General features: G+C 35.7%; 1 non-coding gene across 1 annotated transcript; it reads right to left on the bottom strand.

Moving 5' to 3' along the window:
- Positions 1 to 39,421: 39,421 nt before the first annotated feature.
- TRNAT-GGU (transfer RNA threonine (anticodon GGU)) lies at positions 39,422 to 39,497 on the bottom strand. The gene has a single exon. It is a non-coding gene; the product is annotated as a tRNA-Thr (tRNA).
- Positions 39,498 to 72,089: the final 32,592 nt, after the last annotated feature.

The following is a 72,089-nucleotide window of genomic DNA, read 5'->3' as shown; positions in this document are numbered from 1 at the left end:
AAGCAGCGAAAGGCCACGTGGAGAAGAAGTGAAGCAGCCAAGATGGCAGAATGCTAAAAGAGGACCCTGTTTGTGCAGAGTTTGTCTAGAGAGAAGGAGATGGAAAGCAGAGGTGAATAAGGCTGGTGAGCTAGAAACTTTTGATTCTAGGAAACTCAAATAAGTCAGTGGCTTTGGGAGCCCTGAATGGAAAGGGAAGTGTTTTCCCACTGTGTGTATTGCTTGCCTGCCAGGTGCAAGCTAGGATTAAAGCTATTGGCCCACCAGTTATTGGCTCCCTTGTTTCATTACCATCTGTTCGAATCCTATGCGAACCTGTATGGGCCAGGCTGCTGTGATGGTGGCCATAGATACTGCCTTTACACCTTCCGTCTCCAATTTGCTAACAACTGAAGTATTTTCTTAATAGGTGCCATGATTAGATTTTCATTTGAAAAGTTTGCCCTTTTTTCTAGGCAGAAAATGCCTTGCTTAACTTTCCTACATCATTTCTTTTGACTCCCATTCATATTTACCATTCTTAAACTACTGGGTGTCCCTTTGATTTGATATACTCCAAGATTATTTCTATCTCAGGTTTTATTGCACTAGCTATTCCCTTGGCCTAGAGTGTTCTTCTCCTTGTGAAAATTAATAAACAGAACTCTTATTAAAAGTGGAGTTAGGAGGCTAAAAGACAGACCTTCGACCCAAGTGTCACTCAACACAAACTACTGACCCTGGAAAACAGATAATTTCACCTTTATTGCTTACTTAATTACCATAGCTACTGTACCCTATATCAGACAACCAATTAATCACTCTCTAGAATGTACTGTGTTTTGTTATCATTATAGGTCTTATCATAAACTTAATTATTTATTTTTTATACTACTCCAGCCTACTGGGAACTACCAGTGTCACATGGAAAAAACCTACTCATGACACAAACTTTTGTCAAGAGCAAGAGAGAGGTAGGCCTGCCAAGGGAGAAAAAGAAAGACCATCTGAATCTCCTTCTCCCTTAGCTTTTATTATCAGAACAGAGGTATCAGGATTACAAAGCAGAGAGATCTGGTGACAAAAGGAAGAATGATTAATGGCCATTTTCCTGACATGGAGAAAGGGCTAAATTGATCAGAACATTCATTTCTTTTGCTAATTCACAAGCACAGAGGAAGGGGCGATCTAGAACATCTAGGCTAATTTTCTAAAGCACTTTTACCTGCATTCCTTTGTGTCTGCACAAAGGTCACTCACTCACACTTTCTTGGTGTTTGCATCCAAAAGACATTCACTCAAAGCTTTTAACTATAGTTCCCCAATCCAAGGCATAGAGGGTTCAAGGTTAAATTGTGATTCCCTACAATTTTATGTGTCAATTTTCTGTCCTCTCTTCTTTTTACAAAATGTAAATTGGATCAATTTAAGGGCTTTGGCTGTCAAATTACCTGAACTTGGCACATGATAGGATAACAGTAAACAATAAGTGAACAAAAAGATGAAAAGGGAGACAGTATAAACAAAGGCTTAGGTGAACACAAGGGTTGGCTTCTTAGAGGATGATGAATTTATCAGGAAAACTAAAAAATATATAGTAGGCCTGTGGGTCAAATAAGTTTGCAAATATGATGTATATGTTTGCTTATAGTTTGCAATGGGTGTGGGGGACAGGTAGTAAGCAAGCAGGGTCCTGATAGCCTAAGGCTTAGTTTTAAGACTAAGCCTTTCCCACCCTTTGTATACTAACATCTTCTCAACACTAAGCGTTTCCCCACACCCTTGACTATTGCATGGTGTGTGGTGGTGCACTCGTATGAGGAATTCCATTTATACCTCAGATAAGTGGCTTTGTATAAGACACTTCCTTATTTGTATATTAGATTAAAGGCTTTAATTTTCTACACTATAAAATGAGACAGACCAAGGGTTTGCTCTCTTGGTTCCTGAAATTAGCATTGCATAGGAGAGGCAGCCAAGAAGGCAGAGTGCTGAGGGAGAAGCCAGTTTGTGCAGAGTTTGTGCAGAATGAAGGAGATGGAGAATAGAGGTGAATAAGGCTGATAAGGTAGAAACCTTTGATTCTAGGAATACTCGGATGAGTTCATGGCTTTGGGAGCCCTGAATGGAAAGGGAAGTGTTTTCCCACTGTGTGTATTTCTTGCCCGCTGGCTGCGAACTAGGATTAAAGGTAATGGCCCACCATTTCTTCGCTCCATTGTTTCATTACTGTCTGTCTGAATCAAATTAAAACCTGCACAGGCCAGGTAGTGGTGATGGTGGCTGCAGCTACTGATTTTACAAGGCCGAACCAAGCAATGCCACAGTGGATAGAGCATTGGACTAGTATTGGGCAGATAAGTTATTTTTTTGCTCACTCCGTTAAAAATGGCCGCTGCTCTCATGTGGTGATGCTCTCATTTGATACTGCTAATTGCCCTTCTTGCTTAGGAAGGGGCTTGGTTATGTTAATATGTGTATGGAGAGGGACTTTTACTCTGAAAAGTTTAAAAAGGAGGAGCTAGGAGGCCATTTTGACAGACAGTGACCACGTTCTTGCAGAGAGGAGAAGCTCATATTGTAGCAAGGCAGGGAGGTCATGTGGAGGAGGCAGCCAAAAAGGCAAAATGGGGAAGGAGAAGCTAGTTTGTGCAGAGAGAAGAATATGGGGAACAGAGGTGAATAAGACTGGTGAGGTGGAAACCTTTGATTCTAGGAAAACTCAAACGTGTCAGTGGCTTTGGGAGCCCTGAAAGGAAAAGGAAGTGTTTCCTGCTGTGTGTTTTACTAACTTGCCGAGTGCAAGTCAAGAATAAAGAAAAATGTATCACCAATTTTTGGCTCCACAGTTTCTTTACAGTCTGTCTGTAGGGAACGTATATGGGCCAGGAGGTTGTGGTGGTGGCCGCAGTTACTAGCTTTACATTTAGCATAGCAGAATGCTATGGCAGAATTCGGATCAAATAGGTATGGAGCCACCACCACCCTTGAGCGGTGGGATAGAGCTGTGGTCTCCAACCTTTTTTGGGCCACGGACCGGTTTAATGTCAGAAAATATTTTCACGGATCGGCCTTTAGGGTGGGATGGATAAATGTATCACGTGACCGAGACAAGCGTCAAGAGTGAGTTTTAGACAGATGTAACAGAGAGAATCTGGTCATTTTTAAAAAAATAAAACATCATTCAGACTTAAAATAAATGAAACAGAAATAATGTAAGTTATTTATTCTTTCTCTTTGGACCTGTACCAAATGGCCCACGGACCAGTAACGGTCTGAGGCCCGGGGGTTGGGGACCACTGGGATAGAGAACTGGCTGCTATTATTGTTCCCCATGACTGTCCTTGTGGGGACTGTGGGCTGGCTGACTTTTACAGCCATGCATGAGGAAACTGAGAGCTCTGTGGAAAAGTTCCCAGAACCTGCAAACTGAGCAGCGGAAGGAGCTGGAGCATGTGTGGGAGAAAGAGATGATGACATTGCAGCTGGAGCAAGTGCCTTAAGAGGAGGCCAGGGCTGAGACGGGGCTTAAGCTGCAGTCCACAGGCTTCATAAGGTGAAGCAGCCTCTGGAGAAGAAATCACAGTTGTGTGAGGTGCACATTGCCCTGGAAATTGCCAAGAAGCAGGTGGTGGCGGCCGGGAGATCAAGCCTGTTGGTAGGAGCTAGCGTTTCCAGCTCCTCTTCAGAAGATGAAGAGATTCAGGCCAAAGCTGTAATCTGTAGACTTCATAAGGTAAATGGCAGTGTCTGTGGCGGAGGATGGACGGGCAGCATGGGAGCCAGACTTGCATCACCAAGCAGCTGCTGGAATAACAAGGAGTGTCTACTAAGCCTCTGATGGGTTTGCTACAATTTTGGGACAAAGGGGTAGAAATACTGCCACTATTGCCATGTGCTCCTCCTTGGGACAGCTTAAGACGTTCCAAGACTTCAGGAATAAAGGCGGTGGCAGGCCCCATGTGTGTGGACTGATTCTTGGACTACGACTGGAGCAGGTGCTGGCTCCTTTGTTGAACGGACTTACGGATTTTGGACAATGTGAAATACCTTGATGGGGGCAGGGGCAGCTCTTCTGAAGGCCCTTTTGCACTGGGAAGCTTTTCATTTGGTTGGAGAGAAGTCCGAGGACATTTTGCTGTTTGGGCAAAGCGTGCAGAGAAAGACATGGTGGAGGGTGCCTTTGTAACTGTTAAAACTGTATGATTTGTGTTGTTGTTGTAATTTGTGTAATGTGCCTAATTTCTTTGCATAGGAAAGCAGGTAGTGTGGATTATGGATTACAGAGTGAGCAAAAAGGGGTGGGATGTTGGGCAGAGAAGCTATTTTTTTTGCACACTGTTAAAGATGGCCTCTGCTCTCATGTGGCAATGCTCTCATGTGATACAGCTAATTGCCCTTCATGCTTGAGAAGGGGCTTGGTTATGCTAATGTGTGTATGGGGAGGGATATTTTCACTGAAAAGTTTTAAAAGGAGGAGCTAAGAGGCCATGTTGACAGAGAGTGACCATGTTCTTACAGAGAGGAGGAGCCTATATTGTAACAGAGCAAGGAGGCCACGTGGAGGAGGCAGTCAAAATGGCGGAATGGGGAAGGAGAAGCCAGTTTGTGCAGGAGAGGGAGATGGGGAACTGAAGTAAATAAAACTGGTAAAGTGGAGGCTTTTGATTCTAGGAAACCTCGAATGAGTCAGTGGCTTTGGGAGCCCTGAATGTAAAGGGAAGTGTTTTTCCACTGTGTGTTTTATGCACTTGCCAAATACAAGTCTAGAATAAAGGAAAGTGGACTACCAATTTTTGGTTCTGCAGTTTTTTAAATATCTGTCCAGATTCAATGCCAACCTACACAGGCCAAGTGGCTGTGATGGTGGCCACGGCTACTGGCTTTACAACTGGGATAGTGTAGACCTAGCTTCAAAACCTCAAGCTCAAAGGCTTAAGCTGAGGCTCGTCATACTTGAGCATGGGCTCACCAGCTTCAGTTCAGGGTCTCTGGCTTGAGCGTGGGATCATAGTCATGACCCAATGGTTACTAGCTTGAGCCCAACAGTCCCTGGCTTAAAGTCCAAGTTTGCTGGCTTGAGTCCAAGTTCACTGGCTTGAGCAAGGGGTCACTTGGTCTTCTGTAGCCCCCCAGTCAAGGCACATATGAGAAAGCAATCAATGAACAACTAAGGTGCCTCAACAAAGAATTGGTGCTTTTCATCTCTCTCCCTTCCTGTCTGTCCCTATCCAGAGGTATATTAAATGGTGGGGCACCAGGCATACACTCTGGACCATGACTTCTGAAGAGTCCTGTAAAACCCAAACTTTACACATTCTTCTAATGACACCATGTTTGGTTTTATGTTTGCAATTTTAACATTAATGGTATATAATATTTTTCATTTATTTAAAAATATAGTTAACATGTGTTTTTATTTTCCCTGTCTCTCTCTTTTTTTTAAGGGCCCAATATTTTCTTCTGCACCCAGGGCCTCAACCTACTTTAATCTGCCTCTATCCCTCTCTCTGACTCTCTGCTTCTGTCAAAAAAAATATATATATTGTAGAAAAAAGAATAAACAGGGAGGTATAATAGTTTTAAGCTATTATCATTGAGGTTTTTGAACCAACAGTAGTTTATGGATTAGCATTTTCTTCAGATTTTCTGAATAAAAAAGAAAATCTCCAGTGAACACACAATGTTGAGAAACTATTTTTCTAACTTCTCTTATGTTTCTGCATCTATAACTTAGTCTTTCAAAATTGCTAGGTCTCTCTCTCTCTCTCTCTCTCTCTCTCTCTCTCTATATATATATATATATATATATATATATATATATATATATAGATAGATATAGATACAGATATAGATATAGATATAGATATAATTTATTGATTTTAAGGAGAGAATTTAGGGGGTGTGGAGCAAGAAGTATCAACTCATTATTACTTCACTCCAGTTGATCACTGCTTGTTTGTTGTCTTTGCCTTGAACTGGCAAGCCCAGAGCTTCAAATTAGCAACCTCAGTGTTTCAAGTTAATGTTGTATCTGCTGAGCCAGCACCAGTCTAGCAATATATTTTAAAAAAGAAAATGTTTACAAATATAGGTCCCAGTGGTTTATTGGAGAAATTGTGATTCAGTAGGATTAGACTGAATACTAGGAATCTGAAACTTAAGTAAGCTTTGCAAGATATTTGATGCAAATTATCTGTGGGCTTAAACTCAAGAGTACAACTATAAATGTTGTTTATTTTAAAACATGACCCAGTGCCTGACCGGGAGGTAGCACAGTGGATAGAGCATCAGATTGGGACAGAGAAGACCCAGGTTCAAAAACCCAAGGTCACCAGCTTGAGCTCAGGCTCATCTGGTTTGAGCACAGGTCACCGGCTTGGGTCAAAGGTCACTGGCTTGAGGGAGGGGTTACTCAGTATGCTGTAGCCCTCTGGTCAAGGCACATATCAGAAAAGAATCAATGAACAATTAAGGTGCCACAACAAAGAATTGATGCTTCTCATTTCTCTTCCTTCTGGTCTGTCTGCCCCTCTTTCTGTCTCTGTTATAACTAACTAACTAAATAAATAAATAAACAAATTAATAAAATAATAAAATAAAATATGTCCCAGCAATCCCTTTGCTGGTTATCTACCCATAACCTTGAAATAATCTGTACATAAAAACTCGTGCACTCCCATGTTCATCGCACGACTATTCACAGTGCTCAAAACATGGAAATAACTAAAGTCATCCTTGATAGAGGATTGGATAAAGAAGGCATGATACATATACACAGTGGAATACTACTCAGCCATAAAAATGATGACATATTGCTATTTAAGGCAACATGGATGAACCTTGAGAACATTCTGCTGAACAAAGTAAGTAAATCAGAAAAAGGTTAAGAACTATGTGATTTCACACATAGGCAGGATATAAAACTGAAACTCATGGACATGGGTAAAAGTGAAGTGATTACTAAAGGTAGGAGGCTGTGGGGAAAGGGTGGGGAGGGAATTAAAGTGTAACAAGTATGTGTTGATGATGAGTGATTTGACTTTTAGTGATAAGTACACAAAACAATTAAAAATTTAAATGCAATAGACGTGTTTACTTGAAACTTATGTACTCATTGATCAATGTTACCCTATTAAAGTTAATTTTTTAAAATAAAAGTAAAGAAGTCTGGTCTGTATTTAATGAATCTCATATAGTTCCACTGTAAACAAAGGATTGAGGCTAAAACACTTTGCCAGCTAAACTCATTTGATTTTATTTGCAGCTTTCTGAATAAGACAAAATTAATACTAAATTTAAAATGGTTGTGTATTAATCAACTTAGACTTTTATAACTAACTATTAGACTAACTGACTTAAACTACAGGAAATTATTTTGCAGGTTGGAAAATCCAAAATCAAAGTATAGGCTGATTAAGTTTCCTAGTGATTGCTCTCTTACAGTTTTGCAGAGTTCTCTCTTACTTTGTCCTCACATGACAGAGAAAGAGAGAGGCGTGTGAGTGGGAGAGAGAAAAAGAGAGAGAGAGAGAAGAGAGATAAAGAAGTTATCTTATTATAAAGGTACTGATCTCATCATCTCAGGTCCACCATCATGACCTTATCTAACTGAAATTACCTTCCAAAGCTCACATCTCCAAATACCATCATGGTCAGTCATAAGGGCGCAACATATGAATTTTGGAAAGACAGAATTAAGTTCATGGTCGGTTGCAGCTTTTAGACAAATATTTCAACCCTTAAATGTGCCCTAATTTTCTAACTTGTAAACTAGAGATAATAGTCATATCTCTTAAAATAAAGCATATGGTCTTTTGAAATAAAAATTAAATAAGTGAATAGTTAATTGAAAATACAATGTTAGCTAATTAATAGTAATTTTGAAGAATTTTTTTTTATTCTCACATCAATGAAGTGGAAGAAAATCTGAATTTGGTTACAAATTGTGATTAATTGTATTAATAATTTTAGAAACAATATTTTTTCTTCCATATTTAATTTATTTTGCCCTAAAGTAAAATATAATTTTATTTTAATAGTTATAAATAAGGCCCTGGCCAGTTGGCTCAGCGGTAAAGCGTTGGCCTGGCGTGCGGGGGACCCGGGTTCGATTCCCAGTCAGGGCACATAGGAGAAGCGCCCATTTGCTTCTCCACCCCCCTCCTTCCTCTCTGTCTCTCTCTTCCCCTCCTGCAGCCAAGGCTCCATTGGAGCAAAGATGGCCCGGGCGCTGGGGATGGCTCCTTGGCCTCTGCCCCAGGTGCTAGAGTGGCTCTGGTCGCGGCAGAGCAACCCCCCGGAGGGGCAGAGCATCGCCCCCTGGTGGGCAGAGCTTCGCCCCTGCTGGGCGTGCCAGGTGGATCCCGGTCGGGCGCATGCGGGAGTCTGTCTGACTGTCTCTCCCCGTTTCCAGCTTCAGAAAAATACAAAAAAAAATAGTTATAAATAATTTTTAAAAGAAATACTATTTATTGACACAAATTTGAGGATAAGTGGTATATGGTAAGTCACTTGTTAGTAAGTTTGCAAACTTAAGTATTTTTAGAATTAATATCCACATCACCCTTCTTTCTGAGAATGAGCATATAAATGGAACACAAGCAAATGAAACAATATTTATTCATGCAGTTGGACAAAATATCTGTTTGAATTAATCTTAGGGCAACTAGAGCAAAATTAAATATTTGTGCTACAGATTTCATACAGGAAATTGACTTATTTTCGGCTTTATTGAAATATAATTTGCATATAACATTGTGTAAGTGTAATTTATAAAATGTGATTATCTTCCACATCTAGGTATTGCAGAATGATTATTATGATAATGTTAGTTAATACAACTACAATTTTTCATAACTATGATTTGTGTGGTCATAACATTAAAGATTTACACTTTTAGCAATGTTCAATATATAATACAGTATTAACTATAATCACTATGCTCTATATTAGATACCCAGAACTTATTAATCTTACAACTTAAAGTTTGAATCCTTTAGTCAACATTCCCCCATTTCTCAGACTCCTAGCCCTTAAAAACCATAATATTACTCTGTTTCTATGAGTTTTGTGTTTTAAGATTCAACATTTAAGGCAAATCATACAGTATTTGTCTTTGTCTGATTTATTTCACATAAGAAAATACCCTCATGGTCCATTCATATAGTCAGGATTTTCTTCTTTTATATGGATAAATAATATTCTATTGTATTCTTTATCCCTTCATCCATTGATAGACACACATTCTTTTCATGTCTTGGTTATAGTAATTAACACGTAATAAATGTGGGGTTGCAGATATCTTTTTTGAGATCCTGATATCATTTTCTTCAGATTTATAGCTAGAAGTAAGATTTCTGGATCATATGATGGCTCTATTTTTAACCTTCTGAAGAAATTCTATATTATTTTTCATAATGGTTGTACTATAAAATTGACTTTGTACAAAAATAATATTCTGGAGTGTGGCAGTAAACATTCTCCTACTAAAATGTCCTATATATTCTCTTCTTATAGATTTACTTCCACTAAATAAAATTCAAATTCAAATTAAATAAGAAACTTTCTTTTTTTTTTTTTTTTTTTTTTATTTTTAATGGGGTGACATCAGTAAATCAAGAAACATATATTCAAAGACAACATGTCCAGGTTATCTTAAAGTTCAATTATGTTGCATACCCATCACCCAAAGTCAGATTGACCTGTCACCCTCTATCTAGTTCTCTCTGTGCCCCTCCCCCTCCCCCTTCCCTCTCCCTCTCCTCCCTCCCCCCCGTAACCACCACACTCTTATCAATGTCTCTTGGTTTCACTTTTATGTCCCATCTATGTATGGAAAAATGCAGTTCCTGGTTTTTTCTGATTTACTTATTTCACTCCGTATAATGTTGTCAAGGTCCCACCATTTTGCTATAAATGATCCGATGTCATCATTTCTTATGGCTGAGTAGTATTCCATGGTGTATATGTGCCACATCTTCTTTATCCAGTCATCTATTGATGGGCTTTTTGGTTGTTTCCATGTCCTGGCCACTGTGAACAATGCTGCAATGAACATGGGGCTGCATGTGTCTTTACAAGTCAATGTTTCTGAGTTTTTGGGGTATATACCCAGTAGAGGGATTGCTGGGTCATAAGGTAGTTCTATTTTCAGTTTTTTGAGGAACCACCATATTTTCTTCCATAATGGTTGTACTACTTTACATTCCCACCAACAGTGGATGAGGGTTCCTTTTTCTCCACAGCCTCTCCAACATTTGCTATTACCTGTCTTGTTAATAATAGCTAATCTAACAGGTGTGAGGTGGTATCTCATTGCAGTTTTGATTTGCATTTCTCTAATAACTAAAGAAGATGAGCATCTTTTCATATATCTGTTGGCCATCTGTATTTCTTCCTGGGAGAAGTGTCTGTTCATATCCTCTTCCCATTTTTTTATTGGATTATTTGTTTGTTTGTCGTTGAGTTTTATGAGTTCTTTGTATATTTTGGATATTAGGCCCTTATCTGAGCAGGTGTTTAAAAATATCATTTCCCAATTAGTTGGCTGTCTGTTTATCTTGTTATCAATTTCTCTTGCTGAACAAAAACTTCTTAGTCTGATGTAGTCCCATTCATTAATTTTTGCTTTCACTTCTCTTGCCTGTGGAGTCAAATTCATAAAATGCTCTTTAAAGCCCAGGTCCATGAGTTTGGTACCTATGTCTTCTTCTATGTACTTTATTGTTTCAGGTCTTATGTTTAGATCAATAAGAAACTTTCATACTTTTATTGTAAAGATATACACATTTAAAATATTTTCAAAAGATTGGTCTTATGGATGAGAACAACAACTCAACCACCTACATGTTCATAGATTGTTTAGTTACCTACTCTTAAGAAGAGGTTGATAATTTGGATCTATTAGCTACATATATCAACAGATAAATTTAGTGCTGTAATGTTCCACTGACTGACTGCAGTGAAATAAGGATCTAAGTTTTCCTCTTGCAACTTCAGAGTCAACTACGTTTCCAATTCTTAAACTTTTTTTCCCAGTATAAAAATCATTTTGATCACTATGCAGATGTCTGTTTAATGTCTGTTAATATATATATTAGTTAATACAACTACCATTTTTTTATAACTATGATTTGTGTGGTCATAACATTTAAGATTTACACTTTTAGCAATGTTCAATATATAATACAGTATTATTAACTATAATCATTATGCTCTCTCTCTTATATATATATAATATATATAATATATATATATATATATAATTTATCTCCTTGTGATAGGGAAACAAAATAAAAAATAAACATATGAGTCTACAGAAAACTGAAAATTTTTTGCACAAGAGAAACCATCAACAAATTGGAAAGGCAACCCTTTTAATGGGGGAATATATTCATCAATGATACATCTGATAAGGGGTAAACCTTATTTTTAAGGAAACTTAAGCAACTCAACATTAAAATAAACAAAAATATATCTAATTTAAAATAGACAAATAACCTGAATAAACACTTTTCCAAAGTGGCCATATAGTTGGCCACTACACCTATGAAATGGTAATCAACCTCACCAATCATCAGAGAAATGGAAATTAAAACTACAATTAGATATCAACTTGCACCTGTCAGAATGACTATCATCAATAATCAACAACAATAAGTGTTTGTGAGGATGTGGAGAAAAGGGAACCCTCATGCACTGTCAGTGGGATTGGAAATTTGTGTAGCCAGTGTTGAAAAAAGTACAGAGGTTTTTCCAAAATATTTAAATATAATTAATTTATGGCCCAGCAATACAGCAATTCCATTTCTGCATATTTATTTGAAGACATACAAATCACTTATTTAAAAAGATATATACATCATTATGTTTATTGAAGGTTTATTTACAATATCCAGAAAATGAAAGCAATCTAAATGTCCATCAGTAAATAATTGGATAAAAAATGTAGTACCTATATACAATGGAATATTATTAAATGGCCATAAAAAATAAAGTTTTACTATTTTCTACATTATGGATGGGCCTAGAGGGTTCTATGCTAAGTGAAATAATTTAGACCCAAAAAAAAAAAAAAAAGGATACCATGTGATTTCATTTATAAAAAACAATTCCATTTATAATTACTTAAAAAAAATACCTAAGAATAAATTTAACCCAAGATACAAAAGCCTGTAATTAGAAGACTATAGTACACTGAAGAAAGAAATTGGAGAAGATACAAATAAGTAGAAACATATATCATTTTCATAGATGGATAAGAAGAATTAATTAATATTACTAAAATGTCCATACAACACAAAGCAATCTATAGATTCAATGCAACTCCCATCAAGATATCAATGGCATAAATCACAGAACTAGAAAAAATGTTCTGTCTGACTGGGCAGTGGCACAGTGGATAGAGCAGTGGACTGAGATGCGGAAAACACAGGTTCAAAACCCTGAGATTGCTGGCTTGAACATAGGCTCATTAGGTTTGAGTAAGGCTTACAAGCTTGAGCCCAAGGTTGTTGGCTTGAGCAAGAGGTCACTAGGTCTGCTGTAGCCCCTGATCAAGGCACATAAGAGAAAGCAATCAATGAACAACTAGCGTGCCACAACAAAGAATTGATGCTTCACATCTCTCTCTCTTCCTGCCTGTCTTTCCCTATCTGTCCCTCTTTCTGTCTTTCTCTGTCCTTGTCATAAATAATAAATAAATATTTTAACAATTGATATGAAACCATAAAAGACCATAAAGAGCAACAGCAATATTAAGAAAGAACAAAGTTGGAGGAATTACACTACCTGATATCAAACTATGCTACAAGGCCATAGTAATCATAACTTCATGGTACTGACATTAAAACAGACATAAATCAATGGATCAGAATAGAGAACCCAGGAATAAATCCATGCCTTTATGATCAATCAATATTCAACAAAAGACACAAAAACATATAATGGGGCAAAGATAGTTTATTCAATAAATGGTGTTGAAAAAATTGAACAGATATGAATAAAAAAATAAAACTACATCACTTTTTTTATACCATACAAAAGAATAAACTCAAAATGGGTTAAAAATTAAATGTTAGAGTTGAAATAATAAAAATCCTACATGAAAACAGGCAGTAAAGTCTCAGATATTTCTGCCTTACCAAGTGGTGGCACAGTGGATAGATTATCAATCTGTGAACCTGAGGACCCAGGTTCAAAACTTCGAGGTTATTGGCTTGAGTGTGAGATCATAGACATGATCCCATTGTTACTGGCTCAAGCCAGCATGCTATCTTGAAGCCTACAAGTCACAGGATTGAGCCTAAGCTCATTGACTTGACAAAGAGGTCACTAGCTTAACTGGAACCTCCTGGTCAAGGTACCTATGAAAAAGGAATCAATGAACAACTAAAGTGACACAAATATAGTTGATACTTCTCATCTCTTTCCCTTCCTGTCTGTCTAACTCTCTCACTAAAAAATTATTAAAAATTAAAAAAAAAATCTTAGATATTTCTTGTAATGCTTTTTTCTGATATATCTTCTTGTACAAGAAAACAAATTAAAAAAAAATCAAGGTGGACTACATCACACTAAAAAATGTTTTTCATAGCAAAGGAAACAATTAGTTAAATTAAAAGACCACCCACTGAATGGTAGAAAACATCAATGATATATCTAATATAAGGTTAATACTTATAATTTATAAAGAAGTTATACAAGTCAATCTCCGAAAAACAATCTAATTAAAAAATGGGCAAAGAACCTGAATAGATACATAACGAAGGCCAATAGACATATAAAAGAAAAATCAGTGTCACTAATCATATAGAAATGCAATTTAAAACCACAATGAGGTATCACCTCAGACCTTTTATAATGTCTATCATCAATAAATCAACAAAAAAGAAGTGTTGATGAGAATGTGGCAGAAAGGGAATGCTCATGCACTGTTGGTAGGAATGCAAATTAGTGAAGCCATTGTGGATAGCAGTATGGAGTTACCCTAAAACAATTAGAAGTAGAACTGTCTTTTGACAGTGATTCATCTTTTGGGAATATACCTGAAGAAACCAAAACATTAATTTAAAAAATATATGCACCCATATGTATATTGAAGCCTTATTTACAATAATTAATATGTTCATCAATTGTACAAGCAGCCCAAGTGGTCATCAGTAGATGATTGGATAAATATCTGTGGACATTTATACAATAAAATAATATGGGTAGTAAAAAAAAAAAGTAAACCTTACCCTTCGTGACAGCATGGATGGACCTAGACCGCATTGTGTTAAGTAAAATAAACCATTTAGAGAAAGACAAGTACCATATGATTTTGTTTATATGTGGAATCTAACAAACAAAAAGGAGCTAACAAACAAAATAAAAATAGACTCAGAGATAGAGAAAACAGAGTGACAACTGTCAGACAGGAGGAAATTTGAGGGGTTGGATGCAAAAAGCGAAGTGATTAAGCAAAAACAACACTATGTTGATTATCAGAGAGAAGGGGAGTGGAAACAGTAGAAGAAGATAAAGAGGGATTAATGATGATGAAAGGAAATTTGATTTGGGGTGGTGAACACAAAATACAACACACAGATGATGTATTATAAAACTGTATACCAGAAACCTATGAAATTTTGTTAACTAGTGTCACCTCAAATTCAATAAAAAAGAACAAAATAAATGAGCAAACAAAATTGAACAAACTGATAGATAGAAAGAACAGACTAATGATTTCCAGAGGGGAGGTGGGTTGGAGGTGTGGGTGAAAAACAGGATGAGTTAAAAAGTACCAATTAGTAGCAACAAAATAGTCATGGGGATGTAAAGTATTGCATATGAAATACAATAAATAATACTGTAAGAACTATGTATGGTGCCAGGTGAGTACTAGAATTATTGGGGGGAATCACTTCATAAATTATGTAAGAGCTGATCCACTGTGCTCTATACTCCTGAAACTAATATAATTTTAATGTCAAGTGTAATTTAAAAATAAAATGATAGATGAAAGGGAGAAATAATTTTTTATATTATTAAGGCACCAACATTAACATTAAAGCAAATAAAAATTTCATCCACTATAAAATCTTAATGGGAACTTTTTTCTTAGCCCAAACTATGAATTCAATCTTGTGTACAATCATTTTTATGTGAAGACTTGTCACATTGTTCATTTGCAAATCATAATAAGTTTATTTATCTCTTTTGTCTCCATATAATTTATTTTTCCTCAAAGCTTATATTCATCTGCCATAAGAAATATTAAAAGAAATTGTGGTGATCTGCTTTTTGTTTATATATTTATGTAATGACAAAATAATGTCAGAATTATGATACTTTCTCCATTCTAACATATGAATTATAGATTATATGTAGCTAAAAAGATTTATAAATAATGGTGAATCTTATATGTCTATATTTTTAATTTTTTTTTAATCAGTGAGAGGAGGAAAGGCAGAGACAGACTCCCATATGTTCCCCCACCAGGATCCAACCGACAAGCCCACTTGGGGGTGATGCTCTGCCCATCTGGAGCATCATTCCTCTGCTCAGCAAAGGAGCCCTTCTCAACTTCTGAGGCAGGGGCGATGGAGCCATCTGCAGTGCCTGCAGTCAACTTGCTCCAATGGAGCCATGACTGCAGGAAGGAAACACAAAGAGAGAAGTGAGAGAGGGAGAGGTGTAGAAGCAGTTGGGCACCTGTCCAGTATGCCCTGACCAGGAATCGAACCTGGGGCATCCGTATGCTGGGCGGACACTCTACCACTGAGCGAACCAGCCAGGGTCTTTACATGTCTATTTTGATAGCTCAAAGGAGAGGATCTAATATCATTGTCTATTTGTATTTTTTTTTAACATTTTGGAACTACATGCATTAGTGGGTGAATTAAAATTTATTCTTCTTAGCTAAGTAGACTTTAGCATTATAAAAATAACTGTGAAACTTATGGCCTAGTAACAGACAATATTTATATCAAATAACTGAAAAAAGGGAGTTGTTTAAATCTAATTCTGCCTATGACAAAGTCTATTAAAATATTTTTAGTCATTTCAGAGTTAAAGTTTCAATAATCATGACCACATCAAAACTCTTGTCTATATACAACTTAAGCATTCAAGCAAGTCATGAGACCTTAACAATTTTTAAAAAGAAAATCTATTCAACATAATAATTTAGTAAGACAAACAACAAAAAATTGTGATTTCAACTTTCTATGACTTAGATATACTTAAATGAGTAAAGAATATCCAGAGAAACGAAAAACTACACTGTCTCATTGTGTGTGCTTTTCACATTCAGAGTTCCAAAGTGGAGACTGAAAACATATGGTAAAATTTGCAAATCATTGTTATTGGAAAATTGGTAAAAAGACACAGTCCTTACTCATGTGCCACTTATATAGGCAATATATATGTCAATTCATTGACTTTGAAGAGGGGGTAAAGTCATATAATAATATTTGGATAACATAAAGAATTCAGCATAAGGTAAAAGTTGTATTTCATTCCATATCATTCTAGATGTGATTTAGGTCTATATAAATGATCAAATAATCTTTTACAGTTATGTTAATCACCATGCATATTCTTTTTTTTTGCCTTTTTTAATTTTTAAATTTTTTAAAGATTTTATTTATTCATTATAGAGAGGGGAGAGAGAGAGAGAGAGAGAAGGGGGAGGAGCAAGAAGCATCAACTCCCATATGTGCCTTGACCAGGCAAGCCCAGGGTTTTGAACCAGCAACCTCAGCGTTTCCAGGTTGAGGCTTTATCCACTGTGCCACCACAGGTCAGGCATCCATGTATATTCTTAAAAGTGGATTTTTATCAGCCTACAAACAACCATTACTTTATTTAATTCAGCCTAACAAACAAAAATCTCACATTGATGCATTATTGCAGTATTTTCTCAGTCTTTGAATTCTGAATAAAGAGGTATAAAGTTGAATTTTTTATTTTTAGGTGAGAGACCAGAGGCAGAGACAAGATCCACCTGGCAATCCCCCGCCAGATGATTCTCTGTTAAACTGGGCCACCACTCCATTGCTCGGGAAGTGAGCTATTTTAATGCCTGAGGCTGAGGCTATGGAGCCATCCTCAGTGCCAGGGGCCATAGTTGTTTGAGCCATGGCTGCAGGAGGTGAAAAGAGAAAGAGAGAGAGAGAGAGAGAGAGAGAGAGAGAGAGAGAGAGATTGGAGGGAGAGGTGAAGAAGCAGATGGTTGCTTCTCTTGTGTGCCCTGACTAGGAATCAAACCTTGGACTCCCAAACGCCAGGCCAGCGCTTTAAGGCTGAGCCAACCTGCCAGGGCCTAAAGTTGATTTCTAAGCTACCTTCTTTTGTGAAGTTCTTTTTTTTTTTTTTTTTTTTTTTTTTTTTTTATTTTTCTGAAGCTGGAAACGGGGAGAGACAGTCAGACAGACTCCCGCATGCGCCCGACCGGGATCCACCCGGCACGCCCACCAGGGGCGACGCTCTGCCCACCAGGGGGCGATGCTCTGCCGCGACCAGAGCCACTCTAGCGCCTGGGGCAGAGGCCAAGGAGCCATCCCCAGCGCCTGGGCCATCTTTGCTCCAATGGAGCCTTGGCTGCGGGAGGGGAAGAGAGAGACAGAGAGGAAGGAGGGGGGGGTGGAGAAGCAAATGGGCGCTTCTCCTATGTGCCCTGGCCGGGAATCGAATCCGGGTCCCCCGCACGCCATTGTGAAGTTCTAACAAAGTAATCAACAGTTTCCAAAGGTAACAAATACAGTTAAATGTCATTTATCCGTATTTGCTAAAACTTTATTTCTATTCTGATGACTTAAAGCTAAAGGCTTCAATAAAAAAAAGAACAGTTCTTATTTAATTTTGGTTATAAACATGTGAATGGTAAATTATTCTATTCATTTCTTATTTCTGATAAATGATAAATTATTTTAACATTTATAACTCCACTTATTTTTTATTTGAGAAGGATTAGAAGTGAGTGACTACTAAAAAGCCTTTGGCAGGTGGCAAAAATAGAACTTATATAATTTTATTTTGTTTATTTTTATCAGCAATTGCTTAAGGCATATATTCTTATGTAAATAAACACCCAGGGATAAAATTCACAAGTACACAAATAAGGAGCACTTACTTCAATGTATATTGGCCCATTGATCCCAATATAACAATAAAACTATTCTCTCTGATAAGCAACCCATTTGAGGTCATTGTTGAAATCAATATCAACTAATAACATTGTGTGGTAAAGATGGATATCTGTACACTCAATCTAACTTTATCTCTTAGTATTAATTGTACCTACGTAGTGTTACCCAGTCAGCAAGTTGTGTGGTCAAAAGATGAGTTATTCCCAATGACATTTTAGTGTAAGTGATCTATATCAATTCATGTCAAGTCTTTCAAGAAGGTAGTGTGCTTTCTCCATCTTATTTTCCCATTCTGGGCACTTTGATGAAAATGCCTCAGGTAACACTGGAAATCATGTTTTAGCAAAGGAAGAACTAACAAACCACTAACCTCCCCAGGAGTTTAGGTGAGCAAGAAATAAACTCCATATTCCCTGAGCCATTTCATATTTTCACAGGTTCCACAGTCTAGCCAGCTCTAATTAACATCTCCTTTGAAAGATTATGTTTTTCTATAAATAAAATGGAACTATAGAACACTATTATATCATTGCACATGTCTCATAATAATAAATATTGTTTTCAGGTCTGTTGTGTTTTTCAACTGTTAATCTCAATTTGTACTCAGTAAAATGTGTCAGAAATATATATTTCTGAGTATCAAGAGAATTCAGTTTGAATTCCACTTTGTCTCTTTCTAGTTGTATTACGTAATATAATTCATAACCTATGTGTATCAATTTCTCATCTTAGAATTGTTTAATAATACATAATTCACAGTTGTGTGTGAGTTTGTATGTGTTGTGTATAACTAAAAATGATAGCATTTAAGTTACAAATACACACCTGAAATATTAATTCCAAACAAATACTCACTAATATTTTGTGATTAGAATAATAAGAATTTGCTGATAGAAATAAATAAGCATTACCCCAGAATTTAGATGAAACAATAAAATTCAGAGAATTTAACTCAGTAACAGTGGTGAGATTAAGGGGAAATTATCACTTTTACTTATGTTTTGTTAGCCCTTTTTCAGTGAAAATGAATTATTATTAGGTCTAAATAAAGATGTAATATAAACAACCCTCAGGTATTAAAATATTGAGTCACTTATCTATTAATGAAGTTTAGGGAGCTTAGAGAGCTACGTAAAGTAAAAGTAACAGAATTTGATAATGGTATATGTTGTCACTTAAATGTAAATAATCTAAAACAACGTCACTTAGAATAGATAACATAACTGTTTCACTACTTACTGTCTGTGTAACTTGTATTAAATTATTTAACTCTCTAGATCTCAATTTCATTATTTGTAAAAATAAAGTAATAACTACTTAACCATTGGGCTGTCGTAAAGATTAAGGGAAATAATCTATGAAAGCACTTAGAACCACATTTGGTACAGAGTAAGCTCTCAAATGTTATTTACTTTTACTAGTTAGAAATATATGATATGTATGAGAAATATGAATGTTAAATGTTAAAAGAACAGGAAAAGAATCTGTTGGCTCTGTTAGCATCTGATTATCTAATTTCTCAATTAGGTGGATTAAAAATATCAATCATTTTTAATATTACCACTATGAGCACAACTTAAACATTTAAGCCAAACTTCCGTCACCCATGCACAGTTACTTAACTACTGTAAAGTGCCAGATTAAAAAAAAAATCAGCATAAAATGATGCTGAACTGTTGCTGGGATATCATTACCAATGTCCAATATAATCAACTGATCAGGAGAATATAAAAACACTAGCATAATTATTTATATTTGGATAAGATTTCTGTTTCCTTTAAAGATTCTTTTCCCTTTATAATAAAACTAAATAATTGTTTCTTTGTTCTTTTTTAATAGTTATCTTGAGTTCTATTTGTACCTGCTTCTTTTTCATTTAAAAAAAAATTAAATGAGACCCTGGCCGGTTGCCTCAGTGGTAGAGCGTCGGCCCAGCGTGTGGAAGTCCCGGGTTCGATTCCCAGTAAGGTCACACAGGAAAAGTGCCCATCACTTCTCCACCCTTCCCCCTCTCTTTTTTCTCTATCTCTCTCTTCCCCTCCAGCAGCCAAGGCTCCATGGGAGCAAAGTTGGCCTGGGCACTGAGAATGGCTCTGTGGCCTCTGCCTCAGGCACTAGAATGGCTCCAATTGTGGCGGAGCAATGCCCCAGATAGGTGGAGTATTGTCCCCTGGTGGGCATGCCAGGTGAATTTGGGTCGGGTGCATGCAAGAGTCTGTCTGTCTCCCTCCTCCCGCTTTTCACTTTGGAAAAATACCAAAAAAAAAAAAATTAAATGAATTGATTGGGATGACATTGGTTAATAAAATCATATAGGTTTCAGGTTTAAAATTATATAATACAATATTTGTATATAGTATTGTGTGATCACCACCCCAAGTCAAAATTTGTTTCATCATCATTTATCCCCCCCTTTATCTTTTTCTACCTCCCATCACCCTTTTTTCTCTGATAATCACCATACTGTTGTCTGTGTCTATGAGTTTCATTTTGTTTTGTTTTTGCTTAATCCCTTCACCTTTGGCACCCAGCCTCTCCCACTAACTGCCCTCCATGCTGTCAGTCTGTTCTCTTTATTTTTTAGTTCATTTTGTTTACTAGTTTCCACATTTAAGTAAAATCATATGGTATTTCCTCTGACTGGCTTATTTCACTGAGCCTGATACTCTCCAGGTACAGCCATGTTGTTACAAAAGGTAATATTTCCTTCTTTTTATGGCCATGTAGTATTTCTCTGTGTAAATGTACCACAAATTTTTAATCCACTCATCTATTTATAGATATTCAGCTGCTTCTATAACTTGGCTATTCTAAATAATGCTTCAATGAACATAGTGCATATATTCTTTCAAAATAGTGTTTCAAGTTTCTTCAAGTACTATCACCGAAGTGGAATCACTGGGTCAAAGGAAAATCTATTTTTAACTTATTGAGGAAACTTCATTTGTTTTTCCACAATGGCTTCACCCACCTCCCAGCTCATTTTCATTGTTTTGGGTTTTTTTTCATACTGTTAAATAAATGAAATTATAGCCTGACCAAGTGGTGGTGCAATGGATAGATCTTCTACCAGGAATATTGAGGACGTAGATTCAAAACCCCAAGGTCTCCAGCTTGAGTTGCAGCTCATCAGACTTGAGCATGGGCAAAACAGCTTGAGGGGTAGGACTCATAAATGGAGCAATGTCTTCTGCTAGCACTTATGCCTAGGATAAAGCCGATCTCCCTGCACATGTCTTGATGCTGGACAATTCAGTTCCTCTCCATATGTCTCTGGTGACTTTCAAGCTGCTACCCTAGTGTTGTGTCCCAGGGTAAGTTAGTCCATGTATGGGCCTTTTAAGAACTATCTGGCATGCCATTAGCCTTCACCTTCTTCAGTCTCAATTCCCACTGGTTGCTACAGCCAGAATTCATGGGGACTTCTCTTTGTGGCACCAGAACCCTGGGCTGGGAGACCTGATGTGGGGCTGGGTTTCCTTGATCCTCAGGGACTACTTCCTGAGCTGAGATATCACTCCTGATTTTTATCTGCCACATGTGGGTGTGAGACCATCCTAATCTGCATCTCCAACCCTCCTACCAGCCTCTATGGGGATTATTTTTTTTAATTTCATAGTTGCAGGACTCTTATTGAGCTCTATTTCAGGTGATTGTGAATAAAAGATGTTCTGTAGTATTTGAAATTTTTCTGTGGTTGTGGGAAGAAGTGAGTACTGTGTTTAACTACACTGTCATTTTGACCTGAAGTCATTTGTAGTAATCTCTAAAGCTGATTCCATAGTCTATATACTTGAAACTACTGAAACTTTCAATTGATCCTTCATTTTAAATAATTTCTAAGTTTACTTTTAAATTTACATATACTTAAATGTAATATTTTTGTTATATAGTTTATACAATGTGACAAAATATAAAGTTCTTTGGCTACAACTATAATCAAGATACTGAATATTTTTTAATTTAATTTATTAGGTGACACTGGTTAACATATTTATAGAAGTTTCAGGTATCTAATTCTACAACGCATCTTTGTACACTGTATTTTTTGTTCACATCTTCAAGTCAAGTCTTAGAAAAACAAAATTTGAAGAATTACACTACTTGTTATCAAACTATACTACAAAATCATAGTAATCAAAACAGCATGATACTGGCATAAAAACAAACATATAGCTCAATGGAGCAGAACAGAGAGCCCAGCCACATCTATATAGTCAATTAATATTTTACAAAAAAGGCAAGAATGCACAATAGGGTAAAGACAGTCTAGCCAATAAATGGTGTTAAGAAAATTAGACAGATACATGCAAAAATAAAAATAAAAAACTAGACCACCTTCTTACACCATATACAGAAATAAATTCAAAATGGAATAAAGACTAAACACCTTCATTACACAAAAATATTTGCCAAAATGCTATGTAATTGTCGCCACCCTTCCTCCTACACTTAACCTCTAGCAACCATGGATGGGTTCTCATTTTCATTGTTTTTTTTTTTTTTCATACTATTAAATAAATGAAATAATAGCCTGACCAAGTGGTAGTGCAATGGCTAGATCTTCTACCAGGAATATTGAGGACGTAGATTCAAAACCCCAAGGTCTCCAGGTTGAGTTGCGGCTCATCAGACTTTAGCATGGGCAAAACAGCTTGAGGACAAGGTCGCAGGCTTGAATATGGAACCATAAATATGACCCCATTGTTACCAAATTGAGCCCAAATGTCCCTGGCTTTAGCAAGGGGTCACTGGCTCAGTTGGAGCCCCCTGGCCAAGGCACGTATAATAAATCAATCAAAGAACAACTAAAGTGCCACAACTATGAGTTGATGCTTCTCATCTCTCTCCTTTCCAGTCCATCTCTCTATCTAAAGAAAATGAAATGAAAATAATAAATAAATGAATAAAATAATATAGTATATAGTCTTTTTTGAATATTGTTGCGTTCACACAGTGTTAACTATTCCTGCATTTTTTGGAAGAGTTTTTAAAGTTGTGATATTTATTCTTCTTTAAATATTTGGTAGAATTAACCAATAAAGCTATCTGGGACTGGGGTTTTCTTTGTGGGTAGTATATTTTTCTAATTATTTTAATCTAATTATTTGTCGTACCTTTATTACATTTTCCAGGTTTTCAGTCACTTTTCACAGTTTGCATTTTTATAGGAATGTGTTCATTTTCTCTAGTTAATCTAATTTAGTTGCATACAGTTCTTCTTTTCTTTTATTTAAAAAATTTAAATTTAACAAGGTAACATTGATGAATAAAAGTAAATAGATTCCAGGTAAACATCTCTACAGCATTTAAACTGTTGATTGTGTTGTGTACCTATTACCCAATGTCAAATCACTCTCTGTCACTGTATACTTGTCCCTCTTTATATCATTCCACCATACTCCCCCACATCTTCCACCCCTGGTAGCCATTTCACTTTTACCTATGTCCATGAGTCTCAGTTCTATATCTCACTTCTGTGTGAAATTACAAAGTTCTTAGTTTTTTTTGTCTGATTTACGTATTTTAACTCAGTATAATGTTCTCAAGGTCCATTCATATTTCCATAAAGGGAAATATGTCATCATTTCTTAGGGCTAAGTAGTAGTATGCCATTGTATAGATGTACCACTTCTTCTTTATCCAGTCCTCTATCGAAGGGCAATTTGATGATTTTATGTCTTGTGAATAAAGCTGAAATGAACACGGGGGTGCATGTGTCTTTAAGTGCCAATGTTTTTGAGTTTTGAGTTTTGTTTTTGAGTGGTGGTTTCCTATACTGTTGTAATCAACATTCCAACCAGCAGTGAATGAGTGTTCCTTTTTCTCCACAGCCTCTTCAACACTTACTATTATCTGTCTTCCTAATAATAGCCAATCTAACAGGTGTGAGGTGGTATCTCATTGTACTTTTGATTTGCATTTCTCAAATAGCTAGTGAAAATGAGCATCTTTTCATATATCTTTTGGCCATTTGTATGTCCTCTTGGGAGAATTGTCTTTTCATGACCTCTCCCCAATTTTTAATTGAATTATTTGCTTATCTGTTGCTGAAATTTGTGAGTTCTTTATATATATTGAATAATAAACCCTATTCAAAGCTGTTGTTTGAAAACATCATCTTCCATTTGGTTGCCTGCCTTTTCGTTCTGTTTTCAGTTTTGTTTGCTATGCAGAAGCTTTTTAGTTTGAAATAGCCCCATTCATTTATTTATGCCTTTACATACCTTGCCTTTGGGGTCAAATTTATATATTGTTCTTTATGGCCAAGGAGCATAAATTTAGTACCTATGTTTGTCTTTTTCTAGTTCTTAAGATGTGATGTTAGGTTCTTTATTTAGAATATGCCGTTTCTTGATATAAACCTATGACATAAAATTCCTTCTTATTATTGCTTTCACTTCATCTCAGAAGTTTTGATATTTCGTGGTGAGATTCTAGTTTGCATATATTTTTTGATCTCTTGTTTTATTTTTTTAGGCCCAGTAATTTTTTATAAATATATTGTTTATTTTCCAAATGTTGGGGTTTTCTTTTACTTCTTTTTTTTTATTTAAATTTTAGTTTCAGAGACTTATGTTATGGTCAGAGAATGTGCTTGGCATAATTTCAGTCTTTTTAAATTTGTTCATGGTAGTTTTGTGGCTCTACAGATGGTTTATTCTTGAGAATGCTCAGCAAGCAATGGAAAAAATATATAATTTGATATTCTGAGAAGAAATATCCTGTAAATATTTATCATGTCCATTACATTTAGTGTGTAATTTAAGACTGTCATTTTTTTTTTTTACTGATTTTCTGTTTTGATGATCTATCTAAAGCTTTTATTGGTGTATTGAGATCTCCAAGTAAATTTGTGTTTTTGTATGTTTCTACATTTAGATAAGTTGGTAGATGTCTTATATATTTTGGTTTGACCTCATTTGGTGCATATATGTTAGGAAGTGTTATGTCTTTGTGATACAGTGTCCCTTTTATCATTATAAAATATCCATCTTTGTATCTTGTTACCTGTGTTGACTTAAAATCATCATTGGCAGATATTAGTATGACTTTATTTGCTTTTCTTTGGGTATTATTTGTTTGAACAATCATTTTGCAACCTCTCATTTTAAGTTTACTTTTTTCCTGCAGCTTAAATGTGTCTCTTAAAAGCAGCATAATATTAGGATTTGCTTTTTGATCCAATCTACTACTCTGTGCTTCTTTATTGGTGAGTTTAGTCCATTTACATTTATAGTAATTACTGATGCTTGAGAATTTCTTATAGGCATTTAATCTTTTTATTTCAGTTCTTTGTCTCCTTTTGATTCTTCTCTTTTTGTTTTTGTTTGATGGTAGTTTATAATTCTTTCTCCATTTTTTTTTTAAGTTATGTGCTTCAGTATTGTTTTTTCCTTGGCAGTTGCCATTAATTTAGTAAGAAAATCAATATCATACGTAAAAGAGTATTGTCTCCTGTCTGCTTCTGCACTCCATCCTCTTTTGCTGCATCAGATATTTATTCTCTCTCCTTTTATGTTATCATTGTCAAAGATTATCAGGGTTTTTTATTTTAATCTTTTTGGAGCTTTTACTTGTAGTTTTTTTTTTTTTTTCTTTTGTATCTTTTAGAACAGCCTTCTTGAATATTTCCTACAGTAGAGATTTTCTGGTGATAAATTCTCTCAGCTTCTGTATGTCTGGAAAAGTCAATAAATATATTATTCTTGACTGGTAATTTCTTTGATTCAAGACCTTGCATGTTTGGGTCTACTCTATTCTGGTTTGTAGAGTTTCTGCTGAGAAGTCTGATGCCAAATTACTGGTCCTATCTTTAAATGTTATGTTCTTCTTTTCTGTAGGTGCCTTGAAGATTCTTTGTCATTGATTTATGACAATTTTATTACAATGTGCCTTGGAAAAGGTCTATTTGGGTCAAGGTAACTCAGCATTCTACATGCTCCTCATATTAGAATATCTAACTTTCCATAGGCTTGAGAAGTTCTCATCAATTATTGTTTGAATAGGCTTTCCATTCCCTTCTTCTTCTTTTCTTCTGATCTATCAATTATTCCTATATTGCTCTTTCTGATGGAGTCAGAGTTCTATAATTTTTTTTTTAATTTAAGATCTTTCTCTATTTATTTCTGAAGCATTCCTATTTGCTTGTGTTCAATGTCACTGAATCTCTCCTCTATCTGGTCTGTTCTATTAGCTAAACGTGCTAGCTCATTTTTCAATTCATGTATTGAGTTGTCCTGAATGGTCAGTCAGCTCTTTATAAGTTTCCATCTCCTTGGTGGAATGCTCATTTTTATCATTAACTTGTTTTTTGTGCTCATTAAATTGCCTAACTATATTTTCTCTAATCCCATTTAGTATTTTCAGAGCATTAATTTTGAATTCGCTATCATTAAACTCCAAGGATTCCATGAAACTGAGATTGCAGTTTTGAATTTTTTAATTTTCTTTCTGAACTACATCTCTGTATTGTGTAATCATAGTAATAAATATCTTCTGCTTTGATGATATTTTTGAGTGGTGTTGTTAAGAAATCTAAGGAAAACAACAAAACATAAAAAACAATTAAAATTTAAAATGTGCCTGACCTGTGGTGGCACAGTGGATAAAGCGTCGACCTGGAGCACTGAGGTTGCCGGTTCAAAACCCTGGGATTACCTGGTCAAGGCACATATGGGAGTTGATGCTTCCTGCTCCTCCCCTCTTTTTTCTCTCTCTCTATCTATCTCTCTATCTATCTATCTATCTATCTATCTATCTAACTATCTATGTATCTATCTATCTATCTCTCTCCTCCTCCTTCTCTCCTCTCTAAAATGAATAAAGTCTTTAAAAAATACAATGAAAAACAGAAAAATAAAAGTAATAAAAGAGAAAAACACAATAAACAAGGAGCAAAAAACAAATAAAATAGTCAAAAGTAATAAAAACTCCCCAAGAGTAAGAATAAAAACATAAAACTTAAAGAAAATAAAATTTAAAGAAAAAAATAAGATTTCTTTTTCAAGTGTTTTTTCATTTTTTTCCCATTAGATGGCACTGTAGTGCCTGTTTTAGCTCTGCAAATTTTGGTCTGACCTCTGCTGAGACATTGCTGTTACAATGATGTAGGTAGGGCTATACTAACGATGATAAGTGGGGTGTGTTTTGAGGGCTTTATGCCTTTAGCTACAGTGTTCTCAGATCTCAGGACATTCCTTCCTTAATCTGACCAGACCAGAAACACATCCAGTTTTTATTTATTTATTTATTTATTTATTTATTTATTTATTTATTTATTTATTTTTATTTTTAATTTTTTTGTATTTTTCTGAAGTTGGAAACAGGGAGGCAGTCAGACAGACTCCCGGATACACTAGACCAGGATCCACCCGGCACGCCCACCAGGGGGTGATGCTCTGCCCATTTGGGGCGTTGCTCTGTTGCAACCAGAGCCATTCTAGTGCCTGAGGCAGAGGCCACAGAGCCATCCTCAGCACCCAGGCCAACTTTGCTCCCATGGAGCCTTGGCTGCTGGAGGGGAAGAGAGAGATAGAGAGGAAGAAGATGGGTGCTTCTCCTGTGTGCCCTGGCCAGGAATTGAACCTGGGACTCCTGCATGCCACACCGAAGCTCTACCACTGAGCCAACCGGCCAGGGCCTTCCACTTTTATTCATAGAAAAAATGTGTTCCATCAGCAATCCAATTAAGTTTCCAAGGCAACTCAAAGACAATCTTACACCATACCATCCAAATCTACTTTACACTAATTAGAAATGAGTTTCCAGCCTCCTCAGGAGAAATGAGAATCAGGTGTAGCTTTATGTTAACTAGGCAAATGAGGTAGAGTTTGGGCCCAGCACCTCTGTCCAGAGTGCAAAAATACCCTGTTTATTTATTTAGTTCCTAACAGTATCTGAGTGCAGAATGATGGCAGACTGTGTCAACTCAAACCATTACCCCTCATTCTGCCACAGCTTTGGTTTAGTATCTTTCTCACTGCCCCTCGATCTCTCAGCTCCTCAGAGAAGAAAAAAAAGACAGTTAGTCACTCTGAGTTTCTCCTCTTTCTGGAGCCCAACCACAGTGCATCTTATCTTCTACCTCTCTTCTCAGCCTTTCCACCTTTAGTTGATTCCCTATGAAGATCTTTTCAGGCAAGACTATAAGTCAGCTGGGGTTCTTTCTCTGAGTTGTAGCTGTACAATTTGTTTAATTTTCAAAGGGATAGATCATGGGTCTCTCTCACACTGCCATTACTCTAAAATCATCTCAGGTGCTAGATTTTATGAAAACAAAATTTTATATATTGGTATGATCATGGGATATTTATACTTCAGTTTATTTATACATTGTAATGCATTTAAAATTTTTTTAGATTTTATTTATTCATTTTAGAGAGAGGAGAGAGAGAGAGAGAGAAAAGGGGGGATGAGCAGAAAATATCAATTCCCATATGTGCCTTGACCAGGAAAGCCCGGGGTTTTGAACCAGTGACCTCAGCATTTCAGGTCGATGCTTTACCCACTGCAGCACCATAGGTCAGGCTGTAATGCACATATTGAATTGTGTATGATCTTTGCAATGTATTACTGTATCCAGTTTGCTAATCTGTTATTGAGGATTTTTGCACCTAAGTTCATCAATAATATTGGCTTATAGTTTACTGTTGTTGTAGTGTCTTTACTTGGTTTTTAAATTTGAGTAATACTGGTCTCATTAAATGAGCTTGGAACACTTCCTTCTTCTTGAATTTTATGAAATAGTTTTGTTAAGATTCACTTATGAAACTTTCCCATCCATGTGGGAAAAAACCCTGCACAAATATAAATGGCAGTTAACTTCAGAGCAGGGGTTACTTGGAGACAAGAGATCTTGGAGTATATGAGCCATAAAAGGAGACTGACCTGTGTTACTTGATGCAAGTACACAGGATTTTTGGAGGAATGCCTCCAAGAACCAGATGTCCTTTGTGCTTGATAAGCTCTGGGACTCTGACTCTTCTCCTGTCCTTGTTCATGAAAGAAACAATAGACGTGCAGGGTTGGGGATGATACAGATGGGAAATAAGGCTTTTGTAGCTTTCTAGTTTTATCTGCTGAGCTATGGCTTTAGGAACTCAATAAATATTCAGAGACGCAGTTTCTCAGGGCTGATTCCACCTAACAGTTTCAGCCCTCTGCTATTTTACTTTAATCTGATATGTCTTTTGCCATGCGAGGCTGAACTATAAAGAAATTCGTAACATTTGGCACCCAGTGCAGAGGCTCGAAAAGGATAGAGGTTGCAGTCCTGGGATCATCAGACCAAAGGTGGTGTAAGACCACTCGGCAGGTAAGCAAAACCTTCCAGAGGAAGAGCAGTGGGGAATTCTCATGCTACTTCTTCATAAATAGAGACCCAGTACATGAAACTACTGCAAGGATTAAAAGGGTTTGGTACAACTGTTAAAAATAAAAAGTTTAAGTTACTTTTTAAAAATATTAAGAAGCATTGTTACTGGTTTCAGCCACAAGGAAAGGCTGCTTTAAGTTTAAAAAACCTGGCTGACCTGTGGTGGTGCAGTGGATAAAGCATCGACCTGGAAATGCTGAGGTCACCGGTTCAAAACCCTGGGCTTGCCTGGTCAAGGTACATATGGGAGTTGATGCTTCCAGCTCCTCTCTCTCTCCTCTCTCTCTTTCTCTCTCTCTCTCTCTATCTCTCTCTCTGTCCCTATCCTCTCTAAAATGAATAAATTAAAAAAATGACTACATTTAAGTTTAAAAACCTGAAACCAAGTAATGAGAGCTTTACGGTGTGATCAACAAGGAGACGCTACCCCTCTTTCTGTTTGATCTCTTTGTAATTTAATTTCCTAGCTGTGCAGCCATTACACTCTGATTCTGAATCCTCATGGCCTCCAACTTTTCAGGTAATGTCTGATATTGATATAGGTTGAGCATCAATTGGTTCAATCTCAATTAGAATTAAGACCTATAGAAGAATCATGAAATTCTTAGAATTCTCCAGTCTTTGTAATTATGAAAAAATACTAATTACTAAGTTTCTTTGGTGTTTTGACTACGATCCTCTGAGCTATCATTTTGTTTCTTTCTTATCTTTGCCTGGAAACTGAGGCAGGGGACATGTGTTGGATCTGAATATATAAAATATCTCAGCAGCTTCCAAGAAAACTTTCTTGGGGATGTTTTGTTTACTCCCATCCATTGTCAGTCCCTCTGTTAGAAAATGCCCTGATTAAAATCAGGCAGCCATCTTTCCAGTCTGAGTGTGCTCTGAAATCCCGGGTTTCTCTCTGGTTTGTCTGGTGTGGTTTGTCTGATTCTAATTTCTATTTAGTTTTTGTTTGTTGTTGTCTAAATATTAATTTAAAGGCCTGAATTAAGTTATTGCATGCAAAAATAAAAAATGCAGGCTTTTATATTGAAAAATTAGTTTCAGTCATATGTATTTTGTCTTAAAATTAGAAATTGTAAGGAGTGCTCATTTAAATTTAAATTGAATGGAATATGGATCCTTCAGGCTTGCTCCTTTGGTTAATATGTTATAAAGTGTATTCAAAGTTTGAAATCAAATAAGAATTCAAGTATTAGAATTAATTAAAGTTATATGTTATACTTGTGTTTCTGTGCTGAAAATTGTATTGTTTGTGTGTAAAGATATGCTCATATCTGTAAAACAGGGGAATTACATAAAATTAAGTCATTTTAAGAATTAATCTAAAGGTGTTTTAAGCAGTTGGCTGCTTGTAAGGCCACATCCTGAAAAAGGAGGCACTGAGGAAAGTGGGAATTTAGCTTCTCTGATGCCCTATAATAGACTTAACAATACAGAAGACTTTTAGATATAGAAGCTAATTCATCTGTTATTACTAAGCAACATTAGTTTTCTTTTTAGCCCATTTAGACAGTAATCACTAAGCTACAAGGCTTAGGGAAAGTCCCTAACAAAGCTCTAAGATTTTTTTTTTTACAATGGGAGGATAACAAGGGTCATTTAGCATTCTGATAAAGAAAAACATTTATCCTGTAAATAATTAAAATAGCAACTTTTTAAAATATAGTATAAACCTTCTGACAAGGAGTTTTTTATATTCAATATGACCAAATCCCTGTTAAAGCTCTTAGAGAGTTAAAAATGGCTTGCTCCCAGTATAGAACTAACTGTCCTTATACACAGGAACTGCTATCCTCCTTCACGGATTCTCAATGTCTTATCTCGAAAAATTTAGAAATGTTAGCTTGGACTGTTCTTTCAAAAGTAGAATAGTTACAATTTATGACTTAGTAGGAGAATCAGACTTGTATTCAAGCTAATCAGAATACTAATGTTAACCCTTTTGTGAATATTACACAGGATGAACTTTTTAGATGGACAGTTTGCTACTTTACAACAGCAATATAGGCAAAATATAGGGGTGAGGATTTGCTCTTATCTCCACAGATATGGGAGATTAGTAGATGCCTTCCAGAAGATTGAACGCTGAGCCATCAGAAGAAGAAATAAAGAGACTAAGCCTAGATCAAAGGTTATTAGAGAAATAAAAATAAAGGCAACTATAACACAGAAAGATAACCTACCTACTTAGGGGCAATTAAATAAACTTACCCAGGAGGCCGAAAATGTTTTAATGAAGACTAAGACTTCAAAATCATCTTTGACTCTGTTTCTAGCAATGCTAGCTGTTGTGTCTATAACAAAAGGCAGAATTATCTGCTTTTTACTTCTTAATGACTTTCTTTGTCTTATTAACATTGTTACTGATTCAAAATGTTAAACATATAGTTAAACTTATAGAAACTGTTTACATTTCAAGTGATGGTTCTTTTTTTTATAAATAAATTTTTATTAATGTTAATGAGGTGACATCAATAAATCAGGGTACATATATTCAAAGAAAACATGTCCAGGTTATCTTGTCATTCAATTATGTTGCATACTCAACACCAAAAGTCAGATTGGCCTCCGTCACCCTCTATCTAGTTTTCTTTTTGCCCCTCCCCCTCCCCTTCCCCTCTTCCTCCTTCCCTACCATGCCCCCCTTCCCCCACACCCCTGAATTACACAAACTGTTTCAAGAGTTACAACTTTTATTGTGGGAACAGAATTCGCCATCTATATGACTCACATTCGTTCTCATACAGCTTTACCAGGACCTATGTCTACTAAAAATGATAAAATTGATCAACTACTCTTGGATCAATAGAGATAGCTACTAAATTTCATACAGAGACTCTTAAAAATAAAAAAAAGGTTAATGCAAAAATTTAAAATAACCAGGCAAGAAGCTCAAAATATTGTTAGAAAATGTCCTCAGTGCAGTATTATAAACACTCTTCCATTACTAGGAGGAATTAATCCTAGAGGACAACACAGTAATGACTGTGGCAAATAGATGTTACGCATATTTGTTCTTTTGGAAAATATCCTATGTACACTTTTCTATTGATACTTATTCTTCCTTTCGATGGGCCACACCTTTCCCTTGAGAAAAGGCTGACTGTATCATTCAACATTTTATTGAAGCTTTTAATATTATGGGCATTCCTAAAGCATTAAAACTGACAATGGTCCAGCCTATACATCTACTAAGCTTCAACAATTCCTAGCATTTTGGAATATTAAACATACTACTGGAATTCCATATGATCCACAAAGACAAGCGATTATTGAACACTGTAATCACACTTTAAAATATGTTAATTAAACAAAAGAGGGGAGAAGGAAGGAAATTATCTGCTCGACTTATGTTACATAAAGCTTTATTTAATTTAATTATTTTAAGTATAGGAGAAGATAATTTAACTGCTGCAGACAGACATTGGACAAAAAATAATAGTTCTAAGATTAATCAACCTGTGCATTATAAAAATGAGCTGGATCAATGGGTACCTGGTGTAATACAATATTGGGGAAGAGAGTTCGCTTGTGTCATTGCAGAATCCGGTGAAGTCCTTTGGATTCCTGCTCACAGAATTAAACTAACAACATGAATACAAACAAAAGATTCTTTCCATATCTGCCCATTGCCGAGATGGAAGAAATGAACTTTGGAAGAAGAACCTTAAAGGTGCCACTGCTTGATACTGAAAAGGCTAAAATACCAAGTTGGGGTCAACTTAAAAAGCTGACCCTTGAGGGAAAGAAATATTACAAGTACTAAAAAAGAAGATGCTACTAATCTGTTTTTAGCAATGTTTGCTTTGGTAACAATTCTGGTAAGTAGAGCTGAAAATTTTAGTTATTGGGCATATGTCCCTAATCCTCCATAAGTAGAGCTATTCATTGGAAAGATACTGCTGTTCCTATTTTTGTTAATGACTCCAATTGGCTTCCAGCACTTTTTCATGATAGAGGTCCCTTAGTACTTTCATATGAAGGCATGAAATTAGAAAAATTATACAACAGGAGTTGAAGGATTACCTTATATGTATAGGACACGAGCCACATTGTTTAAAAATAGAAGCTCAAGCTTGGCTCTCTATTGTAAAAAAAAATAGTAAAGGAGAAGAAAAAAAAAGTTTGTTTATTTTACAAGGATATGGATGTAAAGGTAATAGATCTCTATCTGATCCCGGACCTCCACCTGATTTACCGCCCTGTCAAACTGCAATTGCTAATCATCTAAGTGAACGGGTACATTGAAAAAGTTACAGATGAGAAACTGCTCAGGTTTTATTTAATATTTCCTATAGACACATCATAGATTGAAGCCCTCATGGTTCCACCTGAGTAAAAGGTCAGGGTGCTGATCTAAGGTGGCAAAAGGACAATGATTCAATTACAGCTAATGGTCAAGGTAATCATACTATCATATGGCATGGAGGAGGGATGTCACCTCAAGCTCCACATATAAAATTTGGCCCTATACAATATCATTTGTAGAAAGTCACCACAGCATTTAAACATATGTCAGCATGGAAAGGAGAAAGCTAGAGAGATTATCCTTCTAATCATACTATGTTAACCTTTAGCAAGAATGAGACACATTTTATATCTGCTTATTAGCAGATATAGTGTTAGATTGCCTTATATTTTTATTATAGGTGAAACCAAATAGATAAGTGAAAATTGTTCAATAACTTGCAATAAGTACGCTTTTTATACATGGATTAACTCTTCTATTCCTTTTAATAAAAATAGTCAAAGTCTATACATTTTAAAAGCCCAAATAGGAGGCTGGATTCCAGTACAGATGCACCAGATGTGACAGGATTCCCCTTCCATGATGCTGTTACAACATCTTATTAAGTCCTTGAAGTGAACCAGGAAACTAGTTGGACTGATCACTGCCATTATCATGGGACTAATAGCTGTAACCACCATGGCTGCTGTATCTAGAGTTACATTGCATCAAAGTATACAGACTGTAGACTTTGTGCAAAAATGGCATGAAGATTCTGAACAATTCTGGACTTCTCATTGACATATAGATAGTAATATTAATGTTAAAGGTAATGATTTAGAACAAACTATGATTGTTAGGAGATCAAATTCTAAGCCAGCAAAGACAAATTAACCTAAGATGTGATTGGAATGTAACTACTTTTTGTGTTACCCCTATTCCTTGGTAGCATACTTATTTCCCTTGGGAAAAATGTTAAAAAGCATTTGTTAAATCATGGAAACCTAACTATGCAAATTTTAGATTTGCAAAAACATATTGATGCTACCTTTAAGGATCAGTTGAAATTGATTGATGGAAAAAATTTACTAAATGCTATTTCAGATGGAGTCAGTAACTTATATCCTCTAACACAATTTAAGATTTTTGGAGGAACAGTAGGAGGCATTGTACTAATCATTTGTTTTATATTTATTTTAATATATATATAGTTTGGAGAAGAGACAAACAATGACAAAGCAAAATAGAGCAGCAGCCTGCCATGTTATCTCTTATGCTGCATAAGATGCAAGCTACGTAGAAGGTAATATAGTCTTTATCTAGCATTCAGCTCTAGAAATTAGAAAGGAAATATAAGTTTTTTAATAAGTGGAAACATCTGCTGCTAAAACTAAGCATTTTGGAAAGGACTTACACCTCCCTCACTCTAGTGGCTGTAAATAAATCTGGTTGGCCCCTAAGATGGCTGGTTAGTCAACAATGGGTAAGATTCCTGATGGCGGGAACAACCTAAAATAGGTAGAGTCAAAGGGGGGCCATCAGGAGAAGACTTAAGAACTAATAAAGGTGAGGCTCAAAACCTCACCCTGGAGAATGCAGGGAACTGCTCTCCTGAAGTAGTGGTCATCATCCACTGTCCAGAGCACCAAGAAAGGAGGATTCTGTGGAAACTCTAGAAATAATCAACAGCTGATAATACTATTAACAAGGTAGCCCTAAAACCAATAGGGTTTTTTTGGGGAAATTTTAGTAATTTTAATAGAACCACTGTCGCCAAAGATTTTTGTAACCAATTAGAAAATGATTTTGCTAGCAAGAAAGGGATGACTAGGTATAAGTAGAATTAAGTAGAATAGACAGTGTAGGCTAAATAAAAAAAGAAAAAAGTGAGATATGTAGGAGATGACTCAGCACCAGTATAAATGGCAGTTAATTTCAGAGCACAGGGTTGCTTGGAGACAGGAGATCTTGATGTGTGTTGGCTATGAGGAGACACTGGCCTGGGTTACTCAAGTGCATGTGCGCAGGATTCTTGGAGGAATGCCTATAAAGAACCAAATGTACTTTGTGATTGATAAGCTCTGAGACTCTGATTCCTCTTGTGTCCTTGTTCATTAAAAGAAACAGTAGATGTGCAGGGTTGGGGATGAAACGGATGGGAAAAATTGCTTGTGTAACTTTCTAGTTTTAACTGCTGAACTATGACTTTTGGAACTCAATAAATATGCAGAGGTACTGTTTCTCAGGGCTGTATCTCCCTAAGAGTTCCAGTCCTCTGCATGTTGTACATGTCATCTGGTGTGTCTTTTACCTTGCGAGTCCTGACAGTGAAGAAATTATAACATCTGGCTCCCAATGTGGGGCTGATTCCCATGACATGAGGGCTCAAAGAGGTCAGAGTTTGCAGTCTTGGGACCACTGGACCGGAGGAGTTAGGGTATGCTCTGTGGTAAGCAAAGCCTTTGGGAGGCAGAGTAATGGGGAATTCTCATGCCAATTCCTCATTAATAGAGACCCAGTATGAGAAACTACTGCAATCATTATTAAAAGGTTCTGATATAAATGTTAAAAATAAAAATAAAAAATTAAGCCATTAATTACAAATATAAGAAAGCATTTTTACTGGTTTTAGCCACAAGGAAAGGCTGCTTTAAGTTTAAAAACCTGGAACCAAGTAATGAGAGCTTTATGGCATTATCAACAAGGAGACACTATTCCTCTTTCTGTTTGGTCTGTTTGTAATTTCATCTCTTTTACTTTGCAGCCTTTGCAATCTGATTCTGAGTCCTCATGGCCTCCAGCTCATCAAGTAATGTCTGATATTGATATAGGTTGAGCAGTAACTGTTAAAAGAAGAGAAGGTTGAAGCATTATATTAATTGGTACAACTCAATTAGTATTAGAACATATAGAAGAATCACAAAGTCCTTAGAATTTTCCAGTCTTGTAATAAAGAAAAAAATCTAGAAAATGAAGAATGATTACTGATTTTCTTTGGTGTTTTGGCTATGATTCTCAGAATTATCATTTTGTTTCTTTCTTATTCTTTGCCTGGAAATTTAGATGAGGGATTCCTGATGGATCCAATTACAAAATCTGTTTGTGGCCACCAAGTTTTGATTTCTTCTCAGGAGTTTTTGATTAGTCTCATCCATCCTTAGTCTCTGTCAGAAAATGCCCTGACTAAAATCAGGCAGGCATCCTTCTAGTCTGATTGTGCCCTGAAATTCGAATTTTTGTCTGGTTTGTCTGATTCTAATTTCTGTTTGGTTTTTGTGCAATGTTTTCTAAAATGTAATTTTTAAAGCCCGGATTAAGTTCTTGCATACAAAAGTTGGAAATGCTGGCTCTTATATTGAAAAAATAGTTTCATCCATGTATTTTTGGTTTTAAAATTAGAAATTATAAGAACTGCTCATTTAAATTTAACTTAAATAGAATATAGATCCTTAAGACTTCCTAATTTGGTTAATGAATTGTAAAATGTATTCAAAATTTGAAATCAAATAATATTCAAGTATTAGGATCAATCAAAGTTATATGTTATATTTGTGTTTCTATGCTAAAAATTGTCTTGTTTGTGTGTAAAAATATGCTCAGGTCTGTAAAACAAAGGAATTAAGCAAAATTAAGTCATTTCAAGAACTTATCCCAAGCTGCTTCAGGCAGTTAACTGCTTGTCAGGTCATATCCTGCAAAAGAGGCTCTGAGGAAAGCAAGAATTTGGCTCCTCTGATGCCCTGAAATAGACTCAACAATACAAAAGACTTCTAGATATAGAAGATAATGCATCTGTTATTGCTTAGCAACATTTAGTTTTCTTCCTAGCCCACAAATGCCATGGTCACTAAGCTACAAGGCCTAGGGAAAAGTTTCTAACAAAGCCTCTAAGTTTTTTTTTTTTTTAATGGGAAGATAATGAGAATCATTTGGCCTCTGAAGAAGAAAAACATTTATCTTCTAAACAGTTAAAGGTGCAACTTTTTAAATTACAGTCTAAACTTTCTGACAAGGAGGTTTGGTATAGTATTAACCCATAAAAACCAAGATAATTATCCTCTGCCCCCCTGCTCATCCATTTGTAGATTCAGTACCTGTACCTAAAAACAAGCTAATGAACCTATTCTTACACCTTTAATGAAAGGAATAATAATGGCTAAACAAGAAAAGGATTTAAAATTCATAAGTCCAGCATTAGGAGCTTTTTCTGTCATATTCACTCTATTTGTACCTAATCCATAATTCCCCCATTATTTTTTTTATCCTCAATATGACCAAATCCTTGTCAAAACTGTTAAAGAGTTAAAAATGGCTTGCTCCCAGTATAGAGCTAACTCTCTTTATACGAAGGAACTGCTATCCTCCTTCACAGACTCTGAATGTTTTATCTCAAAAAATTTAGAGATGTTAGCTCAGACTGTTCTTTCAAAAGTGGAATAGCTACAATTTATTACTTAGTAAGAAGATCAGGCTCATATTCAAGCTAATCGGAATGCTAACACTAACCCTCCTGTTAATATTACACAAGATGAACATTTTAGACAGGGACAGTTTGCTAATTTACAATAGTGACATAGGCAAAATATAGGAGTGAGGATTTACTCTTATCTCCACAGATACAGGAGACCAGTAGATACCTTCCAGAAGATTGAAACTTTGGCATGAGTTGGAAATAAAAGAAAGGGAGATTTAACATCTTTGAACCCTCAGAAAAAGAAATAAAAGGACTAAGCCTAGAGTCAAGGGTCATTAGAGAAATAAAGATGAAAGCAACTAAAACACAAAAAGCTGAACTGCCTACTTAGGGGCAACTGAAAAACTTACCAAGTAGGCAAAAAATATTTTAATTAAGACTAACACTTCAAAAATATCCTTGACTCTGTTTCTGTCTATGTTAGCTGTTGTGTCTATAACAATAAGCAGAACTAACTATTCTTACTAAGTTTATATTCCTTCCACAAAGACTGTTAAATAGCCTGATATTGTGTTGAAATGATGTAAATCAATCTTTAGAAAAAATTCTTTAGAAATATTCTCAATCTTTCATAATTCATTATATAGGTGATATACTAATAGCTTGTGAAAATAATACTGAACATTCATTCATCCTTAAAGATGCTTCTGAAACCTTGAATCAGTATGGTTTAATCATAGCTGAAGACAAAATTCAAACATCTTGTCCTTTTAAGAGTTTAGGGCATATAATTAAAAATAAAAAAAGTATTCCTCAAAAAGTCAATTTACGAACTGACTTCTTAAAAACCTTAAATGACTTTCAAAAATTATTGGGTAATATTAATTGGTTGAGACCCTCTCTAGGAATCCCTACTTGTGCACTAATAAATTTATTTAATATTTTTCAAGGAGATTCTGATTTATTTATTTATTTATTTATTTATTTATTATTATTTTTTGTATTTTTCTGAAGCTAGAAACGGGGAGGCAGTCAGACAGACTCCTGCATGTGCCCGACCTGGATCCACCTGGCATGCCCAACAGGGGCAATGCTCTGCCCATCCGGGGCATCGCTCTGTCGCGACCAGAGCCACTCTAGAGCCTGGGGCAGAGGCCAAGGAGCCATCCCCAGCGCCCGGGCCATCTTTTGCTCCAATAGAGCCTTGGCTGCGGGAGGGGAAGAGAGAGACAGAGAGGAAGGAGAGGGGGGGTGTGGAGAAGCAGATGGACGCCTCTCCTCTGTGCCCTGGCCAGGAATCGAACCTGGGACTTCCGCACACCAGGCCGACGCTCTACCACTGAGCCAACTGGCCAGGGCCAGAGATTCTGATTTAAACAGTCTTAGACAGTTAACAGAAATGGCTAAAAAAGAGTTATCACTTATTGAAAAAAATATGCATACTACTTATTTAGATTAAATTGATACACATCAATCTATTCAGTTAATTATTTTTTCTCAGAATATTCTCCTTCCAGCATCATATGGCAAGAAAACAAGATATTAGAATGGCAATTTCTGCCACATAAGACTCAAAAGAAATTATGTACTTACTTAGAGAAAATCTGTACCTTAATTACTAAAAGTACACTTAGGATAAGACAACTAACTAGAAATAATCCAAATAAAATTATTATACTTTTAACATGTAATCAGATTTCAGACAACTGGAAGTTAAATATTGATTGGCAAATTGTGTTAGCAGATTATTTTGGTACTGTAAACAATCAGTATCCTACAGATAAAAGAATTCAATTTCTAAAAAGAACACAGTAGATTTTGCTGACTAAAGTATTGCTAATTCAAAAAGCTTCTATGCAAACAAATTAAGTATTGCTGGATATATTGGACCAGTGACAAAAGTAATAAAAACTCCATATACGTCAGCTCAAAAAGCAAAGTTATCTGCTATATTATTACTTTTTAATGACTTTTCTTGCCCTATTAACATTGTTACTGATTCACAATATGTAGAACATACAGTTAAATGTATAGAAACTGTTTACATTTCAAATGATAGCTCTGAATTGCACAAATTGTTTTAAGAGTTATAGTTTTTATTGTAGGAATTAAATTTGCCTATCTATATAACACATTCATTCTCATACAGCGTTACCAGGGCCTATAGCTACTGAATATAAAAAAAAAAATGATCAATTACTCATTGGATCAATAGAAATAGCTACTAAATTTCATCCAGAGACCCATACAAATAAAAATAGGTTTAATTCAAAACTTTAAGATAATCAGGCAAGAGGCTCAAAATATTGTTAGAAACTGTCCTCAGTGCAGTATTATAAATGCTCCTCCATTACCAGGAGGAATGAATCCTAGAGGACAACACAATAATGACCTGTGGCAAATAGATGTAACTCATATTTCTTCCTTTGGAAATTATCTTATGTACACTATTCTATTGATACTTATTCTTCCTTTTGATGGGCCACACCTTTGCCTGGAGAAAAGGTTAATTGTGTTATTCAACATCTTATAGAAGCTTTTAATGTTGTGGACATTCTTAAAGCAATTAAAACTGACAATAGTCCTGCCTGTACATCTGCTAAGTTTCAACAATTCTTAGCATTTTGGAATATTAAACATACTACTGGAATTCCACATAATCCACAGGGACAGGAAATTATTGGGTGCAGTAATTACACTCTGAAAAATATGTTACTTAAACAAAAGCGGGGAGAAAGAAGGAGATTATCCCCTAAAATTATGTTACACAAAGCTTCATTTACTTTAAATTTCTTAAATACAGGAGAGGATAATTTGACTGCTGTAGACAGACATTAGACAAAAAATAATAGTTCTAAGATTAATCAATCTGTGCATTTTAAAAATGAGCTGGATCAATGGGTACCTGGTTAGTGCAACATTGGGGAAGAGGATTTGCTTATGTTATTTCAGAATCCATTGAAGTTCTTTGAATCTCTGCCCACAGAATTAAAATAACAACATGAGTAAGAAAAATAGATTTTTTCCATATCTGCCCATTGCTGAGATGGAAATATTGAACTTCAGAAGAAGAACCTTAAAGGTGTTGCTGCTTGGTATTGAAAAGGCTAAAATACCAAGTTAGGGTTAACTTAAAATGCTGACCTTTGAGGATAAAAAGATGCTACAAGCTACTAAAAAATAACAAAATGCTACTCATCTGTTCTTAGCAATGATCACCTTGGTAACAATTCTGGTAAGTAGGGCTGAAAATTTTAGTTACTGGGCAACATCCCAAATTCTCCATTAAGTAGAGCTATTCATTGGGAATATAGTGCTGTTCCTATTTATGTTAATGACTCTAATTGGCTTCCAGGCCCTTTTTATGATAGAGATCCCTTAGTACCCTCAGAAGAAGGAATAAGATTAGAAAATTATACAACAGGAGTTGAAGGATTACCTATATGTATAGGACATGAACCACATTGTTTAAAAATAGAAGCTCAAGCTTGGCTCCCTATTGTCAAAAATAATAGTAAAAGAGAAGGAAAAAATGTTTCTTTTGTTACAAGGATATAGATTTAAAGGTAATACGTACATGAAACATGATTGATTGGAGCCCTCATGATTCTGCCTGAGTTAAAGGGCAGGGGACTGATTTAAGGTGACATAAGAACAATGATTCATTTGCAGCTGATGGTCAAGGTAATCATATTATTGTATGGCATAGAGGAGAAATGTCACCTCAAGCTCCTCATATAAAATTTGGTCCTATACAATATCATTTGTGGAAAGTAGCCATGGTATTTAAACATATGTTAGTGTGGAAAGGAAAAATCTGTAGAAATCATCCTTCTAATCATACTATGTTAACCTTTAAAAAGAATGAGACATTTTATATCTGCTTGTGTTAGATTGCCTTATATGTTTATTATTGGTGAAACCAGATGGAGAGCTGAAAATTATTCTATAACTTGCAATAACTGTGCTTTTTACACATGTATTAAGTCTTCCATTCTTTTTAATAAAAATAGTCAAAGTCTATACATTTTAGAGCCTGAACAGGAGTCTGGATTCCAGTACAGATGCACCGGATGTGGCAGGATTCCCTTTCTATGATGCTGTTACAACATCTTATTAAGTATTTGAAGTGAACCAAGAGACTAGTTGGACTGATCACCACCATCATTATGGGATTAATAGCTGTAACCACCGCAGCTGCTGTATCTGGAATTGCATTACATCAAAGCATACAGACTGTGGACTTTGTACAAAAAAGGCATGAAAATTCAGAGCAACTGTGGACTTCTCAGTGACATATAGATAGTAACATTAATGCTAAAATTAATGATTTAGAACAGACTTTGATTATGTTAGGAGATCAAATTGTTAGCCTGCTAAATCAAGCTAAAATGTGATTGGAACGTAACTACTTTTTGTATTACCCCTATTCCTTAGAATCATACTAATTTCCCTTAGGAAAATGTTAAAAAAAAAACACTTGTTAAATCATGGAAACTAAGTATGGAAATTTTAAATTTACAAAATCATACTGACACTACATTTAAGGATCAGTTGAAATTGATTGATGGAGAAAATTTACTAACTGATATTTCTGATAGAATCAGTAATTTGTATCATCTAAAACAGTTTGAGATTTTTGGAGGAATTGTAGGAGGCATTGTACTAATCATTTGCTTTGTATTTCTTTTATTATATATAGTCAAAAGAAGAGAAAATCGGTGTCAAAGCAAAATAGAGCAGCAATCTGTCATGTTATCTCTTATGCTACATAAAGTGCAAGCCAAACAAAAAATAAGGGGGATATGTAGGAAAAGACCCTGCACAAATACAATGGCAGTTAACTTCAAAGCAGGGGTTACTTGGAGACAAGAGATCTTGGAGTATGTTAGCCATAACAGGAGAGTGACCTGGGTAACTTGAATGCAAGTACGCAGTATTCTTGGAGGAATGCCTCCAAGAACCAGATGTCCTTTAAGATTGATAAGCTCTGGGACTCTGACTCTTCTTGTGTCCTTGTTCATGAAAGAAACAGTAGATGTGCAGGGTTAGGGAGGAAATGGATGGGAAAAAAGGCTTGTGTAACTTTCTAGTTTTATCTGCTGAGCTATGGCTTTTGGAACTCAATAAATATGCAGAGGCGCAGTTTCTCGGGGCTGATTCCACCTAACAGTTTCAGCCCTCTGTTATTTTACTTTCATCTGATGTGTCTTTTGCCTTGTGAGTCTGAACCCTAAAGAAATTTGTAACACATCCAGGAGTTCTGTTTGTTATAATATTTTTATTACTGCTTTAATTTTACTACTTGTAACATATCTATTCAGAATTTCTGATTCTTTTGATTCAGTTTTGGAAGATTAAATGTTTATAAAACTTTCTCTATTTTTTCCAGATTTTTCAATTTGTTGGTATACATTCTTACATTTATTTCTATTTATTTGTTATCACTTTTTTCTGTTCTTCTTTGATTTATGACTTTATTGTTTGGATACTTTTTCTTTTTTCCTTGATAAATCTGGTTAAAGGTTTGTCAATATTGTTAATATTTTTAAAACCAGCTCTTTGTTTAATTTATATACATATCAAAGTACATTTTTTTTCTCATCTGATCTTTAATATTTCCTTATTTCAGTTACTTTAAGTGTAAAGTTAAATTGTTTATTTGACATTTTTTTGTTTATTGTCACAGGCTTCTAATGCTGTGAATTTCTCTCTTAAGATTTTTTTTGCTGTGTCCCATAACTATTGGGCTATTTTGTTTTTTCTTCATTTGTTTCAAGGTATGTTTTTAATTTTTTATTGATCTCACCATTTATCCATTCATTGTTTAGTAATATGTTATTCAGCCTCCATATATGTGAGTTTTTCAGATTTTCCTTGTTTATTTTCTAATTTCATACCATTATGGTCAGGGAAGAGGCTTAATATGATTAAAATCTTTTTTAAAATGCTGAAATTTATTTTGTGTCTGAACATGTGGTCGACCCTAGAAAATGTTCCGTGTGGACTTCAAAATAATGTATAGTCTGCTGCTTTGGGATATAATCCTCTGCAGATATTAGTCAAATCCTACTGATCAAGTATGTTATTTAAGGCCACATTTTCCTCTCTGATATTCTGTCTGGAAGAAATAATTCATTGTGTCAATGAAGTGTTAAAATCCCTGACTATGACTGTATTAATGTTGATCTATCTTTATATGTCAATCAAGATTTGGTTTACATATTTAGGTGCTCTTATATTAGGTGTATATTGTTTACAAGAAATATATCCTCTTGTTGGATTAATCTTTTTTTATTCAGTAGTATCCTTCTTTGTGTCTTACTGTTGCCTTTGTTTTAAAGTCTAATTTATCTGATATAATTATCATTACCCTAGCTTCTTTTTTTCATTTTAATTTGCTAGAACTATTTTTTTCCATCCCTTTACTTTTATTCTGTGTGAATCTTTTACTTGAGGTGTATCTCCTGTGGACAGCACATATATGCATATTATTTTACTGTTTATTCAGCTACCAAATATTTTTTAATTGGAACTTTTCAGTCACTTACATTTAAAATGATTCTTAGACAGTTAATTTTAACAGGGTTACATTGGTCAACTATAGCACATAGATTTAGAGAAAACATCTCCAGATTATTTTGACATTCAATTATGTTGTATACCCATCACCCAAAGTCAAATTGTTCTCCGTCACCCTTCATTTGGTATTATTATGCCTCTCCCCTCCCACTACCCCCACCCTCTCCTCCCTTCTTCTTGCCATCAAAACCACCGCACTGTTTTCTATGCCCATGAGTATCAATTTTGTGTTCCAACTATGTATGAAATCACACAGTTCTTTTTTTTCTAATTTACTTATTTCACTCATTATAATGTTATCAAGGTCCATCCATGTTGTCATAAATGATCCTATGTCAGCATTTCTTATGGCTGAGTAGTATTCCATAGTGTATATGTACCAAATCTTCTTTATCCAGTCATCTACTGAAGGGCTTTTTGGTTGTTTCCATGTCTTGGCCAATGTGAACAATGCTGCAATGAACATGGGGCTACATGTGTCTTTACGTATCATTGTCTCTGAGTATTGGGGCTATATACCCAGTAGAGAGATTGCTCTTTCATATGGTAGTTCTATTTTTATTTATTTGAAGAACCACCATACTTTCTTCCATAATGGTTGTATTACTTTACATTCCCACCAACAGTGAATGGGGGTTCCTTTTTCTCCACAGCCTCTCCAACACTTGTTATTACCTGTCTTGTTGATAATAGCTAATATAACAGGTGTGAGGTAGTATCTCATTGTAGTTTTGATTTGCATTTCTCTAATAACTAATGAAGATGAGCATCTTTTCAAATATCTGTTGGACATTTGTATTTCTTCCTGGGAGAAGTGTCTGTTCATGTCTTCTTCCCATTTTTTTATTGGATTGTTTGTTTGTTGTTGAGTTTTATGAGTTCTTTGTATATTTTGGATATTAGGCCCTTATCTGAGCTGTTGTTTGAAAATATAATTTCCCATTTAGTTGGCTGTCTGTTTATTTTGTTGTCAGTTTCTCTTGCTGAGCAAAAACTTCTTAGTCTGATATAGTCTCATTCATTTATCTTTGCCTTCACTTCTCTTGCCTTTGGAGTCAAATTCATAAAATGCTCTTTAAAAGCAAGGTCCATGAATTTAGTACCTATATTTTCTTCTATGTAATTTATTGTTTTAGGTCTTATATTTAAGTCTTTGATCCATTTTGAATTAATTTTAGTACAAGGGGACAAACTTTAGTCAAGTTTGCTATATGTTGGGCCAAAAAAATAACATCAGCAATTTCAGAAAAATTGAAATTGTACCAAGCATATTTTCTCATCATAAAGCCTTGAAAATAGAATTCAACTGCAAAAAAAGAGGTAAAAAAAACCCCACAAAAATGTGAAAACTAAACTATACTTTTAAAAAATAAGTGGGTCAAAGACAAAATAAGCACAGAGATGAAAAGATATATACAGACAATGAAAATGACAATACGACATATTGGAATCTCTGGGATGCAGCAAAAGCAGTAATAAGAGAGAAGTTCATATCACTTTGGGCCTATATGAACAAACAAGAGAGAGCCCAAGTAAACCACTTAATTTCACACCTTATGGAACTAGAAAAAGAAGAACAAAGGCAACCCAAAACCAGCTGAAGAAAGGAAATAATAAAAATCAGAGCAGAAATAAATGAAATAGAGAACAGAAAAACTATAGAAAAAATTAATAAAACAAGGAGCTGGTTCTTTGAAAAGATCAATTTATTTTTAACAATGACACCAAGATCATTAGCAACACACAAAATAATAAATTTGAAAACCTAACTCACATGATTATATAAAAATAATTTTAAATGTTAAAAATATAAATTAGGAATTAAAAATATGAAACTCACAGCCTGACCTGTGGTGGCACAGTGGATAAAGCATCGACCTGGAAATGCTGAGGTCACCAGTTTGAAACCCTGGGCTTGCCTGGTTAAGGCACATATGGGAGTTGATGCTTCCAGCTCCTCCCCCCTTCTCTCTCTCTGTCTCTCCTCTCTCTCTCTCTCTCTCTGTCTCTGTCTCTCTCCTCTGTAAAATGAATAAATAAAAATTGAAAAAAATATGAAACTCACAGAAGAAAACACAGGTATAAATCTTCATGGTCTTTGTTTAGGCCAGGATTTTTAAAAAAATAACACCAAAATTAGAAACAATAAAAATAAATTGAATTTCACCCAAATTAAAAACATTTCTGTACCAAAGAACACTATCAGGAACACAAAAAGAAAATATATAAATGGCAGTATTTTTTTCTAATTACAGATCAAAAAATGGTATTTTTTCTAGAATATACAACAATAAAAACAAACAATGCAACTAAAAATATGCAAAGTACATAAGTGAGCATTTCTTCAAAAGAGATTTACAAATAGTCAACAATCACAGTAAAAGATGCTTCACATAATTAGTAGGCAGGGAAATGAAAATCAAAATCACAGTGAGATACTCCTTCATGTCTTCAAAAATGGTTAATTTTTGTTTAATCATGGAAATTTTACTTGTTGGCAAATATGTGTAGAAACAGAAACCATTATATATTATTCTTAGGAACATAAAAATGGTGTAGCTGCTGTAGTACAGAATTTAACATTTGCTTAGAAAGTTAAGTAAAGCCATAACCATAAGCCATAAAACATAACCGTAGCCATATGAGCCAGCATTTCAGGTTCTAGTTATATACTAAAGGGAATTGAAAACTGTATCTACCCACAAAAACTTGCATGTGAATATTTATATCAGCATTATTCTTAACAGCCAAAAGTATAAACAACCCAAATGTCCATCAACTCATTAGTAGATAAACAAAATGGCATATTTATACAATAGAATATTTTTCAGCCATAAAGGAATGAGTTACTGATACATATCCAATAAGAATGAACCTGGAAAACATTATGCTAAGTGAAAGAAGCTAGACACAAAATGCCACATATTTTACAATGCCATTTATATAAAATGTGAGTGAATTAGACCACAAATGACACTGTCTTTACCTGTGATTGAATGTTTTTTTCTCATATAAATATTTATTTTTTGTGTACCCTATAGATAATTTCTAGAGAGCTTAAATGTTTGTTGTATCATGATTTTTACCAAACTTGGTTTCTTGTTTGGAGAATCAGGTCTGAAAAACTTTTCATTCCACCATTTCGGAAACAGATCACCCTACATACATATTTTGTATTCAATTTAAATTTCAGATTAAAACTGAATTAAATAATTTAATCTTTGCTGTTTTCACATGTTCTAACTTTGATTCATAGAGAACTTTCTGTGATCAATTAAATAGAAATAACTTTTCATATATCATAATACCAAATATATGCTTTATTTAAAAAGGTAAAATAGTAGATGACGTCAGAGTAATGGCGGGGTAGGAAGCGATACCGATAAATCTCCCCCAAAACTCAACAAGATCTTCAACCAGAAACAGAAAAACCTATACTTGGAGCTTCCAGATGCTTCGCAATACACCCAAAGGTATGATTGAGTGAAAAATTGGCTAAATATATAACCAAACCCCGAAGGAAATAGGGAGTAAGAAATGCTCCGCCTTCCTCACTAACCTAAACAGGGCGGCTTTCTCTGGTAACTGTGAATATAGAAAATGAGGCGGGCAAAGGGGGTGAATACATCCAGGCCGCGACACAAACGGCCGAACCAGGCTGTGGCACGGAGATCCAAGCCAAGGAAAATCTGATCCTGTGGCAACCCGGGCAATTCAAGCTAACACTCGCGCCAAACCCAAACAAAGAAAGACAAGCGGCGCGGACATTTTACCCGGTCTCCTGGTTGATGCGCAGTTAGTGGGCGAGAGATTTCTTCCTAAGCCCCGGAAGTGAGTGCCCGTGTTGCCCCACGGAGAGGCAGGGTCAGAGGCCTTTCTGTGGGCCGAGGGCAGAGTCTCTGGGCAGCGCCAGAGCCCTGGGAAAGCCACGCATGGGAGGGAGTGAGAACTAATTCCAACGGTGGAGATTTTCCGTGCCGGAGGGTGTTTCACTCAGAGGGAATCGCGGCCGGCCTCATATCCTGGTTTGCGCGCGCAGATAAGGAGTGAGCGATTCCTCCGAGTGCCTCGGCAGTGCGCACCCGTGTTATCGCACAGAGGGGCAGAGTCAGGGGCCTTTGTGTGGGCCAAAGCGGAATCTCAGGCCGCCCCAGCGCCTTGCAAAAGCCGCGCACGGGGACGGAGCGAGACTCAATTCCAACGCTGCAACTTTTCCGTGCGGTTGGGGGTTTCACTCAGAGCGTGAGACTGCTGGCCGGATATCCTGGTCTGCGCGCGCAGCCAGTGAGTGAGAGTTTCCTCCAAGCGCCCCGGAAGTGGGCGCCCACCTGTGTTACCGGACAGAGTGGCAGAGCCAGAGGTCTTTGAATGGCCGGAAAGCCCGCCTGATTATGCTGGCAGCTCTGACTGACTGAGCCTTACCCAGAGCCCTGTGCTGAGTGGAAATAGAGTGGGGAGTTGCCAGCTCTTTGAGCCTCTTACTATCCAGGCAGAGGCAGCGGCAACCCCATAGCTGGATTATCAGGCTACTAATTGAGGAAGGAAAGACTAGGAGAAAGGCTCCAGGAACACGGACTCTCTCACTGTCGGAGCCTATAAATGCTAATAGCCTCGACTGCCAACGAGACTAAAGCACAATACATGACATTGCCATAGAGACTTATCAACTGCAAACCTCCACCTGAGTGTGGCAAAGGGGCAAAACCCGGGGTACAGAGTCACCGACCAGGAAGAGGGAGAGAAAAGAAAAAGCAAGAAGATAACCTCTCAAAATCAAGAATAATCTGCAGACTTTATAACCTATCCCATTTTATTATATTTGTTCGTTTGTTTCTCTTATCTTCATTCTTGATACTTTTTTTTTCCTCCTCCAATTTGGCCGATTAACTCTCTACCGGTCTTACTCTCTCCTCTCCTTGAACTACACTACCCATAAGTGTTACATCTCCCATTATCTTTTCTCTTCTCTTCCTTTCTCTCTATGAGGGTTGCACTCCAAAACCCTTAACTCTCTCTCTCTCTCTCTCCTTTCTTTTTTCTTCTTTTAGTGGTTCCCTCTTTTTTTTTCTCTCTCTCTCTTTCTTTTCTCCTTCTATATTAGTTTCTTCCTTTCTCCTTTACATCTCCTCTCATTCAAACCTCAATAACAAACAAATTATCTTATCTGGGACTCAAACTTATGTTTGTGGCATTTTGGGGGGTTTTTACTTCACCTTTTTAACTCACTAGCAGTGCTCCCATACCTGGCTCTCCATATTATCTAGTTCTTGTTCCACTAAATACAATAGTAATTTTTTAATTTGTCCCCCCATTTTTCCGTTTTCCTCTTAATCCTCTCATCATAACTCTTAGACAACCAACACCTAAAAGCAAATCATTTTATTCTTGACCCAAATTTTTTCCTTATTTGCTTTTTGTGGGTCCATACGCTCTTTTTTTTCTTTTTTCTTTCTTTCTTTTTTTTTTTTTTTTTTTTTTTGCCCCTTTATTACTTTTCCCCAATTCAGGCCCTCCATCACAGGCATTGTTTGTTATAATTCACAGTCCACCACAAGATTTTCTCAAGAAAGAGGAGAGAGGAGAGGAGAGGAAAAAAGGAGGGGGGGAATAATTTCCTTTTTTTTTTTTTTTTTAATTTTTTTTTTTTTATTTTTCTTTATTTCATTATTAATTTTTTTTAAAAAACAACTCTTTGATTTTTTTTTTATTATTTTTTTAAACTTTTTATTCTTTATTAAATCTCATTAATACTATCAACAAAACCACCCTCAGATGCCATTAAGGAAGAGAAAATCGAATATCATGGATACAAAAGAAAGAGAGGTAACACAGCTAGATGAGGAAAAATCTATGGAGAAAAAATTTAATATATTGGAAACCTTGGAGCTAAATGACAGAGAATTCAAGATAGAAATCCTAAAAATCCTCCGAGATATACAAGAAAACACAGAAAGGCAATTTAGGGAGCTCAGAAAACAACTCAATGAACACAAAGAATATATGTCCAAGGAAATTGAAACTATAAAAACAAATCAAACAGAGATGAAAAACTCAATTCACGAGCTGAAAAACGAAGTAACAAGCTTAGCTAATAGAACAGGTCAGATAGAAGAGAGGATTAGTGAAATAGAAGACAAGCAACTTGAGGCACAACAGAGAGAAGAAGAAAGAGACTCAAAAATTAAAAAAAATGAGATAGCCCTACAAGAATTATCTGACTCCATCAAAAAGAATAACATAAGAATAATAGGTATATCAGAGGGAGAAGAGAGAGAAAATGGAATGGAGAACATACTCAAACAAATAATAGATGAGAACTTCCCAAGCCTGTGGAAAGAATTAAAGCCTCAAGTTCAAGAAGCAAACAGAACTCCAAGTTTTCTTAACCCCAACAAACCTACTCCAAGGCATATCATAATGAAATTGACACAAACCAACAGCAAAGAAAAAATTCTCAAGGCAGCCAGGGAAAAGAAGAATACAACATATAAAGGAAGGCCCATTAGATTATCATCAGATTTCTCAGCAGAAACTCTACAAGCTAGAAGAGAGTGGACCCCAATATTTAAAGTCCTGAAAGAGAGGAACTTTCAGCCACGAATACTATACCCATCAAAGCTATCCTTCAAATATGAAGGAGAAATAAAAACATTCACAGATACAGAAAAGATGAGGGAATTTATCATCAGAAAACCCCCACTCCAGAAATTACTAAAGGGGGTTCTCCAATCAGATACAAAGAACAAAAAAAAACAGAGCCACAAGTAAAAGCTCCAAGAAGAACACAATAAAACCAAATTTAAACTGTGACAACAACAAAAAGAAAGAGGGGGAGAAGATGGAGATTAACAGTAGCAAAGGACGATGGAGTGCAAAAGTACTCACAAAATAGTTCGCTACAATGAACAGGGTAGGGACCCTTTTCATTATTCAAAGGTAACCACCATTGAAAAAACCACCACAGAAGCACATGAGATAAAAAAGATAGCAACAGTGGAAAGATGTATGGAATACAACCAAATAAAAACAAAAGATAGAAAAACAAAAGAGAAGGATCAAACAAGACACAAAACTAACAGAAAGCAATCTATAAAATGGCAATAGGGAACTCACAAGTATCAATAATTACACTAAATGTAAACGGATTAAACTCACCAATAAAAAGGCACAGAGTAGCAGAATGGATTAAAAAAGAAAATCCAACTGTATGCTGCCTACAGGAAACTCATCTAAGTAACAAGGATAAAAACAAATTCAAAGTGAAAGGCTGGAAAACAATACTCCAAGCAAATAACATCCAAAAAAAAGCAGGTGTAGCAATACTCATATCGGATAATGCTGACTACAAGACAGGAAAAGTACTCAGAGACAAAAATGGACATTTCATAATGGCTAAGGGGACACTGAATCAAGAAGACATAAAAATTCTTAATATATATGCACCAAACCAAGGAGCACCAAAATATATAAGACAGCTACTTATTGATCTTAAAACAAAAACTGACAAAAATACAATCATACTTGGAGACCTCAATACACCGCTGACGGCTCTAGATCGGTCATCCAAACAGAGAATCAACAAAGACATAGTGGCCTTAAACAAAACACTAGAGCACCTGGATATGATAGACATCTACAGGACATTTCATCCCAAAGTGACTGAGTATACATTTTTCTCCAGTGTACATGGATCATTCTCAAGAATTGACCATATGTTGGGCCACAAAAACAACATCAGCAAATTCAGAAAAATTGAAGTTGTACCAAGCATATTTTCTGATCATAAAGCCTTGAAACTAGAATTCAACTGCAAAAAAGAGGAAAAAAATCTCACAAAAATGTGGAAACTAAACAACATACTTTTAAAAAATGAATGGGTCAAAGAAGAAATAAGTGCAGAGATCAAAAGATATATACAGACTAATGAAAATGACAATACGACATATCAGAATCTATGGGATGCAGCAAAAGCAGTGATAAGAGGGAAGTTCATATCACTTCAGGCATATATGAACAAACAAGAGAGAGCCCAAGTGAACCACTTAACTTCCCACCTTAAGGAACTAGAAAAAGAAGAACAAAGACAACCCAAAACCAGCCGAAGAAAGGAGATAATAAAAATCAGAGCAGAAATAAATGAATTAGAGAACAGAAAAACTATAGAAAAAATTAATAGAACAAGGAGCTGGTTCTTTGAAAAGATCAACAAAATTGACAAACCCTTGGCAAGACTTACCAAGGAAAAAAGAGAAAGAACTCATATAAACAAAATCCAAAATGAAAGAGGAGAAATCACCACGGACACCGTAGATATACAAAGAATTATTGTAGAATACTATGAAAAACTTTATGCTACTAAATTCAACAACCTAGAAGAAATGGATAAATTCCTAGAAAAATACAACCTTCCTAGACTGAGTCAAGAAGAAGCAGAAAGCCTAAACAGACCTATCAGTAGAGAAGAAATAGAAAAAACCATTAAAAACCTCCCCAAAAATAAAAGTCCAGGCCCTGACGGCTATACCAGCAAATTTTATCAAACATTCTAAGAAGACTTGGTTCCTATTCTACTCAAAGTCTTCCAAAAAATTGAAGAAGAAGCAATACTTCCAAACACATTTTACGAAGCCAACATAACCCTCATACCAAAACCAGGCAAGGATGGCACAAAAAAAGAAAACTACAGACCAATATCTCTAATGAATACAGATGCTAAAATACTAAACAAAATACTAGCAAATCGAATACAACAACATATTAAAAAAATAATACATCATGATCAAGTGGGATTCATCCCAGAATCTCAAGGATGGTTCAACATACGTAAAACGGTTAATGTAATACACCATATCAACAAAACAAAGAACAAAAACCACATGATCTTATCAATAGACGCAGAAAAGGCTTTCGATAAAATACAACACAATTTTATGTTTAAGACTCTCAACAAAATGGGTATAGAAGGAAAATATCTCAACATGATAAAGGCCATATATGATAAACCATCAGCTAACATCATATTAAATGGCACTAAACTGAAGGCTTTCCCCCTTAAATCAGGAACAAGACAGGGTTGTCCACTCTCTCCACTCTTATTTAATGTGGTACTAGAGGTTCTAGCCAGAGCAATCAGACAAGACAAAGAAATAAAAGGCATCCATATCGGAAAAGAAGAAGTAAAGGTATCACTTTTTGCAGATGATATGATACTCTACATCGAAAACCCCAAAGAATCCACAAAAAGACTACTAGAAACAATAAGCCAATACAGTAAGGTCGCAGGATACAAAATTAACATACAGAAGTCAATAGCCTTTCTATATGCCAACAATGAAACAACTGAGAAGGAACTCAAAAGAATAATCCCCTTCACGGTTGCAACAAAAAAAATAAAATACTTAGGAATAAACATAACAAAGAATGTAAAGGACTTATATAATGAAAACTATAAACCATTGTTAAGGGAAATCGAAAAAGATATAATGAGATGGAAGAATATACCTTGTTCTTGGCTAGGAAGAATAAATATAATCAAGATGGCTATATTACCCAAAGCAATATACAAATTTAATGCAATTCCCATCAAACTTCCAATGACATTTTTTAAAGAAATAGAGCAAAAAATCATCAGATTTATATGGAACTATAAAAAACCCCGAATAGCCAAAGCAATCCTAAAGAAAAAGAATGAAGCTGGGGGCATTTCAATACCTGACTTCAAACTCTATTATAGGGCCACGACAATCAAAACAGCATGGTATTGGCAGAAAAATAGACACTCAGACCAATGGAACAGAATAGAAAGTCCAGAAATAAAACCACATATATATAGTAAAATAATTTTTGATAAAGGGGCCAACAACACACAATGGAGAAAAGAAAGCCTCTTCAATAAATGGTGCTGGGAAAACTGGAAAGCCACATGCAAAAGAATGAAATTGGACTACAGTCTCTCCCCCTGTACAAAAATTAACTCAAAATGGATCAAAGATCTAAACATAAGACCTGAAACAATTAAGTACATAGAAGAAGACATAGGTACTCAACTCAGGGACCTGGGTTTTAAAGAGCATTTTATGAATTTGACTCCAATGGCAAGAGAAGTGAAGGCAAAAATTAATGAATGGGACTACATCAGACTAAGAAGTTTTTGCTCAGCAAGAGAAACTGATAACAAAATAAACAGAAAGCCAACTAAATGGGAAATGATTTTTTCAAACGACAGCTCAGATAAGGGCCTAATATCCAAAATATACAAAGAACTCATAAAACTCAACAACAAACAAACAAACAATCCCATAAAAAAATGGGAAGAGGATATGAATAGACACTTCTCCCAGGAAGAAATACAAATGGCCAACAGATATATGAGAAGATGCTCATCTTCTTTAGCTATTAGAGAAATGCAAATCAAAACGGCAATGAGATACCACCTCACACCTGTTCGATTAGCTGTTATTAGCAAGTCAGGTAACAGCAAATGTTGGAGAGGCTGTGGAGAAAAAGGAACCCTCATACACTGTTGGTGGGAATGTAAAGTAGTACAACCATTATGGCAGAAAGTATGGTGGTTCCTCAAAAAACTGAAAATAGAACTACCTTATGACCCAGCAATCCCTCTACTGGGTATATATCCCAAAAACTCAGAAACATTGATACGTAAAGACACATGCAGCCCCATGTTTATTGCAGCATTGTTCACAGTGGCCAGGACATGGAAACAACCAAAAAGCCCATCAATAGATGACTGGATAAAGAAGATGTGGCACATATACACTATGGAATACTACTCAGCCATAAGAAATGATAACATCGGAACATTTACAGCAAAATGGTGGGATCTTGATAACATGATACGAAGCGAAATAAGTAAATCAGAAAAAACCAGGAACTGTATTATTCCATACGTAGGTGGGATATAATAGTGAAACTAAGAGACATTTATAAGAGTGTGGTGGTTACGGGGGGGAGGGGGGAATGGGAGAGGGATAGGGGGTGGGGAGGGGCACAAAGAAAACAAGATAGAAGGTGACAGAGGACAATCGGACTTTGGGTGGTGGGTATGCAACATAATTGAACGACAAGATAACCTGGACTTGTTATCTTTGAATATATGTATCCTGATTTATTGATGTCACCCCATTAAAAAAATAAAATTATATATTAAAAAAAAAATAAAAAAAAATAAAAAAAATAAAATAAAAAGGTAAAATACTATTTGTATACTTATTAAGGGGATAGTATATACAGCAATCAAAATGTTAAAATATGTTTCTAATTTACGTTGCGTGGCACTACATCAACATCACTTTCAAAGTATTACATTCTGTTTGTTAATGAATAAAAATGCTCATAGTTGTCTGACCAGGTGGTGGCACAGTGGGCAGAGCATCAAATTGGGATGCATAGGACCCAGGTTTGAAATCCTGTGGAAGCTGAATTGAATGTGGGCTCATCTGGTTTGAGCACGGGATCACGAGTTTGAGCATGGGGTTGCTGGCTTGAGAATGGTATCATAGATGTGACTTCATGGTCGCTAGCTTGAACTCAAAGGTCGCTGGCTTGAAGCCCATCATTGCTAGCTTGAGCATGGGGTCACTCCGTCTGCTGTAGCCCCCCAGTCAAGGCACATATGAGAAAGCAACCAGTGAAGAAACAAGGTGCCACAAAAAAGAACTGGTTCTCATCTCTCTCCTTTTCTGGCTGTCTGTTCTCTCTCTGACTCTCTGTCTCTGTCAAAAAAATACTCATAGTTAAATAGGCTGACATTTTCATTTTTCAAATTTACCTTGAAAGAAGAAAGTATGAATAAATATAATGAATGAGTCTTCTTGCATAGGTTCTAATTTTCATGTTTAATTTTTATCAAGCTGCACCAATAATCTGATGCCTCTTGAATTCTTTATGAGTATGCTCAGAAACAAACTCACAATATACCATGTAACATTTCCTAAAGAATGTAGAAAATAATAGTCATTGAAAGTTTTCCTTTACTATGCAGTTGTGGAGCATAACTGACATCCTTGAGTATAACCAGAATGTGTGTGAGAGAACCACTATTAAAACCTCCATTATTTGATTTTCAGTCTATTTTCCCTCATAACAGATAAGGCTCCCTGAATGTGACAAATAGAATAATGTGATAATAATTTTTAAAATTCAATAGAACTGCCATTTTATTCTGATTTCTGGTGAAGCTCTCTCCTATAAAATAAATTCTAGAGAATATATGGGACACCTGAAACTAATATAATTTTGTACATCAGCTATACTTTAATTAGAAAGGATATATTTTATATTAGTGACCTAAATAAAGTCAATCATACTATTCATGATATCAAGTTGTTTAAGATTTAGCTCATGGTAGGACTTCACTTTTTCTGTCCTTTGAAGTTATAAAGCCATATAATGTTGTGGCTAATCAAATATGCACAGACATAACGTGTGTCACTTTTAAGCTGAAACTCAACTCTCCAGCCCAACTCTTCCTTTTATTGCAGCAATTGTGAAAGCATGTGTTGAGGGGTATCTCTATCAGAGTAAGTCTTGAGTAATTACAATAAACAAGAGCCCGTGGCAGTTCACATGTATTATGAGTGAAAAATTTTTCTGGTTTTGATTACTAAGATTTTGAGATCTTTTTAACTGTAACAAATTCTAACTTATCTTGACAAGTTGAGTTGATATTTGTATATAATTCAAGTATATTCTTATTCTTGCATTTATCTATCTGCACACACAGATTTATAATTTATATGCATATATATATAACTATAGCTATATAACTATAACTATATAACTATAACTGTATAGTTATGGCTATATAACTTACAAGTATATAATTATAACAATAAATTTATTCATACATATACATACACATGTTTTATGTATATGTATGTGTGTATGTGTGTGTGTGTATGGAGAGAGAGAGAGACTTCCCATTTGGGTTGAATCTTATCACCTCACAGTTCCCAAGTTAGATATCACTTTTCCCAATTTAGGCTAGGTACCTGTCTTATGTATCCCAGTCTATCATTTATATACTGTACACTGTAACTGTTTACTTATATTTCAAAAACCATGTTCTCAGACTATAAGCTAAATTAGGGTAATTAATTTGCCTGCCTGTTCAATATAACACAATGTACAGTTCATATGAAGCATTCAATCCATGTTCTTAATGCAAAAAATAATGTTTGTGATAAATGTGTTGGATTAATTAGGTGACTGTCAATAGTAGGTATTGTTTCCATAATTATTTATAAAATAAAACATAAAAACAGAATAAAAAATCTAAACCTTGTAAAATATTTTCATGTGATTGTCTCTACAAATTCTACTGTTTTTGTCATTCATAATTCTGTATGAGTTGTACAAAAAAGAAACTTTGATAAGCTTTGAGAAAAATGACTGATGTGAATATATCCTGGAAGAAATTAAACCTATTAATTGTTCTCTTTTTGAATAATATAAAGTCATATTCTTAATATATTTTGAACTTTAATTCCAGGATTTAGTAACAATTACACGATGAAGAAGTATATTAGTTGACATAGTAATGTTATGACAGATAGTTTGATTAAGGTTTTCAAAACATAAAATAGAGTGAAGTCAGCTCTGGGATCTGTACAGCACTTCCAGGAAGCAGACATTAATTGGAGATAATGTCTTTATGGGTTTAAAATAAATTGCTTTTTCACTTTTTCTCAAAAATATTTGACAGTTCCCCATGGAAAAATTATTTTGAAATGCACATCCAGAAGAACTGTCCAAATACATCCTACTTGAGTTTTGAAGAAAAAGAAAATGTTGTTAATGGAGATCACATTATTAGCCATGTGCTAATTGAAGAGTTTGCTTAAAATATACAAGTATTTCTTTGAGCAATTTACTAGGTAAATATTGAAATGTTGCCAGTGTGCAGGTAGCACAGGAAGAGGATTAAATTTTCTATTCAAGGGACTATATGACATAAAATTATTTAGAAAACAGTGAAAATTCAGTAAGCCCTCAATGATGGCTTTCATCCAAAAAATAAAAAAGATGTTCACTGTGCTTTTTTACTTCTCAATAAATCTCTAAGTTTAATTGGTACAACTACTATGGAAAACAGTACAAAAGTTCCTCAAAGAATTAAAAATAGAACAATTATGTGATCCAGAAATTTTCCTTCTGGGTACACATTCAAAAGAAAACAAAACCACTATTTCAAAGAGATATCTGTACCCCCATTTCCATTTCAGCAATTCCAGCATAATTTACAATTACCAGTATATGGAAACAACCTAAATATCCATTGATAAAGCATGAATAAAGAAATTGTAATACATATATAATTCAACCATAAAAAAAGTAAATCTCATCATTTGTAAAAACATGCATAAACCTTAAGAAAATAATGCTAAGGGAGGCCCTGGCTCGTTGGCTCAGCGGTAAAGCATCAGCCAAGTGTGTGGAAGTCCTAGGTTCGATTCCCAGCTAGGGCACACAGGAGAAGTGCCCATTGGCTTCTCTACCCTCCCCCTTTCCTTTCTTTCTATCTCTCTTTTCCCCTCCCACAGCCAAGGCTCCATTGAACCAAAGTTGGCCCAGGGCACCAAAGCTAGCTCCATGACCTCTGCCTCAGGCGCTAAATGGCTCCAGTTGCAATGGAGCAACAACCCAAATGGGCAGAGCATAATTCCCTGGTGGACATGCCAGGTGAATCCTGGTCAGGCGCATGCAGGAGTCTATCTGCTTCTTACTTCAGAAATATAATTTAAAAAAGAGATAATGCAAAGGGAAATAAATCAGAGAAAGACCAATACTGTATTATATCACTTATATGTGGAATCTAAACAAACAAACAAACAAAACAAAAATAGGAAATGAAAGCAATTCAAATAAACAGAGAACAGACTGGTTATTAGAAGTGGGTGGTGGAACCTTGCCAGATAGCTCAACTGGCTAAAACATAGTCCCAAAGCACAGAGGTTGCTGGTTCAATCCAACGTCAGGGTACATACAAAAACAGGTTGATGTTCTTTTTTCTCTCTCTTCCTATGTCTCTCCATGAAAATCAATAAATAAATTAAAAGAAAAAAATGGTGCCTGACCAGGCAGTGGTGCAGTGGTTAGAGTGTTAGACTAGGACACAGAGGACCCAGGTTTGAAACACCGAGATCTCAGGCTTGAGGGCGGGCTCATTTGGTTTGAGCAAGGCTCATCAGCTTGAGCCCAAGGTTGCTGGGTTGAGCCAGGCGGTACTCACTCTGCTGTAGCCTCCCTAGTCAAGGCAGGTATGAGAAAGCAATTAATGAACAACTAAGTTATCACAATAATTAATGCTCCTCATCTCTCTCCCTTCCTGCCTGTCTGTCCCTATATTTCTCTGTTTCTTTCACAACAATAAAAATAAAATTAGAACTGCCTGTGACCCAACAATTTCAGCAATAGGAATGTGTCTGTAAGACCTTGAAAACTTCTCTTTTAATGAAAAAGATGCATTTGGGCGAGACAGTAGAATCTATGTAAACACAATAAATTAAATTAAAAAAACAACTTATTGTGATGTTGCCTTTCTCTTCTAATAGAATAACCTCGCTCTCACAATCTTTTCAAATGCCCACCATGCTTTAAAGACCAACTGTTACAGTATATGCATATATGTATATTTGTATGAATATTTGTATAGGTATATTTGTATTTGAATATATATTTGTATATGTATTATATGGTATTATTTATTTCATTTATTTATGATCTGTTGGAATTGGCCTTCTCTAAATGCTTTATTCTACCCTGATTTTTTTTATCAGATGACAAACTGAATATTTATAGGATCTACATACTCCAGAATACACAGTTTAAACCTTGAAGGTCACTAGCTCCTATCACTGCCCCATCTCACATACCACAGCAATTTTTGCACATCAAATTTGTGGCTACATAGGGCTTTGTATTCCCTCTGTATTTCCCTCCCTCAATTCCTCTCCTCTTTTTCTCTCCCACAGTTGGTTCACTAGGATATGATCTGAAAGTGGCCCCCTTATGCACAGGGCAGGGAGAGACAAAAACAAAAGAAGAACACTACACTACAGATTAGCAGGTAGCAGTGCTTTTGTTATATTTATTTATTTTTATTGAGGTAACACAGGTTAAAAAACATATAAAATTTTGGGTGTATATTATAATTTGATATCTGTATACTCTATTATAAACTCATGAGAAAATGTCTAGTTTCCATCTACAACCATATGCTTGACCTCATTTCCCCAATTCACTGTCCTTTCACCCCTCCGGTAATCAGCATTCTCTTTTATCTACAAGCTTGCTCTTATATTGTTTTATAAGTTATTTTCTCACTTTTTTGTGTTATATTTCACATGTGAGTGAAATCATAAAGTTTTTTTCTTTTTCTATTTTAAAAAACAAGTGAACTTACAACACTTGCCTTATGCAGCTGCAAGAACGATAGTTTTCCACACTGACCCACCAACTCTTAAAAGTTTATGTAAGGATTTTACTGCATTCAGTTACATACATGCAGGATCATCACTGTGCTCATTTACGAAAACAAGAGACCTTAACAAAGTATAGTCATACAGTCAATCCAGAATCTCATCATTGCATTACTATATCAAGACTCTATCTTAGGGGCAGTTTCTGGGAGTGAGGAAGATAAGTGAAGCCCACATTCCAAAGATAGGGGGTGAAAACATGCTGTGCCGAACCTCCAATTACCCAGGTCCAGCTCCAGGGTCAAAATGGTAGTCACGCCTTCTTGATGACTTTCTCTCACATTCCTATCCACTCCTCTCACACCACTCCTTCACCTTTACCTCTTTCAAGACAGAAAAACTTTCTGAAATGAGAGGGGATAGAACAAAAATCTATCTTTTTTTCTTTCTCTTATTCCCTTCCTCATTTTTGAAGGTTTTATTTTTTTCTAGATAATTCCTTAATTACAACTCATAGAAGAGAAAAACTTATTTATTCATTCATTCATTCATTCATTTTTAGTGAGAAGAGACAAGTCAGGGAGACAATCTCTTGCATGTGTCCTGGAAGGGATCCACCCAGTAAACCCACTAGGGGGCTATATTCTGCCCTTCTGAGTCCCTAACTTCATTGCTCAGGAAGGAACCCATTTTTTGACAACTTAGGCAGAGGCCACTGAGCTATCCTTGGTGCGCAGAGGCCAACTTTTCTTCAATCAAGCCAGGGCTGCAGGAGGGAAAAGGAGAGGGAGAAGGGGAAGGGTAGAGAAGATGGTCACTTCTCCTGTGTGCCCTGACCAGGAATTGAACCCATTGAATGATTTACTTAACAGTTTGACAACAAATCTGTCTAATGCAAGCTGGATTTCAATGTAAAGACTAAGTTTGTTTAGGGAGGAAACAAGTTGTGTAAATATGTATATTAGTAAAGTCCTAAATTGCAATTCTATGACAGGTAGAAAATTATCCATTGCCTCAATGCTTTTGTGAATCTGAGAAAATTATTTTTGTAAGACATATTAAGAAAGACTTTGTGAAAAAATGTAACATATATACAATTCACACATGTGAAATCCAAGCACATGATGTCCTACTGACAGGCAACAACAACTGCACTAAATAGATTAGAAGAAATCAATTGAAACAAATAAATTTTTAGTTGAAAACTAAAGTGCAAAAATAATACATATTTGTACTTTAATGTACATGTTCTGTGGTATAATTATAGTCACATTATATTTGTTACCCTGCTTTATTTTTCTTCTTATAATTAACACTTTCATAATGCATAATTTGTATAACATCTGTTCCTCTGCAAAAATGCAAGCTCTGCAAACACAGGGGTCCAAAGTTAGTTTTTCTTCACTCTATATTCTTGATAGTTATAAAACTGCTTGACTCGTAGTTTTCAGGCAATAAATATGTGTTGCATGCATGAAAGAGGAAAGGCAGTAGTCCTTAAAAGTTAATATATAATTTTTCAAAAAAAAAACCACTGATGTTTTTTTTATTTCTAAAATGCTGATTTTATACATATGATAATTAAAACACAATATTTTTTAAATAAAGGACGGATAGTGAAACATGGAAACATCAATATTCCCAATTCTTGTCCAATTATTCTGACATTTCACAATAATTATTATGATTTAGAGAAATATAAAATATCTTAATAAACATTTAATGTATGATGTAAACCTTTGGTTTTGTAAAACAATAACAAAATTTGAAAGATAAAATTTTAGTTGTCTATTTTGAACTCCAAGACCAAAAAATTAGTTGTGAAAGGCATTTTATTTTTGCTTTTCTAAGGATTTTTAAGTAAAAATTTCAGTGGTAGACCTATAGAATGAAGCTGAATTTTCTTACTAAATAATGACATTTATATTAAAAATATTCTACCAAAAAGAAAAATATTCTACCATAGAAGTAAATCTGTCCCAATGAAGTTGGAGTTGTTGGTTAAAACTGATTATGTATATTATTATGGCTTTATATTTGTCTTCAAATCATAACCATTTTACAACTCAGAATCCTTTGATATATTTCTCTCTTTATATGTAAAAATAATGTGGTATTTTAATTTTAAGTATTTTAAAAATCAAATTAAACAGTTTATATTTCTGCCTGACCAGGCATTGGCAGAGTGCATAAAGCATCAAACTGGGATGCAGAGGGCACAGGTTCAAAACTCCAAGGTCACCAGCTTGAGTGTGGGCTGATTTGGTTTGAGCAAGGCTCTCCAGCTTGAACCTAAGGTTGCTGGCTTGAGCAAGGGGTCATTTGGTCTGCTGTAGCTCCGCCCCCCGATGAAGGCACATATGAGAAAGCAATCAATAAATAACTAAAAAGCCACAACAAAGAATTGATGCTTCTCATCTCTCTGCCTTCTTTTCTGTCTGTCCCTATCTGTAGCTCTCTATGTCTCTCCCTGTCTGCACAAAAAAGTATATATTTCACTTCTTTTCATTTTTTTATTTACTAGTTTTACCTTTATTATAATAATTGAATTTATTTGGATGACATTGATTTACAAAACCATATAGGTTTCAAGTGCACAACTCAACAAGCTACCATCTGCACATGATGTTGTGCACCTTATTTCAATATTCTAATAGTAATGTTTCTTTCTTTCCTCATTTTCTCCACCTCTGCCCACCTTCATCTAGCCTCCAACTCCTTTACTGCAGGTCATCACCAAAGTGTTGACTATATCTATGTGTTATGTTTATAACTTTTGGGCTAACCCCTTCACTTTCTTTTCTCCAGTCCCTGCAGCCCCTCTGATCTGACAGCTGCCAGTCTTTACCATGTATTCATGCCTCTGTTTCTTTTTTGTTTTTTAGTGTATTTAGTTAATTAGATTCTACATAAAAGTGAGTTCATATGGTTTATGTCTTTTGCTGATCGTTTATTTTATTTAACATGATAATCTCCAGGTCCATTTATAGTGTCACAAAATGTAAAATTTTATTTTTTCTTATGACTACATAGTATTCCATTGTATAGATGTACCATAACTTTTTTATTGATACATCTACTAATGAACACATGAACTATTTCCAGATTTTGGCTATAGCAAATAATGCTACAGTGAATATATTTGTGCATATATGTTTTAGAATTAGTGTTTCAAGATTCTTAAGATACATTCCCAAAAGCGGGATTACTGGGTTGAAACTCATTTTAATTTTTTGAGGAAATTTCAGTCTTTTCCACAGTTGTTGCACCAGACTGCATTCCCACCAACAGTGTAGAAAGGTTCACTTTTCTCCATATTCACTCCAGTACTTGTTGCTTGTTGATTTATTGATGAAAACCATTCTAGCTGTTGTGAAGTAATAGCTCATTGTATTTTTAATTTATATTAATCTGATGATTAGTGATGTTGAACAACAATACAGCCTGGGCGTTTGGCTCAAATGGTAGAGCATCAGTCTGGCGTGTGGAAGTTTTGGGTTTGATTCCCGACCAGGGCACATAGAAGTGACCATCTGCTTCTCCACCCCTCTCCCTCTCCTTTCTCTCTGTCTCTCCCTTCCTCCCACAGCCAAAGCTCCGTTGGAGCAAAAGTTGGCCCAGTTGCTGAGGATGGCTCTGGTTGCAATGGAGGAATGTCCCAGATGGGTGGAGCATCACCTCCTGGTGGACTTGCCAGGTGGATCTTAGTGGGGCGCATGCAGGAGTCTGTTTCTCTGCTTCCCCACTTCTCACTTCAGATAATAAATAAATAAATAAATAAATAAATAAATAAATAAGCAAACAAAGAAACAAACAATACAAAAGATCAATAAAATCAAGAGCTGGTTTTGGAAAAAATAAACCAGCCTGATGAACCTTTAACTAGATTCATTAAGACTAAATTAGGGAGGATACAGATAACTAAAATAAGAAATATAAGAGTAGAATAAATAACTGATGCCAAGAAGAAATGGATAAATTTCTAAAAACACAGACTTTTCCAAAACTGAATCAAGGAGAATCAGAAAACCTGAATAAACCAATTACAACAAGTGAAATTGAAGTAGTACTTAAAAAACTCCCAGAAAACAAAAGTCCTGGTCTGGATGGTTTCAGCTTCACAAACGTATTTTCCCAAACATTTAAAGAACTAACACCTATTGCTCTCAAATTATTTTTAAAATGCAGGAGAAAAAAATACTTTAAAGCTCATTTTGTGAGGCTAGCAATTTACTAATTCAAAAGCCAAACAAAAATTCTATAAAGAATGAAAATTACAAGCCCTGGCCGGTTGGCTCAGCGGTAGAGCATCGGCCTAGCGTGTGGAGGACCCGAGTTCGATTCCCGGCCAGGGCACATAGGAGAAGCGCCCATTTGCTTCTCCACCCCTCCGCCGCACTTTCCTCTCTGTCTCTCTCTTCCCCTCCTGCAGCCAAGGCTCCATTGGAGCAAAGATGGCCCGGGCGCTGGGGATGGCTCTGTGGCCTCGGCCGCAGGCACTAGAGTGGCTCTGGTCGCAATATGGCGACGCCCAGGATGGGCAGAGCATCGCCCCCTGGTGGGCGTGCCGGGTGGATCCCGGTCGGGCGCATGCGGGAGTCTATCTGACTGTCTCTCCCCGTTTCCAGCTTCAGAAAAATGAAAAAAAAAAAAAAAGAAAAAGAAAAAAGAATGAAAATTACAGACCAATATCCCTGATGAACATTGATGCTAAAATCTTCAAAAATAAAAGCATTTCCCTTAAGATCAAGAACAAAATAAGGATGTCCAATTTCAGCATTCTATTTCCTCTTAAATGATTGTTTAAAATGAGGCATTTTAAATAATTCAGAACAATATAATATCAGGCGCCCTACTTGAGACCATGATTAACTTGTATCTGACATGTCATCATAGTATGTATATCTAAGAAATTGATAAAAAATGAAAGGAGCAAATATTTTCAGGCATTGGCAAATAGTGCACGACTGTGATTCATAGGAAAATCAAAACAAATTAAGTGAGTCCTTCTATTTTTGTCACAGAATGTCAGTCAGTCCTGGACAGTTGCTTAGTTGGTTAGAATGTCATCCCAATAGACCTAGGTTGTGGATTTCAATCCTTGTTCAGGACACATACAATAATCAACCAATGAACGCTTAAATAAGTGGAACAATAAATCAATGTCTCTCACTCTCTTTTTTTAAAAAAATGTCAGTTGGAATGTGGACAGCCAGTTTAGGTGGTCGCTGTTGTTGTGAGCCTCTGTTGCCATAGAAAGGGATCACCAGGTAGTCTTCTCCATTTACCAAAATGGTGCAATAAGATGTTCTTTTACTGAGTATGGTAAAAGCCAGAAAGATGAATGAACAGCACCCAAGTGTGCCAAAAGCTAGCAAAATAATTTAATAAGAAAACAAAAACCTTCCCTGCTCTATCCTTGTAAGAACTGTGGCTGGAGAAGAAAAGAGGAGTGGCCTTTGAAACCGGAGTCCACCATTCTACCAGATTGCGGCAGCTAAATAGAACCTCTTTCCTTTTTCACTAACACTTGCCTCATGAGGTTGGCTCTTTTTGCTGCAGGCAGCTGAAATTGCCTTTAGGTTAAACCATCATCCTAAATTTCTGCCTCAGGGTATTTATTTGACCCTGGACAAGAAGGGAAACCCACACAAAGGGCATAGGTTTCACTGAGCAAGGCTAAATACAATTATATCTCATAGAATCTGAAACATCTATACTATACAAGGCCAAGTAACGGGTGAAATGTAGATATGCAGAGAAAGTACTCTCAAATATGAGAAGTCTGAATTGAGTGTCTGAATAAAAATATCATCAAATCTTAGGGTGTTTCCATTAGACCACACAAAGAATACTATTGTATAAAAACAAAAATAGTTATCATGGAGTTTTAAGCAAAAAAAAAGTCTTCAAGCTTTGTTGGGGAGATCTGTAGTTCCATGAACAAGAGTGAAGAGACATTATTCAACATCCAGATTATGCAGTAAATATGACAAGAAGTCACACTTCAAGAAACAGAGCAAAAACAGCTCTAGAGGTTTAGAACTGGAAATGACAGAGTAGGGGTTTCAAAATAAAATTGTAAAAACTCTGGATTGTAACTAAAAACTTACAACTAATAGAATGCTAAATGAAAAAAAAAGTCACTAAATCTAATAAGAAAAAGAATTGTGACATTTTAACTTAGCTGCTATTACTTTCCACTTTTTAGCTTGGTGCTAGTCATGGGGAGGTTGGCAGTATTCCTGGTATAATTACTGCTGCAGAGAGGCAGTACAAACCTTGTTTCCAAAGAATTGTGGTTGGGGTGGTTTTTTTTTGTTTGTTTATGTGTGTGTGTGTGTGTGTGTGTGTGTGTGTGTTTATCTTTCTGAAACATTGGCGAAAAGTTTGCTTTTGTTTATCTTTTGGCTTGTAAATTTCTTGGAGCTGGAACAATCTGCCCCTGGAGATCATTTATTGAAAATATTTAAAGGCAAATACAGCAGACACAGCTACTTTGGACAAGAGATAACAAAGGGTCAGCAATCCACAGACTGAATAACTTGGAAAGGTAAAGACAGGGAAAGGTGATAAGCAGAGGAATAGGGCTTTGAAAAGCTCCCACATTCATCAATGTGACTAAGGAATGAACATATGCTCAGAAACTACCAGCAAAAATCCTAAGCTTTTACTTCTTGGTAAACATCATGTTCTTTGATAACAGGAAGTAAAGCCTATGACAGAGAGGTAAAGGGTCTAGGTAAGCATTCCCTTATGGCTAGCTGACCAATAAGCTAAAAACTATTCACAATGAGTCAAAAATAAAAAAGAAAAGAAATTAACAAATCCTCCGTAACTTTTTAAACAATATTAAGCAATCTGATATACATCCAACTGTATTACACAAAGAAAAGGAAATGACGATAATGGTGATAATTTATAACATATGTAAAAGTAAATTAAAATGAAAATTTTACAAAGAAACCTTTGGAGAATGACAAGTTATATGGTATACTCTTGCATAAAGGTAGACTCTGATAAGCTCAAGATGATTGTTGTAAAGCCTAAAACAATAAATGAGATAAAATACAACAGAAGAAATTAAATGAAATCTTTAAAACAATTAAAATGAAAATAAGATTTATATATTCCCATTTGTTTATCCTGTCTTTTATTTCCCTTGACTATGGAGATAAATCAGCAAATATATTGCAGTGAGAGATGTTGGAGAACTTACTGCCTATGTTTTCTTCTAAGATGCTTATGGTTTCACGGCTTACATTTAAGTCTTTTATCCATTTTTTTCTTTGCTTTTTTGTTGTTTTTTTTTTTTTGTATTTTTCTGAAGTTGGAAACGGGGAGGCAGTCAGACAGACTCCCACATGCGCCTGACCGAGATCCACCCGGAATGCCCACCAGGGAGTGATGCTCTGCCCATCTGGGGCATCACCCTGTTGCAACCAGAGCCATTCTAGCACCTGAGGCAGAGGCCACAGAGCCATCCTCAGCACCCGGGCCAACTTTGCTCCAATGTAGCCTTGGCTGCAGGAGGGGAAGAGAGAGACAGAAAGAAAGGAGAGAGAGAGAGGGGTGGAGAAGTAGATGGGCGCTTCTCCTGTGTGCCCTGGCTGGGAATCAAACCCGGGACTCCTGCAAGCCAGGCCGACGCTCTACCACTGAGCCAACTGGCCAGGGCCTCTTTTCTTCATTTTGAGTTTATTTTTGTGAATGGTGTAAGTTAGTGGTCTAGTTTCATTTTTTTTTCAGGTAGATGTCCAATTTTCCCAACACCATTTATTAAAGAGGCTGTCTTTACTCCATTGTATGCTCTTACTTCCATTGTCAAATATCAGTTGTCCATAAAGGTGTGGATTTATTTCTGGGTTCTCTGTTCTGTTCCATTGATCTAAATCCTGTTCTTATGCCAGTACCAGACTGTTTTGAGTACAATGGCCTTGTAGTATAACTTGATATCAGGAAGTGTGATACCTTGTACTTTATTTTTCCTTTTCAAGATTGCTGAGGCTATTCGTGTTGTTTTCTGGTTCCATATAAATTTTTGGAATATGTGTTTAACATATTTGAAGTATGTCATCAAACTAAAAGCTTTTTCACAGTTAAAAACAATAGGAACAGAATAAAAAGACAAACTACACAATGGGAGAACATATTCGACAATATGTCTGATAAGGGATTAATAACCAAAATTTATAAAGAATTTGTAAAACTCAACACCAGGAAGACAAACAATCCAATCAAAAAATGGGCAAAAAAAAATGAATAGATACTTCTCCAAAGAGGACATACAGATGGCCAATAGGCATATGAAAAAATACTCAATATCACTAATCATTAGAGAAATACAAATTAAAACCACAATGAGATATCACCACACACCAGTCAGAATGGTGCTCATAAACAAAGCAACAAAGAATAAGTGCTGGTGAGGATGTGGAGAAAAGGGAACCCTCTTGCACTGCTGGTGGGTATGCAGACTGGTGCAGTCACTGTGGAAAACAGTATGGAGATTCTTCAAAAAATTAAAAATTGAACTGACTTTTTTTTTTTTTTTTTATAATTTTATTTTTTTAATGGGGTGACATCAATAAATCAGGATACATATATTCAAAGATAACAAGTCCAGGTTATCTTGTCGTTCAATTATGTTGCATACCCACCACCCAAAGTCAGATTGTCCTCTGTCACCTTCTATCTTGTTTTCTTTGTGCCCCTCCCCACCCCCTATCCCTCTCCCATTCCCCCCTCCCCCCCGTAACCACCACACTCTTATAAATGTCTCTTAGTTTCACTATTATGTCCCACCTACGTATGGAATAATACAGTTCCTGTTTTTTTCTGATTTACTTATTTCGCTTCGTATCATGTTATCAAGATCCCACCATTTTGCTGTAAATGTTCCGATGTCATCATTTCTTATGGCTGAGTAGTATTCCATAGTGTATATGTGCCACATCTTCTTTATCCAGTCATCTATTGATGCGCTTTTTGGTTGTTTCCATGTCCTGGCCACTGTGAACAATGCTGCAATAAACATGGGGCTGCATGTGTCTTTACGTATCAATGTTTCTGAGTTTTTGGGATATATACAAAGTAGAGGGATTGCTGGGTCATAAGGTAGTTCTATTTTCAGTTTTTTGAGGAACCACCATACTTTCTTCCATAATGGTTGTACTACTTTACATTCCCACCAACAGTGTATGAGGGTTCCTTTTTCTCCACAGCCTCTCCAACATTTGCTGTTACCTGACTTGCTAATAACAGCTAATCGAACAGGTGTGAGGTGGTATCTCATTGCTGTTTTGATTTGCATTTCTCTAATAGCTAAAGAAGATGAGCATCTTTTCATATATCTGTTGGCCATTTGTATTTCTTCCTGGTAGAAGTGTCTATTCATATCCTCTTCCCATTTTTTTATGGGATTGTTTGTTTGTTTGTTGTTGAGTTTTATGAGTTCTTTGTATATTTTGGATATTAGGCCCTTATCTGAGCTGTCGTTTGAAAAAATCATTTCCCATTTAGTTGGCTTTCTGTTTATTTTGTTATCAGTTTCTCTTGCTGAGCAAAAACTTCTTAGTCTGATGTAGTCCCATTCATTAATTTTTGCCTTCACTTCTCTTGCCATTGGAGTCAAATTCATAAAATGCTCTTTAAAACCCAGGTCCCTGAGTTGAGTACCTATGTCTTCTTCTATGTACTTAATTGTTTCAGGTCTTATGTTTAGATCTTTGATCCATTTTGAGTTAATTTTTGTACAGGGGGAGAGACTGTAGTCCAGTTTCATTCTTTTGCATGTGGCTTTCCAGTTTTCCCAGCACCATTTATTGAAGAGGCTTTCTTTTCTCCATTGTGTGTTGTTGGCCCCTTTATCAAAAATTATTTTACTATATATATGTGGTTTTATTTCTGGACTTTCTATTCTGTTCCATTGGTCTGAGTGTCTATTTTTCTGCCAATACCATGCTGTTTTGATTGTCGTGGCCCTATAATAGAGTTTGAAGTCAGGTATTGAAATGCCCCCAGCTTCATTCTTTTTCTTTAGGATTGCTTTGGCTATTCGGGGTTTTTTATAGTTCCATATAAATCTGATGATTTTTTGCTCTATTTCTTTAAAAAATGTCATTGGAAGTTTGATGGGAATTGCATTAAATTTGTATATTGCTTTGGGTAATATAGCCATCTTGATTATATTTATTCTTCCTAGCCAAGAACAAGGTATATTCTTCCATCTCATTATATCTTTTTCGATTTCCCTTAACAATGGTTTATAGTTTTCATTATATAAGTCCTTTACATTCTTTGTTATGTTTATTCCTAAGTATTTTATTTTTTTTGTTGCAACCGTGAAGGGGATTATTCTTTTGAGTTCCTTCTCAGTTGTTTCATTGTTGGCATATAGAAAGGCTATTGACTTCTGTATGTTAATTTTGTATCCTGCGACCTTACTGTATTGGCTTATTGTTTCTAGTAGTCTTTTTGTGGATTCTTTGGGGTTTTCGATGTAGAGTATCATATCATCTGCAAAAAGTGATACCTTTACTTCTTCTTTTCCGATATGGATGCCTTTTATTTCTTTGTCTTGTCTGATTGCTCTGGCTAGAACCTCTAGTACCACATTAAATAAGAGTGGAGAGAGTGGACAACCCTGTCTTGTTCCTGATTTAAAGGGGAAAGCCTTCAGTTTAGTGCCATTTAATATGATGTTACCTGATGGTTTATCATATATGGCCTTTATCATGTTGAGATATTTTCCTTCTATACCCATTTTGTTGAGAGTCTTAAACATAAAATTGTGTTGTATTTTATCGAAAGCCTTTTCTGCATCTATTGATAAGATCATGTGGTTTTTGTTCTTTGTTTTGTTGATATGGTGTATTACATTAACTGTTTTACGTATGTTGAACCATCCTTGAGATTCTGGGATGAATCG

The sequence above is a fragment of the Saccopteryx leptura genome, chromosome X, assembly GCF_036850995.1.
Source record: "Saccopteryx leptura isolate mSacLep1 chromosome X, mSacLep1_pri_phased_curated, whole genome shotgun sequence".
In the NCBI taxonomy this organism is placed as follows: domain Eukaryota; kingdom Metazoa; phylum Chordata; class Mammalia; order Chiroptera; family Emballonuridae; genus Saccopteryx; species Saccopteryx leptura.
The sequence above is the reverse complement of the archived record's forward strand: the minus strand, read 5'-3'. Positions and strand labels throughout refer to the sequence as shown.